This window comes from Chrysemys picta, chromosome 17 (assembly GCF_011386835.1).
Source record: "Chrysemys picta bellii isolate R12L10 chromosome 17, ASM1138683v2, whole genome shotgun sequence".
Lineage (NCBI taxonomy): Eukaryota > Metazoa > Chordata > Testudines > Emydidae > Chrysemys > Chrysemys picta.
The window spans coordinates 2,009,029-2,078,100 of record NC_088807.1 but is presented as its reverse complement, the minus strand read 5'-3'; the positions used below and the strand labels follow the sequence as shown (position 1 = coordinate 2,078,100).

The 69,072-nt window shown below is 51.6% G+C and overlaps 2 protein-coding genes and 1 long non-coding RNA gene across 8 annotated transcripts; all 3 read left to right on the top strand.

Moving 5' to 3' along the window:
- Positions 1–4,971: 4,971 nt before the first annotated feature.
- LOC101936507 (uncharacterized) lies at positions 4,972–13,408 on the top strand. Its single transcript, XR_257087.5, has 6 exons — positions 4,972–5,372; positions 8,131–8,155; positions 8,696–8,749; positions 9,677–9,751; positions 11,264–11,383; positions 12,632–13,408. It is a non-coding gene; the product is annotated as an uncharacterized LOC101936507 (long non-coding RNA).
- A 4,100-nt stretch (positions 13,409–17,508) lies between these two features.
- Positions 17,509–22,198, top strand: LOC101936778 (histone H3.3A). 4 transcript variants are annotated; one of them, XM_065571853.1, is made up of 5 exons: positions 17,516–17,669; positions 17,813–17,949; positions 19,440–19,595; positions 20,547–20,700; positions 21,508–22,198. In XM_065571853.1, the coding sequence occupies exons 3-5, from the start codon at positions 19,468–19,470 to the stop codon at positions 21,634–21,636; spliced, it is 411 nt and encodes a 136-aa protein (XP_065427925.1). In that variant the 5' UTR covers positions 17,516–17,669; positions 17,813–17,949; positions 19,440–19,467; the 3' UTR covers positions 21,637–22,198. The 4 variants fall into 4 exon arrangements, with proteins under 4 accessions (XP_065427923.1, XP_065427924.1, XP_065427925.1 ...); XM_065571851.1 differs by lacking the exon at positions 17,813–17,949 and having other exon boundaries at positions 17,509–17,669; XM_065571852.1 differs by lacking the exon at positions 17,813–17,949 and having other exon boundaries at positions 17,514–17,669; positions 19,437–19,595.
- A 1,255-nt stretch (positions 22,199–23,453) lies between these two features.
- Positions 23,454–66,436, top strand: LOC101937048 (homeobox protein otx5). 3 transcript variants are annotated; one of them, XM_065571850.1, is made up of 6 exons: positions 23,454–24,902; positions 25,023–36,679; positions 50,627–50,684; positions 56,971–57,151; positions 61,842–61,993; positions 64,217–66,436. In XM_065571850.1, exons 4-6 carry the CDS (start codon positions 57,055–57,057, stop codon positions 64,838–64,840), a joined length of 873 nt encoding a protein of 290 aa, XP_065427922.1. In that variant the 5' UTR covers positions 23,454–24,902; positions 25,023–36,679; positions 50,627–50,684; positions 56,971–57,054; the 3' UTR covers positions 64,841–66,436. The 3 variants fall into 3 exon arrangements, with proteins under 3 accessions (XP_065427922.1, XP_023967324.2, XP_042717013.2); XM_024111556.3 differs by having other exon boundaries at positions 23,454–35,635; positions 36,453–36,679; XM_042861079.2 differs by having other exon boundaries at positions 23,454–35,635.
- The last annotated feature ends 2,636 nt before the right edge of the window (positions 66,437–69,072 follow it).

Genomic DNA, 69,072 nt, shown 5'->3' with positions numbered 1-69,072 from the left:
GCAGACGCCACAAGGAGAGGAGGGAAAGGGAGGAGGAGCCTTCCTCTTCAGAGCCTCAAACAATAGGGGTGAATATGCCACAAGCCTAAGTTAATTGCAACTCTGATCCGTTTAAAACCATGTGCAAGGCAGTGGGTGGGGGAGTGCTGAAAAGCAAGGCTCAAGGCAAGAGGAATCAGAGAAATCCTCATTTAGGATCCTGGTGCCAGATCCTCAGCCAGTATAAATTGTCATAACTCCATGGAAGTGAAGTTAGTGGTGTTGAGGATACGGCTCATTGATTGCAATGGAGGGACCCCAGTTTGCACCAGCTGGAGATCTGGTCCCATTGGGGCAACTAGATGTCCTCATTTTTATAGGGACAGTCCCGATATTCGAGGCTTTTTCTTTTACAAGCGCCTCTCAACCCCCACTCCCTGTCCCGATTTCTTCACGCTTGCTATCTGGTCATGCTAAGCCCCATTGATTTAGGCCTGCTGGGGATCTGGCCCCATTGACAGAAAACGTGAGAAGGGAAAGATCATGTAATCAATGCACTCCCTCTTCGCTGAGAAGTGGGAGTATGGAGATCACTTGTTCAGCGCAGAGGAATTTGTCATTGCATTTGTCTCCTTGAAAATGCTGCACCTTCGGGCTGGTCTACGCTGAAAACTTGCGTCAGCCTAGCTATGTTGCTCAGGAGTGTGGAAAACCCAGGAGAGCCGGAGCTATGCCAGCCCAACTCCTGGGAGCCAGCACAGTTCTTCTGTCGACCTAGCTACTGCCTCTCTGGGAGGTGGATTAACGCCCATCACTGTAGCGAGGGTCTACACTGAAGCGCTACAGCAGCGCAGCTGTAGTGGTTTAATTGTAGATAAGGCCTTAGATGGGTTTTGTGATTTTTTTTTGGTGTAAGGTAAAAATAATAAAAAAAAAAGGGATTAAAGGTTGGCTACGTTTCCACAGAAAGGGAAGACTTTAATTTTCCACAACTCAGGACTGAATCGGTCTTGTACACTCTGTGCATAAGAGAGCTTGTGGGTATGAATCTGTTCTGTGATGTGTGTGCGTGAGAGAGACAATGTGTGAATCTGTTTTGTAGTGCACGCAATGGTAAAGTGTGAGTCTGTGTGTGTCTAAGTCTATTTTGTAGGGTATATGTACCTATGGAGAGTGTGTGCGTTTGTGTGTGAATTGTACCAGAAGCCTCATGCAAAATGTGGGTCAATTAATAACATGTGAAAATAGACACTCTTCGGAGGGTCACGGAGTAAATGATTGAAGTGAGAACACTTTTTCCCTGGATGTGGATGAAACACCCCGTGATTGTCCTTTGACATACACCATAAAAAGTAGCTGTGAACGATAACAAAAGACTGACCAGGTGATTCGTTTGGTAACATCATCCCTTGGGTTGCACCCCGCTCTGGGATGATGTCATTGCATGGGAAGACAATCCTAAATTCTTGTTTGATCTCATCAGAGTGGTCTTTAGGGGGTGCTCCCCCTCCCCGATAGGGTTTGTATTTGTAACAATATGCAAATGGCAGTATTAATTAGTAGTTATAGACCTTTCGTTTGCTAAAGAAGCCTGTGTTGGATGGGTGTTCAGGTTATCAGGGCTCAGATGATGCAACTGATCACAACTGTTTGGGCACTGTTGTTTGTTGCAATCTTGCTAGGACAAAAACTCTGCTTGTGTATTTAGGCCCTGGCTCAGGACAGCACTTTAGCACTTGCTTTAAAGTCAAGCTTTTGCTTAATGGGGATGCTAATTGGATTCACACACTACTTTGTCACTAGATTTAGCAACTTTTTGGTTTGCCTAGCGAGAAAATAAGTGTCAAACAAAGTGACCAGTGACAAATCTAGCGACTTTCACTGCCAATCAGAGTGACATTCAAAGAAAAGTCACCAATATGTATCGTCACAAAATCATTCACAAGCAGCTCAATAGTGTTAATAAAATCCATTCCATGCTCTTCTTACTTTCTTTTGCACACCAAGTCCATGTCATCACGTCTCAATTGAGCATGTCCTCGGAAGGAAGAGCATTCCAGGGCTTCTCGGTCTGAGATCACTATAACCTGCTGGCGAGGAAAAGAAGTTTGTGGAGGCGAATTAAATACTTTGCTAAAACCAGGTGCACTTTGGAGAGAGCAGCACATGAACCACCTTGTTTTTAGCCAAATGTTCTTTCTTGCCCATCCATAGTAGGTGGTGCAGCCTGTGATGCAGGGAAAGCCGGCTAATGAAGTGGGCAGGGTGGGGGAGGCAGGTTAGCCAGCGAGGAGAGCTGCATGGATGGAAGGTGGGGTGGGATGAGACAGGGCCATGTGCCCCAGTGGGGCAGGGGGCACCGTGCCTCCAGGAAGGAAGCCCTTACTACAGGATCAAAAGTGGAGCTAACTTTATTTTCGGCACCCCTTTACTCCTTCTCCTGGCTTGGCCTGGGGTTAGCTGCCCAGCTGTTTTCAGAAATCAAACCCTGGAAGCGGGGAAAAGGGATCCGGCTAGCAGATTTTTGTTTTTAAATCTACTTTCTTGGCTCCTTGCAGTGCCGAGCTCAGGTCAGCGATTGTCCTCTTCCCCAGGCTCTGGGCCCTCCCTTTCACTAACCTGTCGGCTCAAATCCAGGCCGGCAATCTTGATCATTGTAAGTATTTGTATGAGCTTTTGAGTTACCAGATATCTAGAAAGGTGGCGAATTGGATACGGGAATTGTTCTTTGCTTTCTGAGATTTCATGAGATTGGCTTAAAATCATGAGATTATTTTAAAAATAGTAATAAATATTGGGCTCTACTTCATCTTCTGCTTTCTCCCCTTTTTGCTCACAGGGTGGTCATGTTTCCAAATTTTTTTCTGCTACATTGAGAGCTAGAAACTTTTATTATTATTAGTCACGATCGCAGATTCTCCTGGCTCCAGAAGGTGGGGCTTTCCACAGAACACCAGCTATCCCGAGCCTCATGACCAAAGCGTAAGAGTTGGCAATGCTGATGTAGGATGGTGTAATTTACACCTCCCTACAACGGCAACTGCAAAATAAAAAGGGGACTTGACTGTTTCTTCTGGTTAATATTTGCCCAGCGCTTGGAGGATTCAGAAGGGGACACGTGGCCATGGAGTGTTATATCAGGTTGAGTTTAAAAGGGGAGGAAATGAATTCTTCTCCACAGTTCCACTAGGAGGGGGTAGAATCTCCGGGTTGTTTTATGGTCACCGTTCCAAGTCATTGCAGAAGATAAGGCTATTCCGTTCTGGGGCTTGCCATCCTCCTAATCGATTCCATAGTGCAAACAGGGCCCTGTGAAAATTCCCACCGGAGCCGTACGTTCAAAGCTGTTCCGCAGCCAGCGGGTGGTTTGATCTCATGAGGCCGTGCATAAAGGCTGCTCTGATTTAGCATAGGACATGGCTGAGTCAGATTCCCCCAAGGCCCCTCTCCGCCTGGAGTTGGAAGCTAATCTTGTGACCCCAGGGGCTCGGACGCCACCCGTCTCCTGTTCTGTGTCTGCATGGTGGGTGATATTTGCGTGGCCTGCTCAAAGACTAATGAGGTGGCGTCCGTGGGCTTTGGGAATGTGAAACCCATCACCCTCCCCACCGACCCTGGTGCCGGGTCTGCAATGTCCCTCTCCAGGAGGAACCCTGCTTCGGATGTAGGACTGTAGCCCCAGCTTCTCTGCAGCATTGGGGCCATGGGATTCCCTGTCCTCCTTGCTAAAGTCTTCCGTAGGGTGTGGGCTTGCTTGACTGGCTCCACCAGCCTCGTCCCCAAATCTTGCTTTGTGCTACTGCCCACCAGATTGCAGGCCTTGGCAACGGGGAGTTCTCTGCAGCAGAGAGGAATGATGGCCTAATGGTTTGGGTGATCACCTGGGACTAGGGGTGAATCCCCTGCTCTGCCACAGCCTCCCTGTGTGACTGTGGGTAAGTTTCTTAGCCCAGATCCTCAAAAGTATTTAAGTGCCTGACTCCCATGGGCTATATAAGTATCCTCTGACAGGAATGGCATTGGCGCTAGTGTCTGTTGAGCTGTATCTGCCCATGGAGTGTTTGTATAGCACCCAAAAGCATGCTGGGAGCTCAGACTTGGTCCCTACCCTAGACAACCTACAATCAAATTGAAGATGCGACGCAGAGAGAAGGCTTGTCTTGTGGTTAAGGCACTGGGCTGGGACTCTGGTGATTGAGGTTCAATCAGAGGCTCTGCCATGAACTTGGCATGCCTGAGTGGGGACTAATCTCAGTTGTTGGGTTTAGCAGGCAGGTGGTGTTGGTGGCCTGATACGCAGGAGGTCAGACCAGCTGATCTGGTGGTTCCTTCTGGCCTTGTGACAAAGGTGGCTTTATGCTACATTTCTATCTGCCTTGATCCTGCGGCCAATAATGTGGAGCAGCCCAAGGGCTGTTCTCAAATCCACTGGCTTGTAATGACCAGCTAGGGCTCACCCTCCTAGTCCCCTTGATACGCCGTCTCCCCCCGAACGAAGGTAGAAGGAGGGGGTGGGAGAGAGAGTTGTGCATTCTCTAGCCAGCTGAGGATTCCTTGGCCCTCAGTAGACAGGGGGGTTTGTGGGGTCAAGGCAGGACCGTCCAGCCAAATGCAGGACTGGGTGGAGGTATGTGTGTGCCCAGCTGTGCCCAGGCCCTGGCCCGAGAATTCTGTTTTTGCACAAGTCTGACTTTGATAGCCGTGTGGGGAAAGAGCAGGTGGTGTGGGAAATTCATTTACGAAACCTTGAGTTTAAGGATCTGTAAGTTCTGGAAAGCTTTTTCTCCCTTTCAAAGAAATGCCCTAGCCTCTGGATTGTATCGGCTCCTCTCTACAACGCTTTCGTTATGGGATTGGCCCTCTATCCATGCGTTCAGGGCAAAGTCCCAGCTCTGGGGAGGGGAGAGGAGAAACTTCTTTCCAAAACTAATTGCGCGTTATTAAAATGATTCTTCTGGAAACACCAACGAATCTCTCCGCCTCCCCTGTGTTGATGACACCTGTCAGCACCAAGGGACAAAGAGAGCCTGGGGCGAGACCACTGCCGCCAAGGAGAAAGGAGGAGCCTTACGTGTCATTGCCAGACCGCTGCAATCAATCTATACCCGTTCCCCACGAAACACAACCCTAGGGGTATCGAACCCAGTTGGGGGGGGGGGGGAGGCGGGAACCGTTAAGGGGGCTAGATTTACGGTGCGGAGGAACAAAGGGGCTGTAAACAGTCTCCTCCCCTCCTTTGCTTCCTGCCAATGGACTCGTCGGAACGTTGGTGTTAAAACCGGCTGCGTCGCAGCGTTCTCAATTAGAACGCCCGAGGGTTCAACGTTCCAGGCTAGTCCCCCCCCCGGCGCCAACGCGGCTGTCATGGCTCTCCAAGTCCAGGTGGTTTATTGGTAAGCGGGGGTGGGGGGTAGCTGGCCGTGTCGGTGCATGCGTGGCCACAGCGCCCGGCGCCGTGGGAGCGGGCCAGGCCGGGCCCATCAGCCCCCGGGGAGAGCACGGAAACACGCTGGCGTTGCTAGGGCCGCTTACCCGGCCAGGAGGAAAGAGTGACATCTCCCCCCTTTTCTTCTCTTGCTGCCATCAGCTGACTGATGGGAACTCCGGCAGAGCAGCGCGGGACCCACTCTCGGGCTGGTGTTAGGTGCCTTAAAGTGAGGGGGGGGCAAGGCTCAATTTATAAGAGTGGCCTCGCCCGGACAACAATCGAGGCAGGACAAATGATGCGGCCCTGGGGGACGTGTGGATGGAAATTGTGTAAAACGTTCGGCCGCTGTAGGGTGACCTGATGTCCCGATTTTGGGGTCTCTTTCTTATGTAGGCTCCTGTTACCCCCCCCCCCACACACACACACACACCCTGTCCCGATTTTTCACACTTGCTGTGTGGTCACCCTAGGCCGCTGTAAGTTTTGTTGGCTGGTTGCCTTCTCTAAAGGCTCGTCTCTCTTGCCAACAGAAATTGGTCCCATAAAATGCATTCCCTCCCCCACGGTGACTTTCTGACCGAGCAGAGAGCTGTGCCGTTTTTTGCCTGCGGTGACGCAGATGCCCACACTCCGCCAGCCCTGCGTTGACCTGGGGTGGGGTATTTTAGGGGATGCTCCACAGGCTGGGGCGGGAGCAAAACATCCATTAAAAGCAGCGAGACCGGAGAACTCTTCTTTCTCTTGCCCCAGTTGCTTAGTGGTCCTGACCCAAAGCCCACTGAAGTCAGTGGGAGGTTCTCTGTTGATTTCAGGGCCTTCGGGTAAATCCTTGTAGGTTCCTGGCCAGAAGGCCACAGGACAAGCTGTGGGGAATGACCCTGTGCTGCCCTCTCAGGGCTGGGCTGGCTGGCTGCCGGTTTCACGCCCTCTTGAGAACAGTTGACTGGGGTTGGAGGGTATCTGGACTGATACCTTGGCTGTTTGGGGCTTAAACTGAGAGCTCTTTAAGAAACCTACACGGGTGTTGTAGGGGATTAAGCTACTTCTGTCCCACAGGGTGAATGAAACTGCTTACAGCCTAGCACGCGCTGGCTGAATGGTAGGTGGACTAATGCCACCTCTGTGCAGTCAGGTGAGTCCTCGTTTATATTTGGCACTTCTGCCGCAAAGCGGCAGCTAACTTCTGCCCACGTTGAGTCAGCCAGAGCTTGAGATAGATATTGCCACCCCGGAATAGGCCGGCATTTCTCTTGCTTAGTGCAAGACCCCTTAATCCTGACCTGCTGCAGCCTTTGCTAAGTCAATCCTCGGCCAGGTGCCTCTGTGCTGATCAGCAGCCCCTCCTTCTGCTAGAGTAACCATGGCCTCCCCTACACACAACTCTCATGTCCATCAAGCATGACCCACGGCCCTCCATGCGCCTATAGGTCCGGCCTCCCCAGGCACGGCTCCCCAACACCTCCTTCTACTCTGACCTGAACTGCCTCACTTTTTGTTCCATAGACTTAAACGTTCTAACTCTCCTCTTGCTGCTTCACCTGTCTTCCAGAACGAGCGTAGTCGTGGTAGCTCTGTATCCTCTGGTTATCTCGGTGTAACGAAATCTCCAGAGCGATACTAAGTCTTGTGTGCTGTGGGAGTGGAGGAGTTACTCCATGTCCATGGGGCAGCAGTGAGAAGTGCTGAAGCTGGGGTGGAGCTTAGGGGGGAAAAAAGGGGGTGGGAATCCCACCTCCTTGCCAATAAAATGGTTTTATCCTGCATAGTTAGTTGCTGTGACTCTAGGGTTTAGCCAACTCTGTAACGGTATTACAGAACAGCATTCAGCGTCTTCTAAGCGGTTTCTGTTCCTGGCAAAAAGCACCCTCCTCCTCTGCATTCCCATGCCTACTAGAATGACTTCTGGAAGCGCTCTCCTCTGCTGCCTGTGCGTCTAAAATAGACACAGGAAGGGTTGGTATGACTTCTCTCTTTCTCAGCAGCCAGTTGCTCTCTTGCATCTCTGATAGAGGGTGGTTAGGGGGCCAGTTTGTCCCAGCACCAGCAGGTGTGAGTGCAAAGTTCATACGTGCCCTATTCCAAATAATAGCCATTAGCGTGGGCGGATAAAGTCAGCGGCTGATTGTTTCTTGACACGATCTAAATGCAATGAAAGTAACCACATGGCAAGAAGGCTCAACTTCAGTCTTAAGTTTCTAATGAAAACAACTAGCAACAATCAGCATCTTTAGTGGGGTTTTACCCTTCCAGTGATTTGTAACTTTATCGTTTTCTGTGGACCAACATTGATACTCAAAACCCAGCGAGATGCCCTCAAAAAGGGGGTCATGTTGCCATCTAGTGTCTTGTCCCGCAGAGAAGACAACGGGCTACTACTTCTGGAGGCAGCATGGCCTTGTGGAAGAGCACTGGATGGGGTTTCGGGATTCCCAGCTCTGCCACAAACTTGCTTGGGTGACCTTGGACAAGTTCCTTTCCCTTCCGTAATATGGCGCTACATGCTGCTCCTTTGCAAGGCACTCTGAGATTGGCTGATGGAAAGCACTGTAGAAGAGCTAGGTGGTGATGGTATTTTGCAGTCTAATGTAGTTCCCTTTCGTCTCAAATAGCAGGAGACCAGGTGGGATTTTCAAGGAAGCTCAGCTCCTGTTTGAATTTCAGCCTTTGTCCCTTCTTTGGTTAATGTCTGGATGCTGAAATAACTTTTCTTTGTCTCCCTACAGCGGGGCCTGAGGCTACCGTCCCAAGGTAAGCGACCAGATTCCTCGGTTCGGTTCCAGTTATAACTCTGGCGGTGGTGGGTGAACTGGACTGATGTGCCCTAGGACCCCATTCCTGTTCCCAGCACTTGGTCCAAGTCACCGGCCATCTGCAAAGAGAGGAAGTTCTCCTCCAGAGCAAGTTGGGCTGTAGCACGTCATTGGATCTGTTCCTGGAGCATCCCCAATGCTTTTGCCCCAGCCTGACCCAGCGAGCTTTTCCTCCCCCTTCGGTCCCCAGTTGGCTGCCTGGGCTGTCTGAACCTGTGCATGAGGAGGTATAAATGGAGTTGCACGGGTTAGAAAACTGGTGCGAAGGGAAGCAGGCAGTTGGACTAGAAAGGGCTCCTGTACCCACAGCAGGCCATGTGGCCTGGCGGGTGGGGCTTGGCTCACTAGCTGGCATTGTTGCCAGCTGTTTTTAGGTGTGTGAAGTAACAGCGGAGCCAAGATTCAGCAGGGGCGAGTCCTGACGAAGACCTATCAGGCATTAACTCTGGGTTCTGCCTTTCCTCTCTCTCCTTTCTAGTATCAACAGCTCAAGAAGGAACTTGAAAAACAGTTCCCGGGCAAGCTGGAGATCGTGAGTATCCCGGGATTGTCCAGTCTGTCCAGAGCACTTAGCTTCTGTGTCTGTCTGACTCCCAGTCAGTGAATATGCACAGCCAAAGACTAGCCATGTCTTCTCAAGCTCTGGTTCTGTACTCTCAAAACTCCTGTTGCCTTCAGTGGGAATCTGCGATGCAGGGCGCTCTAAATAAATCCCTCCTCATCTGGTGGGACCTGACTGAGAACTGTCAGACTAAAAGCATGTCATATCCAGCATAAATCTGGAACATAGTTGTCAGATCCATGGTTCATTTAGTCTAGTCTCTTGTCTCTGAAAGTGGCCAGTGCCACGTGCTTCAGGGGAAGCTGTTAAACCTCTCAGATGAGCAAACGGGCACAGACATAACCATGGGGAAAGCTGCTGCTGGTTGGCTTACAAAGCATGCCCCGTGTGGTAGACGTAAGGGAAGCCTCAGTCAAGGAATCATGGAGAGTGGCGTTAAGGTGGAAGGAGGACAGTTCTTGCAGTTCTGCAGGACAATCTAGTATCATGTCCTGGTTTCCTTGTGCTCCTCAATCTAGATATACTCTTATTCTAGATCATAAGCAGTTTGGGATAGGGATTCTTTTATATGTTTGTGCAGTACCTGGCACAATGGGATCCTGGCTTCTAGAATACAAATTAACTTCATAGATTCCAAGGCCAGAGAAGGGCCCATTATGATCATCTAGTCTGACCTCCTGTATGACCCCAGGCCAGAGAATCCCACCCTATCATTTCTGCATCAAGTTCATCACATCTGTTTGCAGATGTATTCTCCTCTCTGGTGAGAACTGTAGGGAGCACTCCTGTTGGTCTAACTAGGAACTAACATGAAGGGGAGAGCGTGCTGCTTAAAATAACCCAGACCCCCTTGGGGCTCGTCATTCTCAAGGTGACTGACTCCTCTTCTCTGCTTAGAGTGGCGAAGGGACCCCTCAGGTCACAGGATGGTTTGAAGTGACAATCGCAGGCAAACTGGTGCATTCAAAAATGGTGAGTGGTCTCTTCCTCCCCCCTCATCTAGTTCCTAACCGAACTGCTCAGCTGATTGTCACCAAGGCGGGTGATATACATGAGACAGGAAGACTCCATAGAGATGTGTTGTGAGCAGAAGGCTGGGAGCCTTGTCTGGGCTCTGACATCTGTAGTCAGAGTCCGGTATCGAAGCTGGAGCAGTGGTCCTGTCTACAGCTGTACCAGCCTGTACAATGATCCCCTTAGAATCTGCATGCTGAACAGGGATCAGTTTGGTGCGGCCTTCTAAGGAGCAGTCACTGTGAGGCAGTAGGCTGGTACTCTTCCTTCGGTGCTGCTGGAAATGAGACCTAAAACGCACATCAGCCACTGACTCCTACTAGCCCACTCACTGGGAATGCAAGTGTTAATCCGCTGCCCTGTTCCTGTTGCAATATGAGTAACTTATGTTGACTCCCTAAACTTCCTCTGCAGTTGCAGTAGGATATAGGCTGTGGGGTTTTTGTTTGTTTTTTATTCTCTCTTCTTCCCTGCCCTTCTCCCCACAGCTGCCATTTTCCACCTCAAAGATAGCTGCATTTCAGTGATGGATGAAACCTGCATCCTTTATCTCCAGGATGGCAAACTGAAATGGCTTATTAGCAGCCACTGCTGCCGGCCTTCACAGGCGGGAAAATACAGCTCCTTAGAAAACGTCTTTGATGCTAAACTAGCTGTTGGCTCTTGCAGCTGCTGGTGCTGCAGCTCCTGGGGGGTGGGGAGATTAGAGCTGTCGGTCCTACATTAAAAGTACTTCCACTGTCAAGTGTCTCTTTGAGGTGGCAGAACTGTTGAGCTCTGTGTCCTTAAGGACACTCCAGGAGCCTGCTGAATTTTGACTGTCCTGTGTGTGGCACCTTCTAGAAGGGGTCGTGTTTGCCCATATTTTTTGGCGGGGGAAGGGGCTGTAAGTTTCACCCACTCCTTTTTTTTTAAGCTAATATTTTGTCTGAGATCTTGGTGAGCCAGGAAGGTCCAGCAGCAGAAACAAGCTTTCTATGCTCACTGCTGTAGCCAAGGAGTACCCGTGAGGTTTTTCCAAGGCCGCTTTTCAAACACTGCATTGTCCCTCCGGTCCTGGCGCTGCTGTCTTGTCACAGCTTCTTGGCAGTGATAGGAGTGCCCGAGCAGAAGGTGTCTTGCTGAGGAATGCTCTTAAATAGGAGTGGAACTCTCCAGGGGCATAACTCTGGACACCATCAGTGGCTGTGTCACCCTGGAGCATTAAAAAAACCTTAAAACATAATGGCCCTACTGGGTCAGACCAAAGGTTAATCTAGCCCAGTATCCTGTCTTCCGACAGTGGCCAATGCCAGGTGCCCTGGAGGGAATGAACAGAACAGGGAATCACCAAGTGATCCATCCCATCGCCCATTCTCAGCTTCTGGCAAACAGCCTTCTCATGCTCTGACTTCTTGGAGCCTTATGGGGCATGCCGGGGTGGGAGGATGGGTTCAGCTGCCCCCTTGCTAACTGGCTCCTCTCTGGCAGAACGGGGATGGATTTGTGGATAATGGCATCAAGCTTTCCAAGATTGTGGCAGCCATTAAAGAGGCGCTGGCTTTGGGATAGGAACAGCAGAATGCATCGGTGCCTCCGTATGTAACACAGGTAAGGTTGTGGGTCTGGCTATCCCAGTAGTGCTGTCTCAGCCCTTCCTCCTTGGATAAATGGAGCCTTGCTGCATGTGGCTTTCTAGAAGGAGACCTTTAACCAAGGTCCTATTCCCCTCTGCATGGGTATTATAAATATGATTGGGCACCCGAAAGAGCAAGGACTTGCCATGTTACAGTTGGTCAGAACTTCACCTTTTTCCCCCCCCCTAACCGCAGTATGCTGAGTGCTGGAGCAGCTGTTGTGCTTCACCCCAGAGGTGGCTGCATTCCAGCCTATATACATAGACAAGGAAACACTTGGGAAGGCTCTATGTTAAAATGCGGTAATGCTGCAAATCCTAAAGCTCCCAGTCACTGGTGATGCTGGCTACCACCAGCAGGGCAGAGCATTCATGGGAGGCAAAAAGAGTCAGACTCCTCTTGGAATTAACTTGGCAAAAGGGGTCAGAAAATGAGCGTGGTTCTGGTGGGCTGAGGTGCTGTGAATTCAGACTCGCCTGCTTGGTAAATCATGCATGCAACCTCTGGAACCATGGCTAGAATCCTGGTCTGTTGGATCCCAAATGCACCCTCCCCCCCCCCCCCCCCCCGTACTTGTGCAGTGTTTGAGGACTGTTCCTTAATTAGTTCTAGGAGGTCTCTTGTCCTCTGTGTGGGCCATTGTGTTATGTTGGGTTTGTCTAGAGTGCTTTTATTTAAACACTAGAAGGCACTGCTACACTCACGCTGTAATAGGTTAAGAGCAGTAGCTGCTGCTTCAGGTCCATCAGACTGGAAAGGCCCTTTCTGAGCCTTCAGTCCCGTGCTGTCACAGACGGCTCCAGCATAGAATTCTGTATGTAAATTTATCAGTCTCCATCTTCAAACTAGCTCGCGCTCAGTTTCGGAGGCTGTTCCAGACCCTCGCTCCTCTGACGGTTAGGAACCTTCTAATTTCCAGCCTAAATGTATTCACAATCAATTTGTAGCTGTTTGTTCTTGTGCCAATAATGTCCTTGAGCTTCAATAGTTCTTCTGGTGTTTTTGCTCTCTCTAAATAGGTCAGGATGTGGTGGGGAATCAGATTTTTTCCCCTCTCAGCCTTCACTTGGCTGGGCTAAACAAGCCAAGCTCTTTCCATCTCCTCTCCTAGGATGGGCTCTCCAGCCTCCTGATCATCCGAGTAGCCCTTCTTTGCACCTAGTCCAGTTTTATTTTTAAATTTCTAGTTCGTTAACTATATACGTTCCTTCTCTTCCTCTAGCTTGATGAGCATTTGCTTGGTTCAACTCGGCCGAGCGCTTGATGACGGGAGTTGCCGAAATGTCCCCTGACGCGTGGCCGTTCCCAGAAGTTTTTGCGCAGGATGCCGGTTTGAACAAAGGCAGATGAGGATCCAGCTCTGTGCTTTGGCATGCTTTATATCTGTACGCAACGCCTGTCTAGAGTTGAAACGGCCCCTCTAATGTGCCATTAAGGTGCCTCTAACTTTGAGTAATTCTTGAGTGAGTTTCACTGTTCAACCTTACTGAGAAATCTAGTGCTGATATCGCAACAACAAGCTCTTCATCTGAGGTTGCTGGGATGAAGGCTGTCAAGTAAGGGAGGGTCACCATCTGGGAATCCCATCAGTGTGGGAAGAAGAATTAGCAGCTCATTGTCGGGTATGGGGGGAACTGGGCGGGAAATGAGAGAAAATGTTTTAACAAATGACTCAATAGTCTGTTTTAATTTGAACTCAGGATTTTTATAAACTCCCAACATTTTCTTAAACTGGTGTCGAAACAGTTTTTCCCTCTTCTGCAGAACTTTGATGCAGCCCTGACCAATCGCATTGAGATGTCCCAGCTAGGCAGTGGAGTTTGCTCACAAAACATAACCTCTGAATCTTGGTATTTCTGAATCGTGATAATGCACTTCCTCCTTCCAGAATCACCTAGTGTTACAAAACTGTCTTTCTGGGTTTTTGTTGTTGTTGTATGATTAACTTTTATTGCACTTCAGAAAGGTGTCTGTTAAATAAAATAATGAAAGTCATAAACTGGTTGTGTAGTGCCTTCTTTCTAGTGCTTGCTAACTGACCAAACACACAGCAAAAGCAGACTCTCCGTTCCCTTGCAATATGGGGTATAATTCTTCTATACCAGTACCCCGAAACAAGTGGCGAGTGGTCTAATGCTTCATTGCAGTGTGAATATCCTGAAAGCAGCATTCCAGGTCCTATATCCAAACCCATCAAGCTCCTTCCATCTACACACTCCACTCCAGCAAGCCTGATGCAGCTTTTCATCTTTCCAGACTTCTTTGCAACCTCAGTAGTGGAGCTCATATTGAGATGTCCCAGCTAGGCAGTGAATATTTCTAAAGCAGGCGGGACCTTGCTTTTTGTGACATCAAAATTCTCCTCCTGCCACATCTCCAGGGTCTTGTTACAATGGCTTTGAGCCACAGTCCCCCAAACCTTGAAACAAAGGGAAAACTGGTGGCATTTGCAGGCCAATTCTGTATTTACTTTTTCCCCCTCTGCTTCAGGCTACGGTAGCATAGGGTGCTGCAAGTTAAGATTGTGGAGCAGGGCAGAGCTGGGATGGAGAGTGGGAGGTGTACTAGCAGAGATGGTTGTAAATGGGGACTGAAGTACATGAGCTGTGTGCACATATGCCAATATGTTCTTAGTCTCCTTTTCATGAATGCTAAAATAAACCTCCATTTAAAAGAAAAATTAATCAGCTTGGCCCAAGTTACCCCTGTAATTTGTACCTATTATGAAGCAACTCTTGTAAGTAACCAGTAAAGGAGTAAATCCTCTGTCTGGTGAGGCCGGGCCAGTAAGAGGTCTCTGGTGCATAGGGTGAGAGTTATTTAAAGCTCTGACCTTCCATTGCCATGACAACTTGATGCCCTTTCCTTACCTCTCCAAATGCTGCTTTTTGTAATAATTTTACCTTTTAATCCAACAAGCCTGTTTTTGTTCTTCCACAATTGACCTGATTTAATGTGGAGCCTAGGAACCCATGACCATCTCTGTAGTGCTTAGGGATTAGCTCAGGGACCCCAGATTTCCAGTAGAGTGGAGCTAGTTGGTGATGTGAGAGAAAGCATTTACAATGTCTCCAATATGAAAATAGTTTAAGATAACGCACCTTGGGGGTGGTCTTAATTCAGATCTATTGTCAATCAGAACTCTCCTTTTTAAAAAGAGGTCTTAAAAGGAAAAACGGTGGTCTTGTGGTTCAGGCCTAAAACAACAGAGGTTCTAGTCCCAGTTATGCCAGACTTGTATGGTGACATCACCTCTATCTCCCATTCCTCATCTGTAATATCTACCTTGCGAGGAGCAGCTGAGGTCAAATTTCAGTAGGATTTGTAGTTTTCCAAGAGTTGTGGGAAAGGGGTGGGAGAGGATATAGAAGGACAAAATCAATTTTATTAAAAATTGATTAAACTACATTTAGTACTTTGTCTAAATAAAAAGAAGAACAGAGTACTCCTGTTCTTCTTTTTGCGGATACAGACTAACACGGCTGCTACTCTGAAATTTGTCTAAATATACATTGTAGTACTTTTTTTTTTTTTTTTTTTTTAGCAACTCTGGTGAGGGTGAAGAGATACAACTGTGCCCTCTGGTGCCCACAATTATAAATGCAAGTAGTATAAATTAGCGATTTCCTGGTGGTGGTTTTCTGAATATCCTTGCAGGACAAATCTAGGAATTCATGGTTTATTTCTATTGGGGTAGTACCCTGGGGAGCCCAGGCAACATCAGATGCCCAATTGTGCTGGGCTACTGTAGAAACACTCAGGGAGAGATGGACCCTGCATTTAGGACTCCTATATCTTTGAAGAATGAGGCATCAGAGTGAGTTTTGAGTTGTCTAGTAACAGTGGGCCTTAGTCCAGTATGAGCAGAACTGGATCACGCAGCCGCTCCCATCCATCCTCTGCTGTAATTGAGTTTGTACTGGTGACCCCTTAGAAATTATTACAAGAAGGCTGTACGCTTTGTTGCTAATGTAGGCTGAGCTTTGTGGGTTATCCAAGTGCAAATGGAGGCCCAGCTGGATGGGCTGCCCAAGAACAGGGCCCCGTTACGTTGGGCATTTCACATTCACACAGTAGGAGATATTCGTACCCCAAAGAGCTTACTTATGTTTCACACCATCTACAGTTGAACATCTTTTGAAAGTGATCCATTGTTCTTCATAACCACTGAGGGTAGGACAAGAAGTAATTGGCTTAATTTGTAGCAAGGGAGAGTCACATTGGATACTAGGGCAAACTTTCTAATGCTAAGCATAGTTAAGCATCGGAGCAGGTGACCCAGGGAGGTTGTGGAATCACCATCACTGGAGGGTTTTTAAGAATAGGTTGGACAAATCCCTGTCAGGGATGTTCTAGGTATAATTCAATCTACTTTGCAGGTGGGTGGGCTAGATATGACCTCTTAAGGTTCTTTACAACCCTACATTCCTCTGATCATGCTTCCAAGGCCCCCATCTTGCAAACGCTTCACTAAAGCAACTAGTAGTTGAAGTTGAGAGGACTGCTCATGGCAGCAAAGTTAAACATGTCTGCAGGATTGGGCCTTAAGACTGAAGATTTCCCCATGACCCAAAGTAAATTCTTGTGTGTCCTACAAATTGCCCCTGTGGGTGTCAAAATTTACAGACCTTCAGCTATGCAGTATTTTTTGGATAGTTAACTTATTGCTTAAGAATGGTACCAGCTTGACAGCCTTGCAGCCTAAAGCGCTGTGTTTATCCCCAGAACCAGTACAGCCCGGGCAGTGGCAGGGTGAACAACCTCACCACAGCCCTGGAGGGACAAGTACTAAGGGTTAGAGGAGAAGTCAGTCTTCACAGCCCATTCTCCCTTTGCCCCTTGTTACTGAGCCTCAGTGAGGGGATGGTCACAATGCGGACACTTCTCCAGCTAGCAGTCGATTAAAACATCAACTCTTTTCCCCCATAGGCCACTGGAAAAGACCTCAGTCCATTCCTAAAGGCTGTAATGATTTTCCTACCCGGACAAATGTCCCCAATCTTTAACCATGCCATCACGTGTTGGCATATTCTTTGAGGTGGATCACGTGTCAATAGTATTTTCTGCTCAAAGAGAGAGAGCCGAGCGTATGGGAAAAGTGAAGTACTATCTAAAAACATATCCAAGGGTACCATATACAGGAGGCCTCTTACCTGAGATAAGAGGGTGGCAGTGACTAGTTAATTATCCTCTCTAAAGTACCTAGCTGTCTAGGTACTCATATAATGTGATTTTGGCATCAGCACCAGTTGATGTGACTTGTGATAGGGAAGACTGGCATAACGTTGACAGTGGCTGATGTGGGGAAAACTAAAATTTGCACCATCCCTACTTGACGTGACTGGTGATAGGCTAGTGACGTTACATGGGTGTCAACTCCACTGGTCATGGCTCGTGCAGGGGGTAGATGTGACTTGTGTGAGGGTTTTATAGTGACATTTGTGGCTAGTTGGCATCGGGGAGGTTCATGTGGCTAGTGCAAAGGGCTTGATATAATTTGTGCACTGGAAGGCGTTGCCAAAGCTTCTGCAAGGGCCTTGACATGTTATATATTAGAAAGGTTGGTGTGAATATGCAGGGGGAGGGGTTAGCATGTGACATGTAGGGAAGGTTGGCATGACATACATGGGGGAGGCACGTGGTGTGACACGTGCCAGGGGGTTCGCATGTTACATGTAGGCAAGGTTGGTAAGATGCATGCTGGGGGGCGCTTGGCGTGACTTGTAACTGAGGTTTACAGTGTTACATGTAGGCAAGGTTGGCATGATGCGTTCCAGGGCTTTGGCGTGTTACACGTAGGCATGGTTTGGTGTGACGCACGTGGGGGGGGGGCACTTGGCGTGACTTTGTGCCAGAGATTTTATGTTACACATAGGCAAGATTGGCACGACCCATGCCAAGGGTTTAGCCTGACTCGAGGTACGTCTTAACGTAACTCATGCAAGGGGCATAAAATGCAGTAGGGTCTGTGGTTAAAGGAAGGTTCCCCATTGCCAGCCCTGTGACCGGGGGGAGGCAGGGGCAGCCTGGGTGGTGCTCACAAGATGGCGCCCACACAGCCAGGTTCACCTCAGCTGACCTCCCCTCCCCTCCCCTCTGCCCCATTGCATGATGGTTAAATAGCCCAGCCGGGGAACCCGCCATTTTCTGCTGGGGCTGGCGGGAAAGGCGGGAAGGGAGCGAGAGCAGCGCGAGCGCCGGCCGGGACTCCCAACGGCTCCAACGGTCGCTGCAGTGAGGGGCGCGAGCCACACACACAGGTAACAAGGAGGCGCGAGACACCCCCGTACCCGGGCTTCCCCCTCCCCCCTTGTTCGAAAAAAAGGGGGGGTGAGTAGAAACCGAGATCGTCTGAGGAGCCCCTTCCACCAAGTAAGTCCCGCCTTCCGTCTGTATCCTGCAGCTCATTGGTCGGGCGATGCGAGAGCACGGTGGCCGCGCTGATTGGCTGGAAGCCCCTGAGGCAGCCCCGAGGTCGATTGGTCATGAGCCGCGTCAATCACCGAGGAGGCTTCGCGGCTCTACCCCCTCTCTTGTCAGGTTACATACCGGTTGGCTGGCGACGCTGGCCAATCGGGAAAAGGCCTCGGTTAGCCTGGGGAAGGTCACCTGACTATTGTTAGCCAATCAAACCCAGACTTGGCGCAAAGGCTTCTGGAAGATGTAGTCTTTCTTTAAAAAAAACCACTTTATGTGGATAAAGGGGGCAAACTGGGGCGAGGACTGGGAGCTAGGACTCCTGGGTTCTCTTTAAAGCAGACTCTGGTGGCTCTACAGGGGCTGCCGTATTGGCCATGGAGGTGGGACGCCATGGTGCAATTTGGTGTAGGGTTGCTATTGTCCTTGGCTCCATCGCCATGGCACCTGGTTGCCGCCATGGCAGTGGCTTTGGCCTGGTGCCCATCGTGATGGCGCTGGTGTGGAACTGGCACCTCGGCGGGGTCTCACGTGGCACCGAGCCGGCTCTGAGGCCAGATCTCTCCTTTGCAGGGATATCGCTCGTTTCGGTCCCAGAGCAGCCTCCGCTCCATGAACAGTTGATGGCTCCTTGCTTTTTGTAACCTTTCCCCCCCACTGCATGTTCGCTCCCAGCCGGGATGACCCTCCACACTCTCCTCCCCACAACGATCCCTTTTCCAGACTCTCACTCAGGCCATTCCCAGCTGGCTCCCTCCGCTGCGTTCACTTCCCCAGCCCAACGTGTCTCCCTGCCCTGTTTCTGAGCGATCGGGGCAGCAGGTTCCTTCGTCCCCGCAACTGGCGCCACTGATCGGCAGGGAACCTCAGGGGGGAAATCGGTGACTTTTTCTTACTGTTGGGAACTGTCACCTGTGGGTCTGTGCAAAAACTGGCAACTGCAGAGGGAGGAGAGGAAAAGAACCCAGGAATCCTGACCGTAAATCCCTCCCGCCTCAATCCACTAGACCCTAGTCCTTTGCCAGACCTGGGACTAGAACCCAGAAGGAGTCCTGGCTCCGAGACCCACTTCCCACGCTGGGAATAGAACCCAGGAGTCCTGGCTCCTAGTTCTAACCACTAGACCCCATCCTCCTCCAGAGCTGGGAAAACAACACTTCTCCTCCTCTTCCATGCTGGGCAAATCAGGTCACTGACGGAAATGATCATTTTATATTACAGCAGAAACAAAACACAGGTTCATCTGTGACACTCTAGTTATAAACGAAGTAATTCGGAGTGAGCAGCTGTGGAATTAACAAAAGCTTTTCAGGGATTTTCTGTTACTATTCTTCCCCCCCCCAATATAGTGCCGGAAATGTTCCTAAACATTTATATGACAACCTCTAGGGTTACCATAGCATCTGAGCATCTCAGTCATCAATATATTCCTCCTCCCAACACCCTGGGAAGACAGGGCCATGTGACTAGCTCCATTTTACCAGTAGGGAACCATATTGCCTTAGTGACTTGTAGGTTACACAGGGAGTGATGGGACGCGACCCCAGGTCAAGCTGTTCTTGAAAAGGTTAAACTGATTTCTTCCCCTTCCCCTCTTTTTTTTTTTTAAGCAGATTTCTTCCACACTAAAGACCATCCAGAATGGCCCGTACCAAGCAGACCGCTCGTAAATCCACTGGTGGGAAAGCCCCCCGGAAGCAACTGGCCACCAAAGCAGCCAGGAAAAGTGCGCCCTCCACTGGGGGAGTGAAGAAACCTCATCGTTACAGGTACTTGGAGTCAAGCTTTCTCTTCTGGTGTGCGTGGGAGACGTAAAGGGGAGTTTTGCCATCGTAAGAAAAAAATAACGTGATATATATCATAGCCTTAATTTTTATGTACTATGTGTGAGGGAGCATGGGCTAGTAGTTAGGGATTCAGACTCCTGAGTTGGAGTTCTTTTGCCAGTTATGCCACTGACCTGCTGATGTGACCTTAGGGAAGTCACTTCCCTTCTCTGTGCCTCAGTTTTCCCTCATCCTTTGCCAGGCTCATCTGCTTAGCATGTAAGCTCTTCAGAGCAGGGATAGTCTCTCCCGATGGGTACATATGGGGCTGAGCCCAAAGAGGCCTCGACTGAGATCAGGGTTACGAGTGGCTACTGTAATTACAAATAATAAATAATGATTTGTAGTGAATAGTTTTATAAAATATTATCCTTTCGGCTGGCTTATTAAAACAGAAGGGACAAACACATGCATACAAAGGCACTTGTAGCCGGCTCAGCAACGCATGTTTGATAGGGCACCTGCACAAAGGTTGAGATTTCATCATTGTTCCAGTCCTTGTTTGGAAGGAGCTGCTAAAGTTCTTAAAAAGCCACTTAAAAGAAAAAAAGCTTAGACGTACCCGCGGTCTAATATTAGGGGCTGTCAACGTTGTTGGTCCCCTTTAAATACTGCGTTTTGTTTTTTAACAAGAAAGTTGGTGAAATTAACAGCAGTGCAATAGGCCAGCTTAACAACCATGGAGTCCTCTTTGTCCCCAGAGACTGTGGCAGGGCAAGCTTCTTCTATGGGGGTGGGGGGGTGTACGTGTACACGAAACCCCTTCTGGGTACACCTGAGACGCTTACAGAGGAGAAGGGAGTTCTGTCTGCAGTCCTTGGCGCACTGATGTCTGAGCGTGGTTGGGGGCATGGGGGTTAAATTCTGAGCCCTTGTCTTTGAAATCTCTTCCAGGCCTGGCACCGTGGCCCTTCGAGAGATCCGGCGGTACCAGAAATCCACTGAGCTGCTGATTCGCAAACTCCCGTTCCAGCGTCTGGTCCGTGAAATCGCTCAGGACTTCAAGACGGATCTGCGGTTCCAGAGTGCTGCCATCGGAGCCCTGCAGGTAGGCGACTTTGTCTCTCTTCCCTGCTGGGCAGACAGAATGAAACCTGTCTAACTTGCCCCCAGACAGTTGGGAAGTACCTTCCAAAGAGTGAGCCCGACCTGCTTTGCACTCATCAAATCTGTAGAAACTAAAGCTCGAGGCACGGGCTCATCTCGAGAGTGACCTGCAGAGCATACCTCTGCTGCTCAGAGCCTCTGGCTTCAGAACGTAGAATCTAAATTCCCCGTTGATGTCCACGGATTACTGCTTTCGCCCCGAGAGGCGACTGCATCCCAGTGATGTGTGTGTACAAGCAGAGGGAAGACACTGACATCACTAGCTGCTGCAGTGCTCAGCTTCTCTGTCAATAAGTGCTCCCTAAAGTGCTTAGAGTTCCATGGGGACAAAACATGCTCTTAATCCACTCACTCGTGGCAGGAGAAAGCATCCACGTCTCAAAGCCGCTGGCGTGGGGGTGTTGAGCACGTAGCGTTAGAAAGAGCTGCCACGTTTGAGACTGTGCGGCTCGCTAGTGTAAATGGGTGGGGTGTGAATTTGGGGGCTCTGAATTGGTTTCCTCACCTGCCAAGTGGGGTTCAACTGACACTTGAGAAGCCCTTGAGGCACACGCAGCTGGGTAGGTGCTAAGCATGCAGGGCCAGTTTTTCGAGAGCACTCAGCCCCCCCCTTAGACATCAGAATAAACGGCACAGAGCAGTAGGAAAAATCTGGCCCTGGGTACAATGGGAGCATTTTGATGCCTCCTAAAGAGACTGTTGCGAAACAAATCGAGCTGTTACTTCTGTTGTGGTTTTTCCTTGGTAGGAAGCCAGTGAGGCTTATCTGGTGGGTCTCTTTGAAGACACCAACTTGTGTGCAATCCACGCCAAAAGAGTCACCATCATGCCAAAAGACATCCAGCTGGCACGTCGTATCCGCGGCGAGCGGGCTTAACTCGTTGGCGGCTGATATCCGCTCACACGGTGTATTAGAGTAGACTCTAGGTTTTTTTTTTTTTTCCTACTCCTGTTTGTAGTGGCTAGGACACGGGGAGATGTTATAAACCTATCTTAGTAAGATGTAAGCGATCAAGAGAGTTGAATCCGTTTGTTCATAATGTACAAGCAAAAAAAAAAATTTAGAAATTTACAAGACTTGGATTTTTTTGTTTTGTTTTTGTAAACTTTTTTTCAGAATTGCAAAAAAAAATATATAAAACAAGGGGGAAACATTTTTGAAATATCTGGTTTTATACACAAAACTTAAGTAGATGTAGGCATAACATAAGGAGCTTTTGGTCTTCAGTTTGTAAAAATATATCTGCAAAAGATCACGCTACACTATATTTTTCATTATTTGATTTCTTTTTTTCCTTTGTATTTAGAATGGGCATGATATTTAAACTTGTTTTCTTATTTCCATCTGTCTCGTGAAATGTGACTTGGACCTTTGTAACTTTCAGGTTTCTTCACCCTGTGGTGGGAACAAAAAAAAAGAAATAAATGTTGAACAATAACCTTTTTGCTTCCTTAATCTTGTATTTGCTGTTGCACTAGGATAGATGTGTATGTCGTGCTCTTCAGTAAATCAAAGCAACTTGCCTTGTGCTGACGCGATAGCCAAAGTTCCGTAGATCCTTTAAGGATCTCCAAGCCCTTCTGGGAGCATTATTTAAGCCTTTCAAACCCCTGTGGGGAAAGGAGTGTTAGATCCATTTTGACGATGTGGGAAACCGAAACTTAAAACTGTTGTAAGTGACTGGCCCAAAATCACAGCAAGGCTAGTGGCAGAACCAAAAATAAAACCCAGGAGTCTGGAATCCCGGGTCCCTGCTCCAGCTAAGAGACCGCATATCCAGTTGATGTGACACTATATCCTGCAATTTGGCTTCAGGATACAGAGGAAAGACCCCTCCACCCCCCCTCCCTTTTCCTGTTGTAGTGTTTACTTCATGCAGTGGGCTACAGAAGGCGGGGACCCAGGACTCCTGCATTCTTGGGCTGACTTGTCATGACCTTTGGCACAGCGAAGCTATCTGTTTATCTCCTCACTGGTCACTCTGAGAGTTGCATATTTGTGCCGCTTAGCTACGATTTCTGAAATGCTTTGGGCTCCTCAGTTTGAAGGGTGCTGTCTAACCGGTCAGTGCAGGGGTTATTGAACTCTGATAGATAAGCCCTCATTTTAACAGCCCTTTGAGAAGAGGGTGATTTAGAATTGCAGTGTACGTTTAAACACCTCTACTATTTCAGCGGTCATGTTCCATGCAGGCCCGGCTGTCTTTTGCTCTGGGGTCGGCTAGGGGGGTGGATTATCTATGCTGATAGGAGACCCCCCCTCCTGTCAGCACAGGTAGTGTCTACACGGAAGTGCCTCAGCTGTTCTGCTGTTGCATTTCAAGTCCTGACAAGCTCTTAATTTCACTGCATGCTGTTCCTGCCCTGGAGAACTCTGATGGCACGCAACAGGGCCCTACTTAAACTCACCGAGTCAAATTCTGCTCTCCGTTGTACATGACAGTGACTTCAGTGGAGTTACTGCCGTTCGACATTGGTATAGCCAAGATCAGAATCGGGGCCACTGCATGTTTCCAGCTCATCTCTGCTGGTGAAGGGTCTGGAATTTCCCATCTGTCCTTTCTTGAAATGCCCTCAGCCACCCAACTGGATATTTTGTACTTGTTTTCCAAGAGGATTTGTTCTGATTGGAGCAGTGTCTCTCTTTGCCTTTAACACATACTGCCCTTTAGAAAAGAGCAGCGTGTCTCTTGCGATAAGCACGGAGGGAAATGCTTTTTGTGGGTTGGGTTGGTGGGGGTTTTTTTGCACTGACCTACTTTTTGCGTAGGCGTTCTGTCCTCTGTAGGATTCGCTTTGGAGTCTTAGCATCTGACTCCATAAGGCACCATTAAAAAAGCACTTTACTCCCACACGCAGTTTTGGATTGCTGCTGCCATTCAGTGCCCACTTGCTTAATGTCTCGGAAAACTCCACCGCAAAATTACCGTGGTGGGTGGGTCTGTATCTGAAAGCATCATAAGCTGAATAGAAAACCTATCAAGGGTAAAACACTGTGCCAGTAAAAAGTTGGAACATCCATAGCTTTATTTATCTATTTCAAGCATCTCTTCTCTTACAAATGCTAATGAGTTTACGCCTGGCAGTGTGCCTGGGAGGTAGATCTGTATTACAGTCCCTGTTTTTAAAGAGGGGTACAGAGAGCTGAGCGTGAGTGGCAGAGCGAGAGAAAGAACCCAGGAGTCCAGACCTGCTGTCCACTGCCTGGAAGTGACAAGCCAAGCGCAATCCAGGCCTGGATTCTGTTCCTTGGCAAAGTAGATGTAAAATGCTCGCATTCTGCTGTAAGTGCTTTTCGTTCACTTTGCAGTAGGGTAAATAACTGCAAGGTAGCATCTATTTAGGCCCAAGATTTCTGCTGCAGGCTCTGACCTGCGTCTTGTACATTTCCAGCCTCTCTGCTCCCACTTGCTCCCTTTCAGCTGGGGCGTGGAGGACCTTGGTACATCTGTTCTGTCAAATCACGACGGTGCAGGTGCTAAGGGGACTGAGCGCAGATTACCCCGCAGCGCTGACTTGATTGCACTTGACAAGTTTGCATTAAATTTAGAGACTGTGTGGCAGAGCGAAAGCCCTGTTTTAGCCACCTTAAGTGGGATTACAGTGGTGGTGTGTCAGGACTGCTTTATTTTCTCTGGGGTAGCAGAGGCAGATGGGCCTTTGAGGACATGCAGTCCCCTCTGCTTAAAAAGGACAAGTGTGTGGAGTTTGCTGGTGGTGGTTTGTTCTTTTTATTGTTTGCAAAGCTTTTAATATCTCTGTATCTTACAGGGAGGCAGTGCAGGCTAGTGGTTAGAGCAGGGGAGGCCCGGGACTCAGGATGCTAGCGGTTCTATTACCTGCTCTGCGGATATTGACTACTGATTAGAGCAGGAGATGGGGAGGCAGGTCTCCTGGGTCCCGGTCCCTGCTCTGGGAGGGGTGTGGGGGGTACAGGTTAAGCAGGGAACCCCAGAGTGGGTTTTCTGCTTTCTAGTCCTGAGCTGGCCCCTGACTCATGCTGTGTCCTTCATCAATTTGCCCTCCCTCCCTAGGGCCCTTTGTAAGAGGAGGATAACAGTGCCTACCCTCCAGAGGGGGTTGGCCCGGCTTTGTTGTTCGAGCACTTTGTGAGCCCGGGTGACAATGCAACTCAACAGCCAGGTATTTATTATTAATAAACAGCCTTGTCAAAAGGAAATGCACAGCACCGTTAGGAAGTCAGCACTTATCTCTCTGCATCCCAACAGACCAGCTAACCCGTTCCTTTCCACTCTGCCTTAGGAGCTGTGTTGAGCGGGAGGCCCCCAACAAAGAACATGCTGTTTAGGGGGAGCCGGCGCCAGGTGGTGGGTCAGGACTCTGAGATCAGAGCACAAAAGCTGATGAACCTAGAACCCCTCCTCCAAAAGCCTAGGCCTGGATCTAAAGGAAATTCGGAAATTCCCATTCGCGGTTAGCCATGTAGGACCCACAGCTGGGAAGTTCTGAAGATGGCAGTAGTACACACACACCCCAGCAGGGGGCAGTGAATGTCAGGTGATATTTCCCTTCTAAAATACCCAGGCACGTTCAAGGCCCTGGGTCTGCTTCCTGTGAGCTGCTAAAACACTTGGCAGGATAGTTGACATGTCCCACTGATTAGCTTTGTATAATCAGTATCCGTCTTCCCAGCCCAGTGAGGACCTAGGGCTTTGTGTGTGCAGTGAGCTCCCTTGTCAAATTCCGCCAGGCCACTGAGCAGAGTAATGTGTTAAGGCCCAAACAACCCTCCTGGATAAATATTGTTAAAGGAACTAATTATATCCTCCCCTTAAAAGGGGGGAAGGTGGCGCACCAGCCCCCCATTCCAAACGTCTCCCCCTGTTGTATGGGATGGGAGAGCACCAGCTGGTCTGATGTGCTTAGGACAGATGGGGGTGAGTTAAGGAGGCTGCTGGAGGCCAGTCTAGGCCGACAGCAGACTCTTGGGAGCTACCGGGAGAACAGACCAGGAGACTGGGAACTGAGGGACTCGAGTTCTAATCCCGAGCCCTGCCCCGGCCTGCTGGAGCAACCCTGGGATTAGAATTCCAGTCTGAATTGGTTTAGCTTCGGTTTCCAGTCACTGGATCTTGTTAGACCTTTGTCTGCTAGATTGCAGACCCTCTGGTATCAAAATGTTGTTCCCTCTTTAGGTCCTTATACCCTGGGATCAAGTTACCCCTTCACCTCCTCTTTGATAGGTTAGACTCCGGGAGCTCAACCTGTTTATCACTATAAGGCCTGCGTTCCACTCCTTTAACAACGCTCGTGGCTCTTCTATGAACCCTCCAATTTATTAACCTCTTTCCTGAATTGTGCGCACCAGAATTGGACACAGGATTCCCGCAGCGGTCACACCAGGGCCAAATAGAGAGGTAAATTAACCTCTCTGCTCCTATTCGAGATTCCCTTGTTCTGTGAGGGGATCCCAACCCTTACCATGCTGCTACATGCAATGGGGGAGGGATCCCTGTATGCAGGTCATGGCCTGGAAAAAGTTGAGAGGCACCGATTCAGATTGCAAGCTCTTTGGGGGCAGAGACTGTCTCTCACTCTGTCTATGCCACACCTGGAGCAATGGGGCCTTGATCTGATGTTTTTAAGTGCTACCATAATTCAGATGCTATTAATTTCTGCATAAGAATTGCAAACTTATGGACATCGCTTGTGTCCGTTGGGAACGGATTTGGGGTTTTTCCCCCCACCCGAAGGAGTTTCAGATTCAGAAATGTAAAGAACAAATCGTGTGTGTTTGCACTAAGAGAGGATCGTTTCAAAGAAGGAGAGTTAAAAACACACTTGGTTCTGGAGACCCTTGGTAGAAATTTCACAGCTGGCAAATAAAACCAATGTCTTGAATCTCTGGAACGTAATCTGACAGGCGTAATTTCTAGTCCCCTTGTAAAGAGGCTTAGTGACCATAGGAGGGCAGTGGTGCGTTAGCTAAGAAGTGTATCCTTGATCCTCCACTCTAAACAGGCTGTTGACTATCAACTATTCGCTGTCGGAACCAGGTTTAAATATCTCCGGTGGGAAAGGAACTTTGGAAGATCTAACGTCCCTGGGTTGGAAATACTTCAAGCGACCAGCCCTAAAGTGGATCCTTTGCCTTCCCTTTCCAGGTGGTGTCTTGAGAATTCACAGGATCTTTGGACTGAATGACTGTAATGGGAGCTGCTCTGTGTCCTGTTCTATCCAAATGTCTTTTTTAAAAAGAAGGCAGAAGTTGCTCAACACCAGTCTGTAGGAGGAAGGGTGATCTAGTGGTTAGAGCCAGGCCTGGGGAAGCCAGCCTCTATTCCCAGCTCTGGGGGGGAGTGGGGTCTAGTGGCTAGCAAGAGAGAGGGCTCCTGGACTCGATTCTGGGGAAGGAGTGTTATCTAGTGGTTAGAGCAGCACTATTCCTGGCTCCCCGTGTGACCTTCATCTCTGTGGGCCTCAGTTCTGCTGTCTGTAAAATGGGGATAAAGAATCTCTCTTTTTTTTTTCTTTTTTCCTTGGTCCTGGCTCTTTTGCCTTTGAGCTCTTCAGGTCAGGGCCTGCCTCTCGCTCTGTGTCTGCACAGCGCCCGTCATAACAGGGCCCCACTCTTGGTTGGAGCTGCTAGGTGCTGCCATAATACAGATGAGAAACACACTAGATGTTTGCAGCAAACTGCACTGGTGGCTGAAAGTTTAACGCGGGCAGGCCTCATGTGGGTAGAGGAGGCTAACAGGCTGGGAAACGTCGGCCTATCCAAGAAGGACGTAGCTTTCTCCCCAGGGACTTTTCACCTTTAATTTGGCTGCGATTTGTTTGTGTTCCTTCTCCCCCTCCCCTCCCGCACTCCGCAAATGATTCCCAAGTGGCTGGAGATGCGCTGCGCCATTTGAGGGTAGGAAGTCAGTCTTTTAATTAGGGCCGCTCTGCCATGTGGCCACTGCTCAGGTCTGGCCTTTGACCCCAGGGCAGGATTTGAATTAACGTCTTAAAGGTTTGGAAATAGCTGCGCGTGGCACGGCTTCCCACAGGGCTTGAAAAAGCACTTCTTGATTTCTTCCTCCCCTCTCCCCATCCTCGTCCTCTCTCTGCCAAATAGGACAGATCCAGGCTGTAAATATGCCTGGAAGAAGATGCTACTGACTGTGCAAAAAGAACTAATTTGCTTCTCTTGCTTGGCTTTAAATTCAGCCTGTGCTAGGTGAACACAGAGTCCCCGTGTGGCTACATACAGAGGACGTGCGGCACTTAAAGAACTGATTGGATGGAATCAGAATGGCTTGGCTGTGTGTCATACCTCCTCTATGGAGAGCAGTGAATGGGGATTCTCCTTTAGCTCAAGAGGCAAGGGCCTGAGCTTTCGAAGTAGAAGCAGCGGGGTTCCAGCCCTGTTCTCAGCAGCCAGGGCTGCGTTGATTGGTTACGCTGGCAGTACGAATCACATCCCCGCTGCTGAAATGCAGCCACTCCCGGGGTAGGATGCAGCAGCCGCTGGCTAGGACAGGAAGTGAAGACTGCTCTCCAGCTGAGGGCAGAGGAATTTCAGATGCCTCGAGAGGGGGAGTCTGGAGCATGAGGTTGAGAGGGCCTGGCTTTCTGGAAAATGGCACACCAAGCTGCGTAGCTCCACTGGGGGCCTGAGCACTGGCTGCACAGGGAGAGCGCCTCCTGCTGACCCCTCCACCCCTCTCCCTGCAGCACAGCGCCCCCCAGCACCATGCTGGGGCCTGGGGTGGTTGGCACTGACTCCTAGGGAAGAGCACCCCTTATTGAATCCCCCCGGCAAGCCCTGCAGCACCCCTGGATTTCCTTTGCACTCTCCCATCCAGGGGCTGGCCAGACTCTCCCCTGTGTAGCTTGGCCACGCTGTATACGCTACAATTTAGGGGGCGGGGGAGTGTCTCTTGAACTGGGCTGTTGGTGCAAGGGGGCTTGACCTAATCTGCTCAGGTCCCTGTTCATTCCTGGCTGTGCCTCTGCATGGGGACGCAATCGACAGGAGACCAAATAGAAGCGCTACAAGCAAAGCCGGGCCCAGCACTCCAAGGAAGCAGGGGCCGTGTCCCTGAAAAATAATCCTCTTAGCCGAGCAAAGGCTGCCTTTGTTGGGCTTGGGTGCAAACCCAGAACCATGTGCTGAGCTGCAGCCATGGGCCCAGAGCCTGGCTCTTACGCGGGGCTGCCTTCTCTCCTGGTACGTCCATTCCCCTCTGCCACAAACGCCCGACGGCTTAGGCCTCTGGCCAGTAGCAGGCCTGTCTCCTGTGTCTCTGGGGCCCGGCCGGCATCATGCGGCTGTCACATACTTGAGCACGGGCTCTGCCGAATGGGGCTTGTTTATATAACGGCTGTAAGAGACCCACTTCTGGATCCTTCTAACGACAGATCCAGCCGTCTGGAAGAGCGAGCAGACGTGTGTGTGTGTGTGTCCGCGACGGGCAGAGTTGTAGGAGAGAGATCTTGACTGAGCACACCGAGAGGCCGGTGTTAGATACTGAGATGTCTGTGTTGGCCTGAGAGCAGCCTGCCCACCAGCTGGCACGCTCAGCTAGGGCCCTGCTGAAATCAGACCCTCTTGTTTCAGCCCCACAATTCCCCCTCCAGGGCAATGCTGGCCGTGTGGATAAGGCACCGGCCTGGGCCTCAGGAGATTTGCGTTTGATTTCTGCCTCTGCCCCAGCCAGCCTGCATGAACTTGGGCAAGTCACAGAACCAGTCTGGACTTCGGTTTCCCCATCTCTACGGGGGGAAAATCACCCTTTGTCTATTTGGACTGGGAGCTCTTTGGGGCTGGGAGTGTCCCTCACTCTGTGTCTGGGCAGCACCCGGCCCAACGGGGTCCTGATCCTGGTTGGAGTCTGGGCAGCGCCCGGCACAATGGAGCCCTAATCTCGGTCGGGGTCTGTGCAGCATCCGGCTCGATGGGGCCCTGATCTCGGTCAGGATCTGGGCGGCACCCGGCGCGATGGGGCCCTAATCTCGGTCGGGGTCTGTGCAGCATCCGGCTTGACGGGGCCCTGATCTCGGTCTGGGCGGCACCCGGCGCGATGGGGCCCTAATCTCGGTCGGGGTCTGTGCAGCATCCGGCTCGACGGGGCCCTGATCTCGGTCAGGGTCTGGGCGGCACCCAGCGCGATGGGGCCCTAATCTCGGTCGGGGCCCCTAGTTGCTGCTGTATTAACAATACACTGAGTAGCACCCCAGCTGGCTCGCCCTGGCCTGGCAAATCCTTCCTTCTCTTGAAGCAGGTGGGACTAAAGGAGCCGGATGTCTATGCTGTAGCAAAGCGGAGTCGCCCGGAATTACTGTGGTAGTGGCATAGGGGTCCTGTCTCTCGGGGCTACCTCACGGCTGTGGCGTTCTGTCATCGGCGCTGCAAGGCTGCATGGGAAGGGAGGGTCCCTCTGGCTCAGTCCCCATGAGCGTCCAGCGCTGGCTGCTTGGTGTGGCATCAAGCCAACAACTCCCATCTTCAGGACCTGGTCCCTTTGTGACCCAGAACTCCCCAGCGCCCCCACAACGGGGGCCTGATTCTGAGGTGACCCCGAGTTCGGGTAGAACCAGAGCCAATTACTGTGGGACTCGTGCGAGTCGCTTCGCTGCAGATATTACGAGACAGCGTCGAGCCGCACCTGCGGTCGTTCGCAATGTCAAGCAGGCGCGCCCCAGCCTCTGCATTTGCACCATGGGATCTCGGCAAATCTGGCCTCTTTTGTCTTTCTAAGCTCCTGCAGCGGTGGGTCCCCCAGGGGAGCGTTTCCTCGAAGGGCGGGGGGGGGAATCTAAAGGTGGTGTGGAGCATCAGGATGGCGGCCGGCTCGAATGCCTAGGTCTATTGGGAGAAATCTAGGGGGCGTGTGTGTGTGTGTAACTCTGGTGCATATGGGCTTCCATCACACTGAACGGATTAGGGCTCACCAGCTCCAAATCCCTGCGTCTAAGAAACAAACTAATCATCAAGATTTCAACACTCTCCACCCAGCTGCTCCCCGGAGCCTGGCGACAGCCTCCGCCTGGGATGGGTGGTGGGTGAGGGGAGCTGGCGGTGGGCGGAGACGCCCCGGTAATATTTCCCGAGCAGAGAGATGGTGGTGGAGCAGAATTTGCACTTTGGCACCTTTTTCTGCTCCCTCACCCTCGCCGCCTGTGCCAGAGAGCAGGACGGACACGTCCGTTCTGCGCACGTGAGGGCCGCTCTGTCTAGCTGCCGCTCGGTCTCGATTCAGTGAGGGCCCGAGCATGCCACGGCTGCTGACCCCTAACGCAGGCATCTCCCCGGCCCTGCCGGGAATGGCCAGGAGGGACCCGCCGTCTGCAGCACATTACCTAGGGCATTAGCAGCCGCTTGGGATTCCGTGAGGGATTTGCCAGCCTGGCTCACAAGGCCCGCTTTGTGTGCTGCACTCATGTTGAAGCACTCTCCCACCTGACACACCGGCCCCAGGGCCCCCTGCGAGGGTGGCCCTCCGGCACCCAGCAGCACGCTCATGCCACTAAAAACCAGACACGGATCCCAGCTGGGAAGGTCAGAGTCCAGACTCCCCCAGGCCTCAGGGTGGAGAGGGAGTGGGGGGGCAGGATGAGGATTAAATTGGGGGGTGCCAGCTCCCTGGCCCCATGGGGTTGTTCCTGCTTCCCTAGCAGCAGCCTCTGTCTAGGAACATAGGAACTACCAGAGTGGATCAGACCCATGGGCCCATCTAGCCCGGTATCCCGTCTCCTTCAGTGCCCATCCGCAAGAAGCCCTGCCCTCGGCCGTGAGGAGAGAAACTGCCCCTAGGGACGGTTGCCTCTTGACCCTGATGGTGCAAGGAGGTTTATGGGCCCCCCACTTGTTCATGCCGCGCTGGCTTGTTCAAGCGAAGCTGGAGTCGGCTGAGCCAGCAAACCAAGTACCCAGCGGGGTGCACGAACCCCCATGCTCCAGGGCGTAAACCCAGCTCGAGCCATCGAGGGTCAGGAAGGTTCAAGCAGCTGGTGCTGGCCAGAAATGGGATCCTGTTCTGATCCAGCCTTGCAAGTGTGAGGCTGCAGAGTAACCGAGCGTGTGAAGCGACGGAAGCTCGCCGCTCGCTCCTCCGCAGCGCGGGGGCGTGTGTGCTGCTCAGCCCCCCTCGTGGTCTGATTTGGGGCGGGTGTTTGGGAGATGGAGCAGTTTGATCCATCGGTCTGGTGCCCCGTCTCCCCTGCGTCCCGGTGGCTCTGTTCTCCGAGAGCCTGGTGAGCCCGTGGCAGCTCTGCTGCCGATTCCAGGGGGCTGCGGGGGGTCCCCGCTGAGGTTTTCCCCGTGTGAGAGGCCCACCCCCTTTATCGTCCCTGTCCTGCCTATCCCCCAGACCCCACAGTCGCCCTCCAGCCCCGGGAGCGGCGAGGGGGCTCCCCACCGCGGACAGGTAGCATCCTTCCCCGGCGCGCGCAGGCCTGGCCTCTCAGACGCAGACAGCTGGCCCGGGCAGATTAGCTTGATCCCCTAGAGTGGAAATTTCGTTTCCTTTGTTCAGGTCTTTTCCAAATCCCCTATAAACTGTATCCCCCCCCCACGCCCCAGTCATGCCAGTGGGCAGGGGAGCATGGCACAGCGGCATCACCAGATCCCTACAGGCCCAGGTGAACCCCTTTGTCCAGGAGGGCAGTGCTGGCTTGTGGATAAAGCCCAGGACCTGTCCTATTCCCAGCCCCCTTCCCCTTTCTCTGCCTCAGTTTCCCCTCACACCCTTTGTCCGGTTAGCCTGCGTTTGTGCAGCGCCTGGCAGGACGGGGCCCTGTGATGGGGTTCCTACCCTCCACAGGTGGTGAAAGGGTGAATGTGGGCCCATTACAACACCGGGCTGCCCCTGGAGGCTGATCAGAGATGACGCCCAGCGGGCTACTGCCAGAGAGACAGACAGTCTGGAGCAGAAGGGAAAAATTCTGCAGCCCCTGCTCTTGGCAGTAAAGTTTGGGGGGGGGAGGCTCCAGGGGGTTGAGGAAGAAGATACAGGACTGGAGCAAGCCCCTGTGCGACCCAGGGGAGCAGGCCAGAGAGGGGAGCAATGGGGACAGGCCTGGAGAAAGGCCAGTGATTGGAAGCGGTCTGATGGATTAGCCTTTGCCCTCACATGAGGGTCCCTGGGTTAGAGATGGGCGTGAAGCCCCCGATGCAAGGGGATAAAGATGACTTAAAACCCGGAAGGGAAGGGTGTGAGGCCCACGGGGCTGGGCGTTTGGGGTCGAGGACCAGCTGTACGGGCACTGCATTGTCTGTGGGACTTGCCGTTACCCCTGGAAGGAGTGGAACGAAAATGTGACCTGGCCGAGGCATGAAGGACCACCCTGGGACCGAGCGACCGTCTGCAGGGGGCGTGAGGGAGGAAAGAACTGCTCTGCCATGCCCTGCTGTGCTTTCGGTGAGTCCTGCTTTCCATGGGCTCCCTGCAGCCTACCACAGTATAAGCACTGCTCCATAGTCTCTCACGGGGGTCGCAAAACTGGTCAGTCAGTGACGATCCAGCCTCCCTTCAGCTCTCCGTGCCTCGGTTTCCCCAAGTGGGGAACTACTCTGGAAGTAACCTGTGCTTTGAGATCCTCTACTGGAAAGTGCGGTGCAAGGTTTAAACAGTGTAAATGGCGGGTTTCTCTGGTCACTCGTGGTCTTTAAATCCTGATTGGAGAGTTTCAGTAGCTCGGCCAGAGGCGAGGCTCTGTTACAGGAGTGGGGGGCGAGGCTCTCTGGCCTGGGATGTGTGGGGTGGATTGGCCATTATTTGGGGGGAGTGTCGGTAGATCAAGACTGGGTGTCTTTCTAAAGGAAACACGTGACTGGATGATCACGATGTGTCCTTCTGGCCTGAGAGTCCGTCCTCTAGCTTCCACCTCCTGTTGTTAGTCACAGAGGGCAGAGCAGAGAATGGAACCCAGGAGTCCTGGCTCTAACCACCAAACTGCACTCTCCTCCTAGAGCAGAGGATGGAACCCAGGAGTCCTGGCTCCCAACCCCCTGGCTCTAACCACCAAACTGCACTCCCCTCCCAGAGCGGGGGACAGAACCCAGGAGTCCTGGCTCCCAGCTGCTGGGCTCCTGTCTGCTCCGCTGCCCCTCACCCAAATGAACTCCATCTCAGCCAAAAAAGTGCAAAGAACAAACCCCACCGCTGGAGCGAAGAGGCTGGTCAGAGAAGGCCCCTGCCCAGGACTGAGCGAGAGTCCAGGCTCCTGGCTGGCTTTGTCCTGGGTCTGTACAGCGCCTTGCACACTGGGAGCCTGGTCCTGAGTGGGAGGCTCCAGCCGCTCCCCACATCTGGCTCCAGCCCTGGCTCAGGCGCCAAGACACTTCCCGTTTCTCTGAAGGAAAACAATTCCTGTAGCTTCCCTCCCCCTCCCCCCTTGTTCCTGCCTCCCAGCTTCCACCCCGACTCCCTGTAATCCGCATCCCGGCTTTGACAGCATCGGGGGAGCAGGGCCTGCAATGCTGGTGTGCTGCCTGGATGGGGAACCACTTAATTCGACAGCCTCTCCAGGCCATGGGGCAAATTAGGGGGCTGCCCCCCTGCCTCTTCTTGCTGGTTCTCTCTGTCTGTCCACTAGAGGGCGGTAGACACAGCACTACTCCCCCTCATATTTGATGTGGTTGTGGGGTGTTGTCGAGTGCCACAGAACCGGCCTTTGCCTTGGAAGGGATCTGGGGGGTCACGGCCAGCGTGTGAAACGCACACAGGTTTTGCATGCCTGTGCACAAGTGTCTGCATCGGTGCCAGCATTGGCTGGACTTGCGTGTCCAGAATCATGCGTGTCAGTCTGGTCACGCAAACACAAGCAGCTGCCCAACCTTTCACGTACCCTCTAGATCACTCAGTCATTTGCACACACATGCAATCGCACGTGTAGACATAGACACAAGCACATGCAGGATTGTGCCCTCACAGCTGGCCCAACACCAGCAGTCCTTGGTTGCGCCCAGAGCGATGCGTGTCTCAGAAACTGAAATACTCCTGAGAACGTACTAAGGGTGTTAAAAGCAGGGGAGACCGCTGGTTGCGGCTTTGGGGGGCTTTGTCCCTTTCACCCAGGGTACCGGCGTTCTGAAATATCAGCCTTATTGTCGGTCCGAGCGGGAATTTTCCGATAAAATTTTTGGATTTGGTTTGAAGCGGAAGGGTTCGTGAGAAAAAGCCGGTTGCGAGGACTCTCCCATTCCGATTTTTTTGGGGGGGGGGAAATAAAATCACTTTGGAATGGTCAAAACAGGCCAGGTTGACGCTTTTGGAACAAAATATCAATCGAAAAGACTTAGGAAACTGGAGTTCTTTTATACTAAACAGTTTTTTTTTTTTAAGTAAAGGTTGCAATTGAAATGAAATGTCTCCGTTGAATTTTTTCCCCCTGGATTATTGGTTTGTGAAAAATGTTGAGAGGTTTTTGTTTTTCTGTGTGGGACAAAATCCCCCAAATCTTGCAAGACAGGAACAAGCTCTGACTTATTGCAGTGGTCTGGCTTGGTGAGTTTGCTGTTGCTCTCTAGCACTGGGTAAAGGAGCTACTCCAGATTCCTGCAGTAGACACAGAAAAGCTTAGTGCGTTTGGACACCAGAGCTGGGTTCTCCTCCCAGCACCCCAGGGTCTCAGTGATGCAAGCTGGTTTGTTCTTCCATGGGGGAGAACATTGCAAATTTCCAAAGTCACGGGTCAAGGCCTCCCCAAAATCTCAAGATGGATGTCAAAATTGTGAGACTTTTTTAATGGCTCCTTTGGATTTGTTCTTTGTGATTCTGGTTCCCTGCAGTCACAGAGGCAAGACACGCTTTTATGTATTTTGCTTGTTAACAGATTCCCAGATGGTCCCATGATTCCAGGAACTGGGGCTTGGAGAAAAACAAGCCTCTCTCACCCACCCCAGCTTCCCCGGGATGGTGCGTCAGGTACGTTTGTGCTCCCGTATTGAGCTCAGGAACCCCCTGACTTCCACCACGGCAGTTCAGAGAGCGGGGAAGCGGGTGTGGGACTGACTGGGGGGGTTGGGGGCGGCAGGCACCACGGATGTTACCGTGACCCACTGCCCCAGCTTCGCTACCCTGCGGCGATTCAGATCTCACTGCCCACGGCCTGTCGCGTGAAAGCTGAGGACGAACAATGGACGTCTTCCAGAGATGAGGCGAATCCTGAATCTCTTTAGGAAACGTCGCACAGCCTGTCTCTTGGAGACCGCTTTTCCACCATCAGCGGCGCTCACGATCCCAACACCACGCCCCTCCCACACTGCCCCGATCCCCAAAAAACCCCTACCCCACGCTGAGTTTTGAAGGGAAAAGAGACAGAGCCTCCAAGCAATCCACTAGGGACTTTGCTCTTGCTCTTGATTGTCCACAGAAGACACCCAGATCCTACGGTGATGGGCAGCCACATAAAAATAGTGAATGATCCAGTGGATCACCGTAGCAACTGAACCAAGGATGCATGAGCATCTGGAGGGGAAACTGAGGCCCAGAGAGAACTATAGTGACTGGCACAGGGAAATGAGCGGAGATCTCCAGCATCCCACTTCAGTGCTTCGGCCTCTCATCGACTGTTCCGCTGGGGCCCAGGGGGAGGTCTGTTGAAGAGGGAAAAATGTGTTGCTCTTAAAATGTCAATTTCATCTGCTGTCGGGGGTGGCGGGGGGAGGCTGCCGTAAACCCCACCCCCGGCCAGGCTCTAAACACCAACCTTGTCCTGCCTGTCTCCATCCGATGTTTCCAGCCACGACACGACCCGAGCGAGTCCTAACCGTCCCCGGCTGTGCGGCGAGCACAGGGTGGATCCAGCGCTTGTAGGAACACGCCGGCGGCTTGGTTTGTAAAAAAAAAAAACCAAAAGCAGGTGGGGAATAAAATGGAGACCAAGAGTCGGACCGGGATGCTTGTCTAGGAGGAGCTGCCGGGGAAACGGGTCGGCGGCGGGGTGTTGGCGTGCCATCTCTGCTCACGGTCGGTAGCTCGTCTTACTGAGGCAGATTTGGGGGGTGTGCGCGGGGGCTGACTCTCCCAGGATCGGGGCAAGAGTTTGGGGTGGCGATGAGCCCCAGATGTGATGAGAGTTCATTAATAATGGGGTCCTTCCCAAATTGTTGCCAAAGCAACACCAGAGCCATTTGCAGATGCAAATGCAGATTAGCAATAAGGTGCGGTTGTTTATTTTGTTTGTTTTGCTTTTTTTTTTTGAACGTGGAGTGGGCGTAACATCAGAAGACAGGACCCAGGGACCGGGTGGATTGGCCATCATTTGTGTGGGGGCTGTAGATCAAGACTGGGTGTCTTTCTAAAGGAAACACAATGGTCCCTTCTGGATTTAAACCTTCTGAATGGCTGCAAGGTGCCAGCTCTTAGCCAACCCTGCGTTGGAGAGGAGGGCCGGGCTGGAGGATAACAAAGTTTTATCCAAATGGTTTTTCCATGAAAAATGCCGAAAGATTTGGGGAAAAACACGTCAATTTCGAAATTTCATTTTGAAATCTCCTGCTCCCCTTCCCGAAACGAAGCGATTGGGTCAGGCCAGAACCCCCGGCGCAGGACGGTTTGATGCAGAGATTCGCTGGTTTTGTATTTTAAAAAATAAAAGGTCAAAATCAGAACAAAACATTTTGGTTCAACCTGAAACGGTTTGGGTTTTTTTTCCCCCCACCCTCAGAATTTTATGGGATATTTCTAATTGGTGTTTGTTTGTAGCTTGTTTTTTCGTCCATTTCGGAATAGGAAAAGGTTTGCAATGGCAGAATTTGACGCGAAACAGCCTCTGCGTTCTCATCCGCGGCTCCGATGGCCGAGCTGAGCCCCTTGCCCCGGGAGGCAGGGAACCGGACCAAAACGGGCCAGAGGCCCGTCCCAGCCAGTCTCTCTGCCACGGGGACGGGTTAATATCGGCCGGCTGTGCATGGGCCTGGTGGGGGGAAGGCACCTTAGCGAGGGGTGCTGCGGGGAGCAGGTGAAATCGACGCAGCCCCATGCCCCCGAGTCGCTCAGCGTGCGTGGAGAAGGGGAAGGAACTGACTCTTGGGACTTTAACCCCTGGCTGGGGGTCACCCTCCCGGCGCCAGGGGAGGGCACTGCAGGATTGGGCCCTGGGGCCATACATGGGTAGGGGCGCTGAGCTCTGTTTGCATTAGGTGACTCACCCTGGGGGCGGGGCTGGGCTGCACCCCCGACCCCGCCCTGATCCCCCCAGGGCGAAGGAGGGTGATTCCAACCCGCTCAGGACAGGGTGGCAGGGAAAACCCGCCATCCCCCACCCCGCCCTGTTGCTGCAGGGGTTGGCAGGCACGCAGCATGGCCAGGAGATGAGTTAAAGCAGCAATAAAATTCATCGTGGGTTTCCCTGGGAGACAAAGGAACAAACCCCGCTCCCATCCCATAAAACAGCAGCCCAGCCCCGCTGTAAAAGCAGGAAGGGAGCTGGCCCAGGGTGCCCCACCCTGCGCCCCGGGGGCATAGAATAGAGCTGGTGCATTAGCCACTAGGCCACGCTGTCTGTCACCGGGGGGTTAGTTTAGGGATGAAAGGCTGGCCGGATGGATAAGGAAGGCGCTGAACCGGGGCTCAGGGAAATCTAGGCCCAAGTCCTGGCTCCCTAAATGAGTCACGGCCTCGTGCTGTGCCTCAGTTTCCCCCATTGTGTGTGAGCTGAAAGGCCCCATTTCAACAGGTATTTGGAGGGCGGGCGGGGGGAGTTTTCTCTGCTTAATAACTAACAAGACTTTAAAAGCCAAGTTCACTGTAGATTTTTAGCTCTGTCCAACGTGTTCTCGTTACTGACCGAGAGCAGGGTCCCCGGCGTGCCGGGTGCCACACGGACAGTGGAAGGAGACCCGGAGGGTGGGGATGCGTAACCCAGCTCCATTCTGCAGGGAGCTCTGTCCTGGCTGCTGGCTGGGCCTCGTGAACCTTCTGCAGCCTTCACTCTCAGGGCCTGGCTTTTAGGTCAGGCCGGAGAGGCGTATGCTTTAACATCCAGAAAGCCCATGTTTGATCTCCTCTGCCCACCCCCAAAGAGGGTCAGGGACGCAGGGAGACCCACTTGGCTCCCCTCTCACAGCCAGGAACAACCCAGCAATCCTGACGCCCTGCTGTAACCGCTAGACCCCACTCCCTTCCCAGAGTCGTGGAGAGAACCCAGGAGTCCTGGCTCCCAGCCCCCCTGCTCTAACCACTAGATCCCACCCCCCTCCCAGAGCTGCATAGAGAATCCTGGCTCCCAGGGATGCACAAGTTCCTGCGGGTGCCTCCTTGAGGAAGCCCCCTGCCTGGTGATAGCAGCCCCCCCCCCATTGTCCCCTGCCCCCTGCCTAATTAGGGAAGCCATCAGCAAGCCCATTGTGTGGGAATGAGGGTCATTGATAAGAAACTCTGCCCATTGTCTGCTAATGACCACTCTAATGAAATCAACACCCCCTCCCCCCCCAGGGATAATTGCCCCCCTCCCCAGCCACTGGCTGCTTCCCTGCCTGCCCCATACAGCCTCCCCTCCCCGCCCCAGCTCCCCTCTGTGTCTGTTAATGATACAGTGCTTAGGGTCAGGATCGTTCCTCCTGTGCTTTGCAGAGTGTGTGGGCATCGCCCGCCTGAGATGCAGCCACCTCTGGGGTGGGGCTGTTTCAATGCGTTCTAACCGCAACGTTGCCCGTAAATCTCTTGCCTGTTCTGTGCCTCGGTTTCCCCATCTGCTGGGTACTGGCCTGCCTTTGTGAAGCGCTTTGAGATCTAGGGCTGGGGAGGGTGTAGGCTTGTCTGTAGGGCGTCCACCCAGTCCATGGCCTCGACTCGGCAGACCCCCCACCTCCTGGCGGCTGCCAGAGTAGCAAATCTGAGGGGAGAGGGGTGGACATGGGTGGACAAACCCCCCTCTGCCCCTCCAGGCTACAGCGGGGGTGGGCAAACACGTGCCAGGCTGAATGGCCTTCCTCTGCCTTGGGCCTGTGCTTGGGAGCAGGTGAAGCCCAGAAGCAAGGGTGATGGGCCCTCTGGAAGCCTCTGCCGGATAGATCATGAGAGCAGTGGGTGTGGGGGGGATGGAGTAGCAAGTCTGATGGGGGGAATGTGTAGAGTGGGTGTGTGGGTGTGTATGGTGTACGGTGTGTGCATAGGGGGTGTACTGTTAAATCAATAATAAATATATTTGTTAGTCACTAAGGTGCCACAAGGACTCCTCGTTGTTTTTACTGTGTGTGTACGGCGAGAGGTGTGTACTGTGTGGGTGGGTTGGTGTGAGTGTGGTGCGTACATATCGTGTGTACTGTCAGTGTGCGCGATGAATGGTTTGTGCACGTGGTCTGTACAGTGTGCATGCACAATGAGTGGTGTGTGTGTACAGTGTGTGTGTGTGCGTGGTGAAGTGTGTGTGTGTTGTGTACTGGGGGTGCGTAGGGGGCTGTGTGCGCGGTGAGGTGTGTGTGTGCATGTGTGGGGTGTGTGTGTGTGCAGTGAGGTGGTGTGAGTGTGTGTGTGGTGTGTGTTGTGTACAGAGGGTGCATAGGGGGCTGTGTGCGCAGTGAGGTGTGTGTGTGTACAGTGTGTCCGTGTGTGATGAGGGGTGTGTGTGTATGTGTGTGCGTGTTGTGAGGTGTGTCTGTGTCTACACAGCACGTGTGCATGCTGTGAGGTGGTGTGTGTGTGTGTACACAGCGTGTGTGCATGCAGTGAAGTGGTGTGTATGTGTTGAGGTGGTGTGTGTATGGTGAGTGGTGTGTGTTGTGTACAGAGGGTGTGTGGGGGCTGTGTGTGTGGTGAGGTGGTGTGTGTGTGGTGAGGGGTGTGTGTATGGTGAGTGGTGTGTGTTGTGTACAGAGGGTGTGTAGGGGCTGTGTGTGTGGTGAGGTGTGTGTGTGTGTGTGTGTGGTGAGTGGTGTGTTGTGTACAGAGGGTGCGCAGGGGGCTGTGGTGTCAGGTGCGCAGATACTCAGGGGGTGTGCTCGTCCTCCCTGCCCCGGTTCCCTGGCCTGTCCATTAGGGGCCGTGTCGCCCCATGAGCAGAGGGGGGACACGCACCAGCGCGTGTCGTTAGTGAGCGGGTTTGCGTGAGGCCCAGCGTCATGTGAGGGGCCCGCCCCCCCCCCCCCACACTCCCCGTGCCCTCCCACCTGACGTAACCCGGAGATTTACAGACCAGCCCCCCCCCGGAAAGCTTTATTCTATGAGTATTGTTAAATCGCCTCCTTTGTTCTCTGTCCCTGCTGGCCACATGATGGGCACATGGCCTGGCGGCGCGAAGCTTTTCCAGGATTAGTGCATTCCCGGAGCCAGGGGTGCCCCCTGCCCTGCCGGCGACGCCCCATGGGGCCGGGGGGCCGAGCCTTCGCTTGGCTTCCCTGCTTTGCCGTGGGCCTGGCATCACGGACAGTCCCTCTCCCGGGGGCATCCGCAGGCCTGCCATGGTGCTGGGCTCCCCCCTTGGCCCTCCCAGGCCCCGTTGAGCAATCCGGCTTCTGCCCGTTCCTGGCTGGGGGCCTTGTGTGCCCTGTGAAGCCAGGCCTGGGGGTGGGGGAAGGTGTTAATTGGCTGGGGGGGGAGTGTGGAATTAGCCCCCTGGGTGTTGATTCGAGTTAATTAGCAGGAAGGAGCCGGGTGACAATAGCAGCTTGTTTGGAGAGGCCACCCTGGAGCAGGGAGCCCATTAAGGGGGACAGGGAGGAGGGTGGGGGTCCCCCCCAGGACGTGATTGGAGTTTGCTGATGAGGGGCCAGGTGGGGGGAGGCTTTGCTTAGTCCAGATTCAAAGCTCAGAGCTAGGGGTTGACTTCCAGTTATTGTTTATTAGGTGTCAAGTATCAGGGGGTAGCCGTGTTAGTCTGTATCTACAAAAACAACAAGGAGTCTGGTGGCACCTTAAAGACTAACAGATTTATTTGGGCTTATGCCCAAATAAATCTGTTAGTCTTTAAGGTGCCACCAGACTCCTTGTTGTTTTTGTTTATTAGGTGGTTTATGGTAGTGCCTACTCGCCCCACTCGGGGGCTGGGGCCCCATAGTGCTAGGCACTGTACATTTTTATTGCTATTAGATGCATTATGGTGTATTACGGTAGTGCCTACGCACCCCCGTCTTGGGCTGCGGCCCTGCGGCGCTAGGCGCTGTACATTATCAGGTGTATTATTGACAGCCCCTTGCGCTGGTGGCACCATGACCCTGTCCAACGCCCACTAGTTTGTCTCGCCGCGCTGAACGAATTCAGCCCACCATGCCGGACGGCTCAAAGAGACTGCGAGGAACGGGCTGCAGCGTTAACCTGGTGACTCGAGAGACCTGGTTCTGATTCCCTGCTGTGCCACTGACTGCTTGTTGGATCATGGGCAAGTCAGACAATTAAGGGGCACAGGGAGGTGGGTGGGGAGCCCGGGGCGTGATTGGAGTTTGCTGATGACCAGCCAGGTGGGGGGAGGTGCCTCAGTTTCCCCATCTATACAGGGGGATCACAGCCCTGCCTGTCCCTGAGGATAAATACATTTACAGACTGAGAGGCGCTCGGACACTGCAGTGATAGGATCACGGAGAGCTGCCAGTGCTAAGCCTCCCAATCAAAGGAGCTTTTCTTGAAGCCTCAACACCTGGAGTCATGTGAATCTTAACTTCCAGTTAAAAAAATACATTGCTAGCCTCATGGTCACAGAGAGAATCTTAAAGGCTCCAGACCCAGGCAGCAAATAAAAATAACCCTGAAATGTATTTTTAGAGCGAAAGCTCATGATTTAGAGCCAAATCTCATGATTGTTATGCCAAATCTCAGAGGTTTTACACCAATCTTGTGATTTTTTTTTTGTGGGAGGCCAAATTTTGTAATTTTAGCAGGACCCGACTCCTGCTTCGCTAGTGTTGCTAACACACTCTCAGTCCAAAACGGCCAAACCTGGTCCTCGCTCCCAGCCTGCTCTGTGTAAGACTAGATACCTCCCAAGGACGCTTAGTAGGGAAAACGCAACTTAGTAGGGAAACTGCCTGGAACGCCGGCTAGTTCCAGGCGGTATCTTTAAGACCTGAACCAGGGCCCTGCCCTGTGCCAGGCGGCATTTTAAACATCCTGCTTCGGTCAGTTTCCCCTGTTTTTCTTTTCAATTTCCTCTAAGCCAGTTGGACAAATTAAATTGTAAGTGTCTAATTGCAGAGGGTCGCTCCGTGCGTTGTGCCTTTGCTGGGAGGGATTGGCAGGGGGATTAAGGACGCTGGCAATCCATTTTCATCAGCGTTTAATACCTTTGGACCTGCTGTTTTAGGGACCGGCTTGCCAGTCACCACTGCCACTCTGCACAGTAATTGCAATTTCTGTTTGGGGTCAAAACTACCATAATGTCAGGTTGAAGTGTCCCCCACCCCCACCCCGGATTTATTCTGCGTCGGAGCCGCGTTTCTTTGCTATAGGTCTCCGGGGTGGGGGGAGAAAAGAGGCAGATCTCTAGGGCTAACTACACTGCCCGGGGCAAAGGTGAGATATGGGACAAATCTCGTAATGGGGGGTAGAATTTAAGAAGCCCAGTGGGATTTTTCGAACCACGCTGGGGTGGGGCCAGGCCGCCGCGGGTAACCCAGCCTCTGCTCCTGCCAAAAGTTCCCACCAGATCTTTGATGGCCGCAAGCGGCCCCTAGTCTGTCCTAATCTGCAAAGGGCAGCTCCTTCAGCGCGGTGCCCCCTGGCACTACAGCGTGGGCAGCAGGGACAGCCCTCCGAGCCGTGCCCTCTCACCTGCCCCCTACGGCACAGCGCCCCCTAGTGCCACGCTGGGGCCTTGGGGCTGCGAGTGGAGAGCGCCCCCTACGGGAACCCCGCCCCGCTCCCTGCAGCGCCCCGTAGCACTGTCTGTGGGTAGCACCGATTCTCAGAGTGAATTCTCCCAGGCCGATTCCCTGGTCCCTTTCCTCCAACGCCCCCTTTGCCCGCTTTTAAATGAGACCCTGGGCGACGCCAGATTTGGGCCGGAGGCCCAGGGGCAAGAGACGATGCGCCTGCAAAGCCATTTCAAAGGGGCCTCTTCCCATCCAATGGGGCTTAGCGCAGCCCGGCTGTGTCCACCTGGCATGTGGCGTATATAACCCGACCGCTGCTCGGCCCTATGGTACGGCACATAATCTCCTCCCTGCTTCTATTCCAAGACTGGGGATTTTCAATTAAGAATACTTACGGCCTTCCTCTCCTCTCGCTGCTATTTCCCTAATGAGCAGTGGCTGGTAACAAATTAATAGCCCTGACAGTGTGACCCTAATCCTCCTGTGTATTATAATTAAGAGAGGGAAGGCCTTGCTTCGTTCCAGCCCGCTGTGTGTAATTAATCAACACGTGGCCGGGGCAAGGCTGGGGATTAACGAAACCCTTTAGTTTAACTTTTCTCTCTCTGGACTCATTAACACAGCCCCCCCATCCCCGACCCGGGGGGAATTATTAAATACAGCCCCGGGCCCAGCCCCGCTTCTCCGGCCCGGCTGCCTTTCTGCGAGGTGGCAAATCCCATTGCTTTGTTTTGTCTTGGCCGGGAATTAATGGTAATTAAAAGTGCATTGTTGTCCCGGCTTCCCGGATTGATGACAATGGAATATTCCTTTCCCCAGGCCTCATTTTAAGTGCATTAGCTAAAGGGGATAGGCGAGCAAGAGTCCAATTAAACAACGGGCTTGGAGCTGGCAGGGAGCGAGGAGTTAAAGAGGAGGTGGGTGGTGAGGGCAGGACTCCTGGGTTCTGGCTCCGGGAGGGGAGTGGGGTCTAGTGGGTTAGGACAAAGGGGACTGGGAGCCAGGACTCCTGGGTTCTATCCCCAGCTCTGGGAGGGGAGTGGGGTCTAGCGGTTAGAGCTGGGAGCCAGGACTCTTGGGTTCATGCTGTGGGCAGGGACCAGGCTTCACCGCTTGTGGAAAGGCTTCCATGGGGTGGTATTTGGGGGGCGGGGGAGAGTCATCCCCTCTCTGCCCCCACCCCCCAGATTCGAAGCGGATGGAATGAGCCTTCTAATTACTGATTGCAAACAGAGTATTGGGTGGGGGCATGAACCCCCACAACCAAATGCCCCCAAATTGTCACCCCACACCCTGCCCAGGGCACCGAAGCCCCATGCTGAATCTCAAGCCGAGAATCCAGCCTGGGTGTTGGCTCTGACAGAGCTCCCGCTTGCCTTGGGGTCCTCGGGTGCGATCTAGACTACGCTGGGTGGGCCCTTCTTCCCAGGCAAGAAAACACCCAGCACATGGGGGGAGCTGGTTGGCAGGGTGACCCCAAGCCCTGCCACCCCCCGAGGCACATCCAGGCAGCTGATCCTTGCAGGGTATCATCCCTAGAGCTGGGGTCAGGGCCTGGGCACCACCCAGCCTGACGAGGCCCTGATCATTTAGTGACTAGGTGCTATTGTGGCGGTCTGTAGTGATAGATCTAGCCCGGGTTTTCCCCCAGGGGCAGGCTCGGCAGTTCTAGGGGTTGCTCCCTGTGGCTGGGTCGTGTGGCGTGGCTGGCCGGGAAAGGGGGGCTGGGGATGAATGGAGATGGGGCAGCTCGCTGCTCCCAGATGAAGAACCCAGCCTCGCTGGGGGTCTGGAGCCCTGGGAGCCCCTTGCTTCAAGGAATGGGACATGGGGGGCTGTGGGGAGAGATTGGGGTGCAGAGCTACTGGGGAAGTGCAGGAGAGAAATCACAGCATACACTCAATCCAGGGATTCACCCCAGCCCCATTGACTCCAACAGAGCATAGCACGTGAGTCTGTTCTGTCCTGAATCGGGGCCCTCCCAACTAGGATCCTGACTGGGGATACAAACTCTGAAGGTCTCCCTAGTGCCTTGGGACAGGGACCGCGTCCAAAACACAGGTACTGGCCCCAAGCACAGTTTTTAGGATGAAACTATTAATGGAATTAAGGTAGCACCTAAGGGGTCCCAGGCAAGATCGGGGTCTCCATTGTGCTGCATGCTGCACACCCACACAAAGGGTGGGAGGGGAAACTGAGGCCCAGAGAGTTGCAGTGAGATGCCACAGCAGGTCAGTGGCAGAGAACCCCAGAGTTCTGAGTCCCAGAGCAGGGGGGGCTGGGAGCCAGGACTCCTGGGTTCTATCCCAGCACTGGGAGGGGAGTGAGGTCTGGTGGTTAGAGCAGGGAAGGCTGGGAGCCAGGACTCCTGGGTTCTATCCCAGTACTGGGAGGGGAGTGAGGTCTAGTGGTTAGAGCAGGGCAGTTGGGAGCCAGGACTCCTGGGTTCTATCCCAGCACTGGGAGGGGAGTGAGGTCTAGTGGTTAGAGCAGGGCAGTTGGGAGCCAGGACTCCTGGGTTCTATCCCAGCTCTGGGAGGGGAGTGAGGTCAGGACGCAGGCCAGAGCTGGCTCTAAACAATCCCACAAGGTTGGGGGGCAACGGAGACTCAGGTCCTGATTGCCCGGGAGGTTCTTGGGGTGGCTGGCTCTGCCATCCAAGCAGCTGCCCCTCTCCCCGCCCGTGCCACCCGCTGGGCCTGCAGAGAGACCCCCTTTCGTCCCGGGGGATCACGTTTAATTGCGTCTGGCATTTCGGCAGCGGATTAGTGACTCGCTGCCAGCCGGGTGGACTGTCTTCCCCAAAGTCACCTCGCTCGAGTCCACCTCCGACCCCCTTCCCTGCCACCCTCCCAGGATTAAGGGGAGAGATATAGACAAAGAGAGCTGACATCACGGCCTCCCTTACTTAAATCTTCCACGTGTAGGTGGCCTCTTCCTCTTCTATTCCTTTTCCCCCCTCTCTCGCTCGCTCTCTCTTCCTCCCCCTCCTCAAAGCGTTCGCCTCCTGGAGCTCCGCACACCCAGGTGAGTTGCTGGGAAGAGAGATCAGCTAGTCTTTTGGTTGTGTGTGACCGGGAGGTATGATTATTTGCCGCTGATCCAGATTTAGGGGGGGTGAGGGGGGAGTTAGCGCTCTTGATAAAATTATATCTAATGATTTAAAGTCTTTACATTCGTAATGCCACTCGGCTGGCTTTAGCGCGCTTAATTCAAGAGCCGTTGGACTGGGGAAGGCCCACATGGGTCCAGTTCGTCCTCCAATTGTTTTGGGGTGGTTCTTTTTTTGGAGGGGCGGAGATGCTGGGAATGTATTGGTAGATGCCGGTGGCAATGCTGGGTGTGAAACGTACGCGGAGCGGGGGATCAGTCTGGGTTGGGTCAATTATTGGGATCGAGTTTTAAAATGGGAAGCGAAGAACTATTGCGTGACATGGCCATCAGACACTTGTGCCGTCTCTGGAGGTGGTTTTGTGCCACTGGGCGATGGAGAAGGGGCATCTGCCTTATCATTTCAGAGAGGGACTTGACTGGTCATTAGGAAACCAACCACGAATAACATAACGTTTGGCGTTAAAATCACACTGGGCTTGGAGGTGAACCAAGCATGTGTGTCTTTCAAAGTTATTTTTGCGAGATCAGGTGACAAAGAATTCTAGGGATCTGTGCCGCTGGGAGAAATTCATTATTTGTTTCTCCCTGTGGGTGCCGTTCTGAATAGCGAGCAATTTCCATCATTTGAATTGATCGGCTTTAAAAAAACCCCGCCAGTAATGTGGAGCATTTTAGACTGGAACAGGAGACTAGGTTAGCCTGTGTAGACAAAACCGATGTTCCTGCCCCGGCGTACTGACTCATTGTGGGACAGCACCGTCCGTGTGGCGAATGAGGGAAAGTAGCAGGTGTAAAAGGACTGTCTCTGCGTGGAGTATTGCTATTCACGAGAGATCTGCCATTATACAGGGCCACCAGCGGCTTCTCTTGCGGCCACAGGGCCTCTCTCCTTCTTGTTGCTCCTGGATGTGCCGCCCGGGTGTTGGGATGGGGCTCAGGCTTCGGGCATTGGCCCCAGGGCTTCGGGCCTGGCCTGGGGCTCTAACCACTGGCCCCCACTGTGTCCCCACCCACCCATCACCATTGATCTAGAGTAGATTTTACTTTGAAACTACCAAGCCAGCATTCCGTGAAACTTTACTTTAGAACCAATCAGTTGGGTGATAATGGATTTAAATCTTTAGATTTAAAAGCGCAGATGCACTGAAATTTCTCACAGCTGGAATTCTCTTCCGTTCTGGTCTTTACAGAGTGCACCGGGGCGGGGGTGTGGGGGCGAGATGTTTGCAAGGCAAGGCCTTGGGCAGGCGTTTGCAATCATCTGCAGAGTGTGACCCGGGTCAGTGACTGGACAAGGGACAGGATGCGTGAGTCCCTGCCAAGGGTCTTAAGACATCCACCAGGATGGGTTCCTGGTCCTTTTAATCCAAAAGTTCTCAACCATCAAATGGAAAAACAAGCAAATGGTTCCGCGGAAGCCGCTTGACTCATCGTCTGGCTCCCCCGAGACAGTTGTGTTGTAAAGGTGCAAAGTCGATCCCCAATTTTCTCTTGATTTTACTGTGCAATTATATTTTTTCTATTAACATTTTATTAAACACTTTAAAATCTGCCTCGAAAAAATCAGCGTCACCAACCAAACGTCTCCGAATACGTCCACGTCTCATGCTAGCGTCACCACTCGCTACCTAACTTTAAACATTTCATGCTGGATAATACGAAGGGGTTAAAATGGAAATCAATTGTTTGTATGACGCCATTTACAAACGCACACATTGCACTTCTAAAAATCCCCCTGGTTAAAGGGCAGTGATTACAAGAAGCTAAAGACGAGAAACCAAGTTAAAGCCAAAGGAAATTGGAAACGTTCGGAAATGGTGTGAAACTAGACAGAGTGCTGTCGTCTCTTTGTTACCTTGCGCTTTGTCCGTCCGTCTCCACCTAGTGCAGCGGCTCTCAAACGTTTGTATTGGTGATGCTTTCACACGGCGAGCCCCTGAGTGCGACCCCCCTTATCAATTCAAACCACTTGTTTATATATTTAACACCATTAGAAATGCTGGAGGCAAGTGGGGTTTGGGGTGGAGGCTGACAGCTCGTGACCCCCCCCCCCCATGTAATAACCTCATGACCCCCTGAGGGGTCCTGACCCCCAGTTTGAGACCTCCTGACCCATTGTCTCTCCTCTTACCCTTATATTGTAAGTTTCTCGGGCAGGGACTGTCTCTTTCAACATGCGCCTGATGCTACGAGACCCTTGGTTATTAGTAAAACTCCAGACACAACAACTAGACTTCTGAAGGATATGCACGCCATCCTTTCACGCTCTTTGGCCTTTGCATTTTCTTAGCTGCAAAGTGAAACCTTAATCTACTGCAAACCCCCTCGGTTTGCAGATAAAATAAGGGGAAGAAAGTGCGGAAAGCCACGTATTCTCTCTCTCTCGTGTAGCGAACTGTATGGAAATGAATCCAACTTTCTCCCTGAATTTTATTTTTGCCTCTAAGCTTCTTAGGAGAGTAATTTCAGCCGAGCAATCCAAGCGCTCTTGAATGAAATTTTTGGACCTTGTCTCTAGTCTCATCAGCTTGCTCAAAAGATTGTTAATCTCCTACAATCTCTCATTTTGCTGCCTTTGCAGTGTCTTCATTTGGTTATTTGTTTATATGTATAGATAAAGAAAAGAGATTGGAGAACGGGAAAGAGGAGGGGGGGGGGAAAAGGATCCTATCTTCTTTGAGGCTGCCCACCTCTGCAGAAAAGAGCTGGTCTCTTCTGCTTGTAGCAATTTGGACCTTCATGATTAGAGACACAATTCAAATATGAATATTGGTTCCTCTTTAGAGGCATGCAATGATTTGGTTAAAAGTTGTGCCTATAGATTGCAAAGAGATCTTCCTTCCCCGAAAGCAATACAGACTTTTTGAACCAGAACTTTTATATTTTTAATACTCTAAAATTTTTTTTTTAATTAACACAGCTTTAAATATTAGGGGGAAGAACGCAGAAGTGAAATAATCCTTCACAGGTTGTTTGCTCTCTAAGCACATTTTATGCAAACTACATTAGCCTGAATGTAACAAACATGAATGTTCTTTCTGCTAATCTGTTATTTTCCTCTCTTAAATGTTTTTTAATCTAAGTAACCTCAAATCTTAGGTTGCTGGTCTTAAAAATAAACACAAGATTGTTTTGTATCTTTCTTTGAAACGTGAGGCTTATCTTTCATGCCTAGATTTGCGATCTTTTAAAAGCAATATATTTGGGTTATCGTTTTTTGAAATATTAGGCCCTAAGCCGCAAAGATTTCTGCGTATGATTAAGTGACAAGGAGCATTCCTACTAGATTTGACATTTTCCAAACGAAATATTAGTCCGCGGCTACAGTACAGTGTCTTCTCATTTTTACTTTTTTTTTTAGAAGTTCCACCTGTTGAAATTGGACAATGAATTAGATGAATTAAAGTCCAACACAGCTGTGATGTATAGTTTCCGATTGCTGTTTTTGATCACAAGCTACCCCAACATACACCCACTCCGATCAAAGTAAATTTCAAGCCAAAGTGAAACTTTAAAAGACAACTCCCCATTCCAGACATGGACCTTCTCCTTTGCCATGTTCTCCCTCCAGAAGGAGAGCAAAGACCTCCCAAGCCATCTGAGACAAACAATTCCCCCGGACATTAATCTGCAAGAGGTCTGTTGTTATAATTCCTATCATGTGAGATTCTTAAGGCAACAGCTGAGAATGGACCTAGCTCACACACAAAATTGTTTTGAGCAAACACTCCCCCCCTTCCTACCCCCACTCCTGGGGCTTAGAGGAGAAAATCCCAAATCTTCAGATCTGAAAGCACAGAGAGAGAGGGAGAGGAAAAGTCTGCTGAATCTACAGCACCGCTCTAAATCTGCTCTCCGATTCAGGTTAAGCTTCTCCTTTTATTGCAGATTATACAGCTCGACTCCTCTATCTCTTCTCAGTTATCCTTTTAACACATTTTGCTCTTTCTCGCTGCTTTTTTGGGGGTTGGTTGGCATGGCATGGGTTTGCTAAAGATTTGCCCATCCTCTTCTGGTGATCCAGCAGCAAACCGGTCTCTGTTATGTTTTCTTCCAGCGCTTCCCGGCACTGTTCAGTCTGGACCCTTTGGAAAGACATTTGCTTGGGCAAAAAGGTAAGAAGACGTTTGGTAAAGGAGGGTAGGAATTTTTTTTCTCCCTCCAAAGCAGAATTTGCACCCCTCGCTTGCTAACTCCAGAGCTGACTTTGCTACTATGCCATTCGAGCCCTCTGCTCGCTAACCTGGCTCGGGCAAGAAGTAAATCCCCAAAGAAAACCCAAAAACTTTATTTCTTGGCATTACCGAGGTAAGGACAGTTCAAAAAGAAAACTACACAACTACCGCAAACGTGCAAATCTTCCTTATTTCTTCCAGCCAACAGGATAGATCTAAAACAAGGCATTCTTCTTTGGTTTATTCTTATTTCTTAACTTCCTTTTATAAATTCTCAGCAGGAAATCAATTTAGAATAACATTTCCCTTATATTTTGTTTGCATGTTGGAATTTTAAGTCAAGTGTTACAAAATATATCTACAGAGACAGATTTTTTGTTCAAAACCACCTATATATTTAACAGCCACGCAGCATTCTCTGGGATTGGAGTTGTTTTAAATGGAGATAATTTTAAAACGGCACTACTCATGCTTTTGCAAAAAAAATTTAACGAATTGGAAATTAATTTTTGCTTTTTCCTGTTGCAAAGATTGTAACCTGGCCGGGGGACAAGGTGGCTTAAACTGGCACCAAATTAGAACAAATTGAAAATGAAATTGTGATTTAAAAAAAATCTGATTTTTTCCCTGCAGATTCAAACATCTGATTAATGGAAATGGAGACAGATTTTTTAGAAGGATCTTAAACAAAGTGGCTCCTATAATTATAATGACAAAGTAATAACAAAGTTGGTGTGAAGGAACTAAGGTTTTGTACTGAGTGACAAGAGGCCAAAGAATTTTTTGTAGCGTGATTTGTCATATTCACACAGCCTGGGCTTAAACCCACAATTCAGTGAACAGATCACACTGAACTGGGAGAAAATTTGGCCAGTCGTAACCACAGCCAAGTTGCGGGTCCATTTGTATATTTCACTCAGCCTAAGAAGTTGACAACAATATAAGTTTCGTTACAAAATGGCTCGCTGACAAATTTCACCAAAAAATATTAAGGTTGGCTACAGCTCTAGAAAGCACTTATATTCCTTTTCATCATGCGAATGCCAGTGCGAAATGATTCAGGGTAAAGCCTGTATCTAGAGAGGATGGGAAAAAAGATTTCTCTTTTGTTTTGCTATGATCAACACTGTAAAAGAACTACGGTCAAATGTGGTAACCTCCCTTCAGAAACAAATCCAACCAGGAATAATCTTGTCGGTTTCATTCCAACTCAAAAGAATAATAATTCACGTTTTAAGTCATCACCATTAGCCTTAAAAAGGACCCTTCTAATTGTGAAGTTATCTTCAATACATAAAACGCAAACGAAAAATGATGCATAAAAAGCTCTTCAAAACTAAATCTTTATTATTCTGTTTTAAGGTCTAAGTTTAAACTCTCAGGGAGATGTGATTGATCTAAATTCCTATTAATTAACTGAGAGAAGGGGAAAGAATTATCAGAATATTGGTTGTACTACAATTGCATTGCTATGAATTGTAACAATATTCTACAGTTCAGCTCAGTTATTTTGTTTGCTTCCTGACAAAGGATGCATGCATCTTGCTTTGTTCATTTAAATAATAATTATAGAATTCCGGAGAGTATATTTCAATATGCATATTTAACATAAACAAAACTGATGACTTTCTAATAATAATAAAATAATAATGTGTCTATCTATAAATATATATACATTGCAATCTATCTCTAGAGAGAAAAATACATTCATACCTTTTGGGATCAAATTGTGGCATTCTGCAATTCTTCAGGGATTCATGGCTTGTTTTGTGCCAGAAACAAGCTAAATGCTACCAAAACATTTCAGACACAACACTGCTAAAAGGTCTTCTATTCAGTTGTTCCTTTGGGTAAAATAACTTATTATCCCCTCAAAGAGGAAAACTTGATTTCGCAAATCACGTTATGAACTAGGAAGAAAAGAAAAGATCTGAATGTAATTCATACAGGTTTTGCAAAATCATCAAAACCGCTTTTAAATGCTTTGAGCTATTTAAAGTGTTTTTTCAACACTCAAAACCATGTTTTCTGTTTCCCTGCCTGGCCATTCTGCAAAATCCATTATTTTAAATCGATCTCAGTGCTTTCCCAGATTATCTATCTCTAGTGGTTTTAGTTAAAGTGGATTTTGTTGACTTGTCAGCGAAATCACCAGAATTATTTGTATAAAAGATTTGGAAGAAAAAACATGGGCATTTAAACTGGTTCTGTTTGGGGGGGAAATTTATTAACAGTATCACCTTAGATCACTGTCATTTCAGATTTGAGAGCTACTGATGAAAAGTGCTATACAAGAACTAGGTAATAATAATCATATATAACTCGGGGTCACATTTTCAATAGCACCCAAGTGACTGATTTTGGAGGCCCTTGTGAGAAATTGGACTTTAAATTCTTCTACAGTATCACTTAGACGCTTTTGCAAATTTTACCCTACGTCTGTCAGCCAAAAGGAGAAAAAAAATGGGTTTTTGAAAATACATTCCAATACATGTTAAGAAGATAAGAACGGCCGTACTGGGTCAGATCAAAGTCCATCTAGCCCAGTGTCCTGTCTTCCGACAATGGCCAATGCCAGGTGCCCCAGAGGGAGTGAACAGAACAGGGAAACATCAAGTGATCCAAAGAGTTTTCCCCTTAATACATCAATTTGTTCTAAAAGGCTCTTTCTGGATTTCCCTCCTCTAATGGGCTCTATTTTTGATTTATTTGTGTGTGTGTGGGGGGGATTGTTTGGTTTTGGTTTTTTGCTCAGACTAAAAGAAGAACAGGAGTACTTGTGGCACCTTAGAGACTAACACGGCTGCTACTCTGAAACTTGCTCAGACTAGTTTTTCCTCTGATCGAATCTGGAAATGCAAAAATTCATCAATGCCCTGTTTACAGACTTCACTCCAGAAGGCTGCTTAGTAAGGTGCAAATGTGTTGCTAACTGTCAGTCTATCAGTTCATCCCCCCCACCCCTCCCCTTGTTTACAAGTGCCCTCAGAAACTTACCATGCAAGGCAGCTAATGACAGAGGATGGCAAATTGCAGTCAAGGGGCTGTTTTAGGAGGAAGTTTGGTTTAACCCTCACTATTTTTTGAGATTACCCACTGTTTGTTTTCATGGAGAGAATAAGGAATTAGTTGGACCCCTCTGTCCTCACCCAAAATCAGCACAGACCAGAAATCCTGGCTCAAGGCAAAAATAGCAGCCCCCAGATGAATAAAAACCCATCTTCGTGGCATTTCGGGATTTATTCTGATGAATAAGTTTTAAGGCCAGAAGGAACCATTAAGATCTTGTGACCTACGCTTCCCCGATCCGAGAAATTCAAACAGCAATTCCCGCACCAGACTCCATAACCGGCGGGCGTCTTTTAGAAAGACACCCCAGCTCGATTCTGAGGTTGGGTGGAAAATCTCCCAGTCCCTTGGGAGGGTGTCCCAGCATGGCCAATCTGCAGTCGCGGGGCCCCGGGAATGAGGTGGGTTTTCCGAGTTGGGCTTGCCGGTTTTGTTTCTAGCTCGCAGGGCTGTGGAGAACAGCCTGTAAACATGACCTGCAAAGGCGCCAACCCCAGAAAATGAAATAAAAAGGCCCCCACATTCTGTGAGGCTTTGAAGATCTCGTGATTTCTTAAGCCAATCTTGTGATTTGTTTTGGGTTTTTTTGGAGCCTGACGCCTGATATTTTTAATGCTTGGGCTTGGCAATGGTAGGTTAATTGCTCTTGCTGTTAAAAAGGTGTCTCTTGTTTGCAGACAACTTTCAGCCACCGTATCTTTCTTTTACTTTTATTGTGATAGCCCCTGGGGCACCAGTCGTGGGCCAGGCCCCCACTGTGCCAGGTGCTGTACATTTTTGTTTCCATTAGGTATATTATGGTAGCACCATGGTCCAGGCTCCTTTGTGCCAAGTGTTGTACATTTTTGTTTCTATTAGGTGTATTACGGTAACACATAGGCGCCCCAGGCATGGGTCAGGCCCCCACTGTGCCAGGTTCTGTACATTTTCATTTCCATTAGGTATATTATGGTAGCACCGTGGTCCAGGCTCCTTTGTGCCAGGTGCTGTACATTTTTGTTTCTATTAGGTGTATTACGGTAACACATAGGCGGCCCAGGCATGGGCCAGATCCCTACTGTGCCAGGCGCTGTACGTTTTTATTGCTTTAAGTGTATTACGGTAGCACCGTGGTCCGGGCTCCATTGCGCCAGGCGCTGTACAAATGAAGCCCAGGATCTCATTTTGTCTTTGTCTCCTAGATGGAAAGAGCCCTCTGCTCTCAGAAATCTCCCCCTGTGGGTCTTTTATAGACCCTCCCGATCCAAACCAGAAAGAAGCGAAAATCTGGGATGTGTTTTGACTTTTCCAGTCCAGCTGAGCTCTGGACCTGGGTTGATCCGAATCCACAACATTTAGGAAGCCGGGAGGAGAGGGAAGGGGATTCTGTTAAATGGCTCTTCTCCTGTGGAAACTTCCCAGCAGGGCTAATTTTGTTTTATTTCATTCGGTTTTGCTTGTTGGAACCCATGTCTCGGGGCTCTAGTTCGGCAGCCTCAGACCTGGCCAAAGAAAGGCATCGAATCCGTTCGTGATTTATGAGCGTTTTCTGGGCCGTGCTCATCACCAGCCCTGTTATTAACCAGAATGAACGCAATAAAATGTGGCTTGGCCTGGCACGAATTCTCATGTTCCCCTGGAGGGAGTTGGAATGGTACAGACAGAGCGGTGGAGGGGTGGCGCGGTTTCCCTCTTCTTTCCTGAATCCGTCTGGGGATGGAATGGCTCAGACAACAGCAGCAAGTGAAGGCAAAAGGAAACAAGAAAGCAAGTTCTTGTCTACACTAGCAAAACAGCCTCCTGGTTTTCAGCCGCTGTTCGGTGCTCAAACAATCGTGAGCTGTTTGCACGAAGTGCTCGCACCCTCACGCCGTGTCCGTGACAGTGTGACTGGGTGAGGAATTAGACCAAAACCGCCTACGTAAGCGGCATTGCCACGATCAGATCTGCTCCGAGCAGATGACTCTAAAATGCTCAAGGTTCAGCCGCACGAGGGCTCCCAAAGTTGCTACCTCTTGGGGGGAAATTAACGTGGGGTGGGCCAGGATGGGCATTTTGGCAATATACTCTAAGGGAAGGCCAGCGGTAGTGGGGCCTTGTCGACAGCCTGACACCAGCTGCCTTTCACAGAGAGCTCTTCTTAGATTGATTGCCCGAGCGTTCTTTGGCATGGAACTGATTTATTTGTATTATGCTGGCCCCTAAAGGCCCAGACCGAGAGCGGGGCCCCATTGTGCCAGGCGCTGCCCAGACCCCGAGCGAGATCAGGGCCCCGTCGTGCCAGATACTGCACAAAGAGTGACAGACAATCCGTGCCCCAAAGAGCTGACAATCACAATAGACAAGGAGTGGGAGGGGAAACTGAGGCACTAAATGGGGCAGCGACTTATACATCAGTTCACTGGCAGAACTGGGACTAGAACCAGTTTTTCAGCATCTCCATCCAGGGCCCTGTCCCCTAGGGAACTGGTCCCACCCCACAGAGTCTCGTTCTGGTCACCTGACCACATGAAATTATTCTGTTAGCAAAATCCTGATCTTCCAACTTTGTACGTTTCTTCACTAGCCTATGCCCTGGAAGCCCCAATGATCCTGGGCCCACACCCCCAGCTGGCCTAAATCGGAACAGCTGCATCCCAGTTCTAGACCCTCAGCTGGTGTTAACGAGCAAATCTGGTCTGGTTCACACCAGCTGAGGATCTGGCCTGATACAATCAGCCAAAAACCCAACCCGCCCCTACGCTTCCCCCACACTTCTTCAGACTGTGCAGAAGTTCCCACCCTACTGAATGGAAACTGACCGGAGTCCTTCTTTCTTATAGGGGTCGACTTAACTGGTGCTGTATGGACTGATGTTCCTTCATCTTTCCGGAGATGCCTCTTTGTGTCTCTTGCCTATAGCCACCCCCTTCTCCTGCCCCATGCCCACAGCAGCTGGTCTTTGGCCCAGTGCGGGGGAGGGCGGGGAGATTTGCTGGGCTTGATTGAGTTAATGGGAAGGGAAGTGTGGATTAAAGGGTTAACCAAAGTCTCCTTCAACCCTGGTCCCTTGAAGGTGTGAAGTCCCCATGCTGCCTTCTCACCATTGGATGAGCCGTTCCCTCAGCTCCCCCTGGCCGCTTTTAGAGGAGGGTGCCCACAATTTCTGGGTGTGTCTTTTCCTCTCCCCACTGTGCAGGGAGCCTGGGCGGCTGAGTGGATTGGAATAACCTAGCGTGGGCGACAGGAGAAGGAGCCCCTTCGGGATCGCCAGTTCCTGAGCATGATGTCCTATATGAAGCAGCCTCATTACGCAGTCAATGGGTTAACCCTAGCGGGACCGGGCATGGACCTGCTCCACTCCGCCGTGGGATACCCAAGTAAGTGCCTTTCCGCGATTTCCCCCGGGGGCGCTCAGAGACTAGGGTCCCGGAGGCCACAGCAGGACCTACCGTCAATTTCAGATCTGTCAATTTCTGGGGCGTGGGTTGTGGATTAGGGTGAGCGGAGGAGAGCAAGTGTGAAAAATCAGTGGCGAGTAATAGAATCCGATATAAGACCAAGTCCCAAATACCGGGACATCTGGTCACCCTGTTGTGGTTGTTGGGGGAAAGAAACCAATGATTGTAGAGAGAGTGAAATAAGCTAGCAAAAGACCCTGTTTCTTATCGCACAGAGCTGAGGACACCAGTTTCTGTTCAATCGGGTGAGTGAAATAGGCCAGTTACAATTATTTCACACATCAAAGAAATTCATTATTCTCCGCGAGATGTTAGCGTTGTCCTGAGCGTTATCTTGCGTGAGTGAAGGAGACTAGTTATTCTATAGGCACTGGAAAAAGCAAACAGCTGTTGTTATAATTCTAGAGAAAGAAAGCAAAATCATTTGGTTATTATTATAAATACAGCTAAATAAACCAGTTACCGTGACACTGGCCGAGTCAGCTAACTCTGTTATTCTTTAGCGACTGAGATCAGCCAGTTATTCTAGAGAGTGTTTTGCTCACTGTATAATAATTGGTTTATTTCACCCACTCTCTGTGATCCATTTATTTTCCCTTTTCATGATGATTATTGGAGAGTGACCAGTTGTCAGAGTGAAATAGTCGCCTAGAAGAGGCTGGGGTTTGATTCATAGAATATGATTCAGAGATACTTTGACAGAGGTCACCTGAGAGCCCAAGGGTTGCCTGTGGGAATTTGGGATCAGTGGCTTTCTGCTCTCCTTGCATTCATGTCCCCCTCTAATTGAAACTCTGAACGCTGGCTTGCAAGCAGTTTATTGTCGTTTGGGCTTTATTAAACCTTTAAAGTCAGCAGTACGCAAGCTGAGTTGGAAATGGAAACTCAGCAGTTCACTTGTTTACAAACTTTAAGCTGCATCATCAGTAGAAATCAATTGCTAAAAAGCCGGATAGCCCAGTAGGTATCCTGGCCACGGATGCTTTCCCCAGGATAGGGGTTTAATGCCATTGTTTATGTCATATGATTTAAGTCCCCAAATCTCCTTGCTGTTCTCCGGCCAGCCGATCAACACAACTTAAAGTCGTGCGTATCAATCGGCTCTTGCATTGTGGGCCGCGTGGTATTTTCACTTGATCGGAGGAAACAAAATATCTAAATATCTAAAGAGCAGTAGAGAGTTGAAGGCAAAGGTAGGGACTCCAAATGTGAACATCAAAGAGAACTGACGCCCAGTTCAGTGTCCGAACGTACCAAGAGAAAAACGAATCTCTACAGTGAATTGTGGGATTGGAAGAAAACACAATCTAAACGTTAAATGGATCTTAGTAAATCTACCGTCTTCTCAAACCAGCAACGAGGCCCTAGTGGTGTGCGGGGTGATTCTCAACCAGGGGTCCGGGGCCCCGTGGGGGTCTGCGGGCAGGTTTCAGTGGATCCACCAAGCATGGCTGGCATTAGACTCACTAGGGCCCAGGGCAGAAAGCCAAAGCCCCGCTGTGCAGAATTGCAGCCCGGAGCCCCACGCCCCATCACCCAGGGCTCAAGCCAAAGATTGAACAACTTCTCAGTGCCCCCTGTGGCGTGGGGCCCTGGACAAGTGTCCTGCTACTACCCCTGAACGCTGGCTCTGGCTTTTATATGCAAAAAAACAGTTCTTGTGGCACAGCTGAGCTGCGGAGTTTTTATAGCATGTTAGGGGGCCTCAGAAAGAGCAACGTTGAGAACCCCTGGTGTGTGGTATTCTCAGTTCAAAACTCGTGTAAAATCCAGATATACGCAACTGATCCGAACAGGGCCCCAATCCTGCAGTCAGATCTTACGGGTAAATCTTCACAGCTTCACTGAAGCTAGAATTTAGACCGTGGAAGTGAGCATTCACTGAACCTCGCAGAGTTGGACCCTTCTCTAAAACAATTGGATAAAGTGTTGGAAAACATTTTTGAAAGAGGAAAAGTTTAGAAAATTCAACCCCTTTTTAAAAAGAAGCCCTTCTCTTTCCTTTTATTTGCTTTTGATTCAACATCAAGGCAAGGGTTTTAACACCTTTGCGATGCGCTTTGTACTTCTGGCAAACGCGGCTTGGATTGTTTTTGTCAGAACTGTAAATTCATTTTGTTCCTGGTTTTTGTTGCTCAAAATGTCCTCACATTTTGAAAGATTCCTCTCCCTTCACCTAACGTACAATATTGTCACAAGAAATACAAAAGCATAAAAAAGCCCTAGAAGTTTTCGAAGTTGAATCAGAATGTTATTAATTACAATATCATTTTATTTTTTATTTGAATATTAATATACAAAAGCCCCAAATGTTTGGGAAGTTTAATCAGCATGATATTAATTAAACCATTATTTTATTAATTCTATATTAATTATCCCCCCTAAAAAGTTGAGCCTTCTAATCAGAATGCGATTAATTTCAATTTTATTTTATTAAAAGTATATTAATTAAAGCTGTAAAGGTTTAGAAATATTAATGGAATCATATTAATTACATATCCTCTTATTAATTTTATTTTTTTATTGATATATTAATTAAAGTCCTAAAAGTTTTAGAGGTTTCATTGGAAATCATGAAGGCTGGAAAAGCAGAAGGCAAATAAAAAGAACCCAACGTTTATTATTTCCCCCCCTAAAATCTCATGGTTTTTGGGGAACCTGCCCCATGATTTTTGAATGTTTGGGGTTGGTGGTTCTGAGACCCTTTGGGGTTAGAATAGGATCTCTTTCCCTTACATAAGACGAACCCTGTTTGGGGGAGGGATAGCTCAGTGGTTTGAGCATTGGCCTGCTAAACCTAGGGTTGTGAGTTCAATCCTTGAGGGGGCCACTTAGGGATCTGGGGCAAAATCAGTACTTGGTCCTGCTAGTGAAGGCAGGGGGCTGGACTCGATGACCTTTCAAGGTCCCTTCCAGTTCTAGGAGATGGGATATCTCAATTAAAAACAATTGAGCTACCAGATGCAGCTTGTGTGCAGACGTGTTAGACAATTCCACCCTTCATGGGTGTAGACTCGCAGTGTTTCTCAAATGCAGCTGCTGTGGCCACATGCGGCCACCAGGGGCTTTTCTAAGCCATAGGACTTAATTTGTCCCCAGGCTTGGCAGGGCTGAGTAAGTCTGCTGTGACAAGTGATCCTTGTTAATATCACTTGTCACAGCAGATTTACTAGCTAGCAATAAATAAATTGCAATGATTTGGACATGAATGTGCATATTTATTTGGTTTTCCTAAAGCTAATTACAATTTGGCGAGGGACGAGCCGGCTTCGTGCGATGCGGGTGCGAACGGCTCTCATTCCGGTTCCCTGGTGTGTTGCACTCAGCGGTGCCCGGGTGCAGACAAGCTGCAAACTGAGACGCTGAATGTGTTTCTCAGAGATGACGCCGGCGAGAAAGTTCAGATCCAAGCTTGGCCCAACATTGCGGGGGATTTCTGGATTCCGGCTTTGAACCGGACCCAGCTATAGGATCTCCCGGCTCTAAGCAGGGACGCAGGAGAAATGCTGAGCAAACGTGTGACCTAGTGCAGGGTTCCTCTAATCTCGACCACGCGTCCCAATGCACACGCACCCCGAGCAGTCTGGGTGTGCGTCACGTGCGATGCGTGGCCACACGGGCGTGGTTTCAAAAGTGACTTGGGAGTAGACGGACCAAACCTGAGGCTCCTAAAAGAGATCTGATTTTCACACAGTGGGAAACTGAGGCACAGAGCGACGATGGCCCAGTTTCGCCAAGGTCACTGATCCTGAGTCTGGTGGTCTAACCACTAGACTCTCCTGCCTTCCGAGCTACCAATGGCTTTGCCTTAGCCAAGGTCTCTTTCGCTGGTAACAAATTGCTCTGAGCTGTGGAGTGGCCCAGAAATCCCAGGGCTGAATGATTATAATTATTTGGTAGTGTATTACGGTAGCACCTCAGCACCCCAGTCACGGGCCAGGCCCCCTGGCGCCAGGCGCTGTACATTATTTATTAGGTGTATTAGAGTAGCGCCCCAGTCACGGGCCAGGCTCCCCGGTGCTAGGCACTGTACATTATTTATTAGGTGTATTACAGTAGCACCCTAGTCGCAGGCCAGGCCCCGCGGTGCTAGGCACTGTACATTATTTATTAGGTGTATTACAGTAGCACCCTAGTCGCGGGCCAGGCCCCCCTGGTGCTAGGCACTGTACATTATTTATTAGGTGTATTACGGTAGCACCTCAGTTACAGGCCAGGCCCCCTGGCACTAGGCGCTGCATATTATTTATTAGGTGTATTACGGTAGCATCTCAGTCACGGGCCAGGCCCCCTGGCGCTAGGCACTGTACGCAATTTATTAGGTGTATTACGGTAGTGCCCCAGTTGCGGCCCAGGACCCCCCTAGCTCGAGGCACTGTATGTTATTTATTAGATGTATTACGGTAATGTAGTGGCACAAGCTGCCTGCCCCCACCCCCCACCGTGCCCTGGAGAGGGGTGGTCGCTGAAGGGCAGGGAGAGACAGATGCGTGGGGGGAGCGCTTCTTGCTGCTTCCCCAGCTCCCCCCTTCGGGGACAACCCCCTCGGCTGGTCCGTCCCACCCTGAGGACAGCGGGTGTAACCATCTCCCCCCCCCCTCCCCCCCAGCCACCCCGCGGAAGCAGCGGCGCGAGCGGACGACTTTCACGCGGGCCCAGTTGGACATTCTGGAGGCGCTTTTCGCGAAGACCCGCTACCCCGACATCTTCATGCGGGAGGAGGTAGCGCTCAAGATCAACCTGCCGGAGTCCCGGGTGCAGGTGAGGATGGGAGTCCGGACCGACCCCTGGCCAGGCAGGGGTCTGTGTGTGTGTGTGTGCATGCGTGTGTGTAGATACGACTGCCCCCTGCTGGGAAGTGTGTATGTGTGAGCACCCATGGCTGGCCGCTGCCCTCTGCTGGGTGGAATCGGAACTGCTCACCTGGGTGTCATAAGCCCTATACTGCTGACAGCCGATGGGGATTCTCCTTTAGCAGCGTGCTGGGGTTTGGGAGCAGGTTGAGTTCTGGGTGCAGCTGCCGGGGAAATCCCAGCTCGCAATGGAGGTGGAACAAGATTTTACATCCCTTGTGGGACCCCACAAACATGACCCAATGCGTGTGGTATCAAGAGGGGGGGTTTGTCCAGCCCGGAAAGGTGGCCATTTCTGGACAGGAGCCAGGGGGCTGTGCTATGAACCTTGCAGGGCTGGGTAGGAACTGAAGTCCAGGGAAGCTGCCGGGGGATTTGGGAGGATGAATGTGGTTCTCCCAGCTGGGCGCGTGAGTAAATACCTGGACTTTTCACAGCGTGGCCACGGGAGGACAGGTCTGCGGTGTTCGTCTCTGCTGGAAGATGGCATCGGGGCCAGCCCTGCCTGGGAGGGGAGAGCGCCCCCTACTGAACCCTCCCCAATCCCCGCTGCACAGCGCCCCCTAGCGCTGCCGTGGGGCATCGGGGCCAGCCCTGCCTGGGAGGGGAAAGTGCCCCCTACTGAACCCCCCACCCCAGTCCCTGCCAACAGCCCTTGGGGGGTGCAATACCGTTGACTGACAGAAGCTACAACGTGGGTGACCCCCCGTTTAAGACGCTTTCATCCCAGTAAAACTGGGTCGGGGTACTGCTGTCTCAGTAAATATCCCCCCCCGGCTGACCCGGTTGTACCAGGACGAAATCCGTGCGTGGAGATCACCCCTCAGGGCGACTTGATTTCAGTTTTGCTTCAGCCCAACGTTTACCCCCCAACAAGCCGCTTTTAAACCGAAACTGGAGCGTTCGTCCCGGCCTCTGGCGTTGGGTTAAATAAACCGGTTTAAGCGAAATCAGTTTCGCTTTCCCATGTAGACAGAGCCCGGCTGCCCGGCTGCCCGGAGCTCGGAGCCGACTCATCAGCTACCCAGAACGCCCCACCGCCTCGCCAACCCTGAGTGTTAACAGAGCCCGAGATTTGGCTTAGAAATCCTGCCATTTTCTTAAAATTAAAATCAGTCAAATTTGGACTCTTTTTAAATTTGCCACGTGAGCTCTCCCGATAATTGGCCACCCTCCCTCTGCGTCCTACAGGAAGGGGTCCGGGTTTCTCAGGAGACGTGATGGGGTGAGTTCCCCCCCCTGACATGACAGCGAAGGGCTAAGCCCAGAATGCAGAGTCCTTGTTTACAGCACTGGCAGGATTTCGAAGTCGCTTCCCCTTCTCTTCGACTCCGGGCAGCTCCCCAGGGAGCGGGAGACGTTCATCTTTGACATCTGCCCCGCGCCTGCTAATGCTGCAAATAAACACTCTGGATCCCGGGGTTGCAACTTCGCAGCCGTTTTCGGAGGGATACAGAAAATAGCCATCTCCTGCCGATGCCCATGGGGGGGGGAATTGTCTCCCCGGCATCCGGCAGCTGAGCTGTCCGGGACTAGACCGGGCAGGCAGCAGACAGGAGAGACCCGGAATGGCTGTGAGTCACCCTGGGGAGGGATGAGTCCTGGGAACGGAGAGAAACATCACCAGGTCGGGGGGAGGACAAATTTGAGGCTGAGTGTAAGGCAATGAGCCAGCGTGTGTGTGTGTTTGTGTGTGTGCACCACTGCCGTCTGCTGGACGGACTCAGCAATGCGCCACTCTGTATCCTAGGCCCTATACTGCTAAGGTTCGGGGAAGATTGCGGGGAGGGAGGGGGGTGTGGGTGTGGGTGACTTTTGGATGAGGAACAGCTGAGTTCTACCCTGCTCCTGCCAGGAAATCCCCAGTGCTCGACGCTGTCAGGGTCCCGATATTATGGGTTTTTTTCTAGAGGCTTCCCCCCTGCAGCCTCAGTTTCCCTATCTGCTCTGGGGATAATGCCAGTCACGGCTGGCTCTGTTCCGCCCTAGCTCTCCGTGCGGGAGGAGGGTGGTGGTGAGGGGAATTGTGGAGGGGATGGAGATGGACAGGGGCGGCTGTTACAGCCGGGCCATGGCCGGGACAAAGGGACCCCCCCAAGCTCTGTGACTCACCCCCCTCCTCTCCCGGCAGGTTTGGTTCAAGAACCGACGGGCCAAATGCCGCCAGCAGCAGCAACAGAGCAGCGGCCAGGCCAAGGCGCGCCCGGCCAAGAAGAAGAGTTCGCCGGCCCGGGAGACCAGCTCGGAAACCAGCACCAACGGGCAATACAGCCCCCCGCCCGCCGGCACCTCGGGCACCCCCAGCTCCACGGCCAGCGCCACCGTCTCCATCTGGAGCCCGGCCTCCATCTCCCCCATCCCCGACCCCCTGGCCTCCTCGGCCACCCCCTGCATGCAGCGCTCTGCCGCCTACCCGATGACCTACACCCAGGCCGCCGGCTACCCCCAGAGCTACGCCGGCTCCTCCTCCTACTTCACCGGCCTGGACTGCGGCTCCTACCTCTCGCCCATGCACCCGCAGCTCTCCGCCCCCGGTGCCGCCCTGAGCCCCATCGCCGCCCCGGCCATGGGCGGCCACCTCAGCCAGTCCCCGGCCTCCCTGTCCAGCCAGGGCTTTGGCACGGCCGGCCTGAGCTTCGGCTCGGTGGATTGCTTAGACTACAAGGATCAGACGGCCTCTTGGAAACTCAACTTCAACGCCACGGACTGCTTGGATTACAAAGATCAGAGCTCCTGGAAGTTCCAGGTCTTGTGAAGTGGCGGGAGGCAGCCAGGGAGACACCCCCTGTCCGTTGTTTCTTTCCCCCCCCCCCCCAAAGGCCCGTCCCTCCCCTCCCCGGTACCACCCTCCTTGAACCAGCTCGGCTCCGACCCGTGTCTGTCGCTGGACTGAGATTGGAACTGGCGTCGGGGATCTGAGCGAGGGGGGATCCCCCGTTTCCCGGCATCACGGCGGGGACTTGACCTTCCTTGGTGAGCAGCCGCAAACGTGCCCTGATTGGTCGTTCGGTGGCTGAGACCCTCACCCCGCATGGCCACGGGGGCCCCTCGCGCCGGGCAGCGCCGCGGGGTTTTCTTCCCGCCCGAGCCCCGGACACGAAATCTGTCAAGGAGTCTCAGCCGGGATCCCCCCCGGGGCGGGGACTGCCTGGCGTGGCAGCCTCCCGCATCTGTGCCACGCTCACCAAGTGGCACCCGGATCTGCAGGGGTGGAGCTGGGAAGTGCCATGGCTGGTTTTGGGTGGGAAGTAGCCCCCTCTGACCCTTGCACATGTGTGTGGGGGCTCTAGGTTCTGTCTTTCACGGATTCTCTCTAGCCCTGGCCTGATCCTTCGATGGGGGGGTCTGAGCGAAGAATGAAATGGGGCCTGGGGTGGAGCAGTTAGGTCAAGGCATGTGCTGCCAGGACTCCTGGGTTCTATTTCCGGTGCTGGGAGGGGAGCGAGGTTTAGAGAAGTGGGCCCCGGGAGTCAGTTCGCCTCAGCTTTATTTCCAGCCCTGCCAATGATTGGGTGTCAGATGTTCCACCCCGTGCCTCAGTTTCCCCTTCTGTCGCGCCCTCCCTTTGCGGGGGGGCAGAGGATCTGTGGATGGACAGCTCTGTGCTGGGCAAAGCTGAGGGCCAGGGCGAAGGGCGTGTGCCGAGGTCCCAGCCCAGCGAGGACGGCTTAGGGAACATCGGGTTTGAATCGGCTCCAGGTTCAACTGCCCACAGTCCAGTCGTCCGAAACTGAGGTCCCGTCTCCTCTAGCTGGAGACCTCGCCGGCCACGTCCTGCCAGAGAGAGGGGCTGCCCGTCTGGGACGCCAGCCGCTGAGCTCCGCCCCAGAGGGGGCCAGGCAACACCCCTGTCTTTAGCAAGCAGGGCAGGGGACCAGGTCACACTCAGCGACTTGGCGGGGAGAGATCTATGCCGGGAGGCCAGCGTCGCAAGCCAGGAGCAAGGCCTACCTGTCTGTTTGCAGGGTGGCTTTTTATTCTAGCCTTCATTTCCCCTCCCCCCTGGATATTTTGGGTGCAAACCCCTTTTTTGGGGGGGGGGGTTAACTTGGAAGTGACGACAAATGTTCGACCCCCCCAAATCCACTGGAACGCATTGATTTAGAAGGCTCCGGCCTCGGCACCGCCCGTCGCAAGCGATCAGACCTTCGGGCTCTTTGCAGGGCTGGAAAATCTCTCTCCCATGGGAGTTAGGCACCGAAATATCTTGGAGGGTCTGGGGCAACGTCTATGCGCAAAGCACAACTTCCCACCCCACGGAGGCTCCGATCCTGGGAGCCCTTCGCACGTGCCCCGGGGGTCAGAAAGGGGTGCCGTCGACCTGGGTTCAGATCCTGCTGCTCTCGCACCCCTGGGGAGGGGGACAGGATCGGGTCTGCCCGGCTCGTGTGGGGTGGGGGAGAGCTGAGATGGGGACTGGCCAGGAGGTGGGGGAACTCGGGCCAGATCCCCGCTGTCGAATGCCCAGACGCTTTCCCCGAATCATCCTGATTTCCAGCCACGTCGGAGCCCAGCAGCGCGAACCTGACTCCGTTGCATTCACACGGAGCTTCCCCTCCCCCCTCCGTTGGGGGAGGGGGGAGAATTGGGGACGCTTTGCAGCCCGATTTCCCTGTTGCCTTGCACACGCATTTACACTAGTGCAGAAGAAGCGTGAAACCGGATCCATCCACACCTGTTCCGCACTAGTGGGTGCAAGACAGTGGAGAACCAGCTCTTTCTGTTCTAATCAGACCACTTCGATTGCTCCCCTTCTCCAAAACTGGCTGCATAGAAACTCCCCCAAAGATGTAGCGGATTTGGGTTCAGATCCGTCTCTGCCTGAGGCAGACCCGCTGAGATCCGGCTGGGCCGGCTCCTGGAGATGTGAACTGGGGCGGCCGTTTGCTCTGGGGACGGTTCTAACATCAGAAGCCACTTCGCCACGCACGTCTCCTTGCCAGCCACCATACAGCTCATTGTGGGGCCCGAACGTCTCCTGTGGCCTCGTGCAATCACATCCACCCGTGCAAAACTCTCCGGCTCTGGTAGCACTTTGCAGCGGGGAATCTGACGAGACAAGATCTGAGGCGCTGTGGAATTGACCGGCCGCATTTAGAATTGTTGCGTGTAAATAAAACCCCGACACATTGTGAGGTTCGTTTAGGGCGATTCTGTAGTTCTTTGTCCCGTTTCCACCTTCACAGACAAAGGCCGTTTTGATTTATTTCTCGGCTGGATACCTCAGTGGGTTTCAGTTCTGCCGCTCTTCCCTTTGCAAAGAAGCCCCCAAACTACGTAGCTGCTAACGTGGCCACATCCCTCGGCATTAGGAGGTCACGTCTCCACAGCCTACGACGAGCTGGTTTTATTTTCACGCCTCTATCTGTGGAAATGTTTTATTTTTTGCTTTTTCCTAGCCATAGGTTTGTTCCAGTCGTTTTTTTTTTAAAGAAACGGGGGCAAAAAAAATAAATAAAAAACCCGACAATCAGAGACAATAAATATCTGTAAAGAATTTGATTGTTTTTTGTGTGCACTAAAGTCCTGGCTTAAAAACAAAAAGTCTATTTTGTAAGTTGATGTAGAGGGGGGGTTTTAGACTAGTTTTGTTAGGTGTCAAACTCCAGTGTCTGTAGGAGAAACAGAATTTCAATGCAAACTATTTTTGATGACTTGATATTTATTCTTGTTTTAGCGAGAGGCAGTTTCCTGTACCAGCCCCCAATTTTTGGTGGTTTAAAAAGATTTGAAAAAAATAAAAAAAAAAAATAATAAATGTGGAAAGGATTCTGAGATCTGGGCTGCCTTTTTTGGTTCTTGCAGTTGCTAATTTAAGCCCTGATCCTGCAAAATGCTCACACACCTGTGTCACTTCACTCAGGTGAGGACTCTAATGGAAGCTAATGGCGTAGGGCTGGGCTGGCAGGGGCTGCGGGTCGGGAGTGAGGGGCACCGGCAGGGCTGGGGGGGGGGGGGGGACAGAGCTGGGCTGGGCTAGCAGGGGCAGCGGGTCGGGAGTGAGGGGCACCGGTAGAGCTGGGGGGGCAGGGCTGGGCTAGCAGGGACTGTGGGTCGGGAGTGAGGGGCACCGGCAGGGCTGGGGGGGGGGGGGACAGAGCTGGGCTGGGCTAGCAGGGGCTGCGGGTCGGGAGTGAGGGGCACCGGTAGAGCTGGGGGGGCAGGGCTGGGCTAGCAGGGACTGTGGGTCGGGAGTGAGGGGCACCGGCAGGGCTGAGAAGTGGGGAGCCCAGGGCTGGGCTAGCAGTGGTGGCTACCAGTCAGGGCTGAGGGTCGTCAGTCGAATTAGCTGGGGGAATGTCTCCTGGCTGCTCCAAGGGGTGGTGGGGCCCTGGTGTGAACCCACTGAGGGGAGAGGGGGGCTGGTGGGGACGGGGGGTACCTGCCCACGGCGAGCGCTCTCCGCTGTGTGCCAACGCCCGTCTCAGCTCTGTCTGGAGTCCCCCGTTCCTGCTGATTTGGGGGGGCAGGCACCAGAGGTCTCTGCAACAGGCAGGTTCATGAGGTCACCCCACATTAGCCACGGGAACGGCTTGGCCCGGCCCCCAGGGCCCAGCTGCGAGTGAACCTGGAGTCACTCGTGTCACAAAATCACCAGCCTCTGCTCAGGGCACCCCCCCATCTCAACGAGGCCACAATGTCACCCTCAGCTCCTCAGCGTCACCCTCCCCATTGCCCCTCCAGGAGCTTGGCCCCGTCCTCTCCCCAATTGCCTTCAATGCACTGCGGGAAACTGAGGCAGGCCTGGTGGCTGTGGGCGTGTGGATAGAGGAAATGGGAGCTGATCCCAAGCCAATGCCCAAACTCTCATGGGAGCAGGTTCGGGCCCCGAGCTCAGGCTGGGGTTTCCAGGGGACCCAAAGGTGCCTGAATCCCACTGGAATTTGGGGGGGCTGAAGTTCCTAAGAAAATCTCCGGCCTCTGTCGTGGGCTTTTCCCTCCTTCCCGTTGCTCTTCCGGCCTCTCCCTTGTCAGGCCATAACTCTG

Coding starts and splice junctions, on each gene's coding strand:
- LOC101936778 (XM_065571851.1), top strand. CDS start 19,468: ATGGCCCGTACCAAGCAGACCGCTCGTAAATCCACTGGTGGGAAAGCC. Junction 19,596..20,546: donor AAGAAACCTCATCGTTACAG/GTACTTGGAGTC, acceptor AATCTCTTCCAG/GCCTGGCACCGTGGCCCTTC. Junction 20,701..21,507: donor CTGCCATCGGAGCCCTGCAG/GTAGGCGACTTT, acceptor TTTCCTTGGTAG/GAAGCCAGTGAGGCTTATCT.
- LOC101937048 (XM_065571850.1), top strand. CDS start 57,055: ATGATGTCCTATATGAAGCAGCCTCATTACGCAGTCAATGGGTTAACC. Junction 57,152..61,841: donor CTCCGCCGTGGGATACCCAA/GTAAGTGCCTTT, acceptor CCTCCCCCCCAG/CCACCCCGCGGAAGCAGCGG. Junction 61,994..64,216: donor TGCCGGAGTCCCGGGTGCAG/GTGAGGATGGGA, acceptor CTCTCCCGGCAG/GTTTGGTTCAAGAACCGACG.